General features: G+C 35.7%; 1 protein-coding gene across 1 annotated transcript; it reads left to right on the top strand.

Annotated features, from left to right (window-relative positions):
• Window positions 1-34,075: 34,075 nt before the first annotated feature.
• On the top strand, window positions 34,076-71,895 carry LOC148938720 (bis(5'-nucleosyl)-tetraphosphatase [asymmetrical]-like; the record flags this gene model as incomplete). The annotated part of the gene is made up of 3 exons (XM_089107592.1): window positions 34,076-34,161; window positions 66,335-66,488; window positions 71,783-71,895. Coding segments are annotated over exons 2-3 (231 nt in total), but the record flags the coding sequence as incomplete, so codon positions are not given.
• Window positions 71,896-72,089: the final 194 nt, after the last annotated feature.

Here is a 72,089-nt window from a genome sequence, read left to right as displayed (position 1 = left end):
GTTAGAAGTAGAATATTTAGTCCTATTAGGAGACGAGGAACCCATTTATATTTTTGGGATTGGTGAAGAAGAGATGAGGGGATTTCAATTTGAAGACCCTGAAATTAAGGTGGCAATTAATGAAATAATAAAATCAGAAAATACACTCTTTGGCTTAAAATCTTCCCATGATATAGAAAAAAATAATGAAAAGTTTAAAGAGGGTAGAAATAAACAGCAGAGCCAGACTGGTTTGACCAGGCCCTGTGAGGGATGTGAGTCAAATACGGGTAGTTCAAACATTCCCGGAGCTATCAAACCATCTAAAGGGGATGAATTCAGTAGTAATACTGATAAGAAGTTTCTTTCTATACGAAGGAAGAATCTTGATTACTGATATAGTTACCTAGTCTCCTTGACTGTGCGTGGCGTACTGGAAGATCTAAAAGTAAAGGGCAGTACGCATGCGTGTATTACCGATAGTATGTCAATTTTAGAGGATAGTGACATTAAATCTCGTAATAAATAATCTCTGACAGCGGAATTTGGGAAGACCAGAACTACTGTAGAAGTTACTGGCACTAAGGATAATCGGGTCGAATCCCAAACCTCCAGGGATTCAGACTCGAAGAGGTACGAGCCGTTATGGATACGACAAGCTCGGGCGGTGGAGCTTGCGAAGACTAGGACTATAGAAAGGGTCACTAGCATGAATAATTGGGCTGGGTCTGGAATACTTACAGACCTTTGCACCAAGAGGGGTAAGCCACAGGAAGAATTTCCAAAATTTGACTTTTCGGGGAGAGCTCAAACTAGTAACATACCGGAAATCTTAAACTTGGGGGGAGGGAACCCTTTTGTTGTGAAATGGTTAAAAGGTCTTCAGCTGATCCTAGTCGAAGGAATATTGTATGCAATAGACGACTAAGAAAAAAGGAAACAGATGCATCAATTTAAAATCATCCTACCAAAAAAACTAATTAGAGGAATCATTAATCTTATGCGTACGAGTCTTTTCCTAGGAGCACACATGGGGACTGTAAAAACTTAGAATAAGTTAAAACAAAGTTGTGTTTTTGAAAATATGTACTGCCAAGTTGAGGAGGCGGTAAAGAATTGTGATATATGTTTAAGGAGGAATAAAGTTAGCAATATATATCCTAAATTGAGAGAAAGTATTTTCCCTGACCACCCATTTCATATCTGGTCAATGGATACCACGGTAAAACTACAACTTTGCACTAATGGTGACTAATATATAATTATTGCAGTAAAGCCTTTCACTAACTGCACAGTAATAGCGCCAGCCAAAGACCTCAGGTCAATATCAAAGAAAGAATTTATAATAAAGGAAATTAAATCCCATTTTGGAACTATGGACTTCTTACAGTCTGATAATACAAAATGCTTTACAAGTAAAACCTTTAATGAAATGGCCAAAGAATTAGGATTCAAAATTATACATTCATCGCCAAGAAACCCCCAATCTAATGGATTAGCAGAAAATAGAGTAAAATGCGCAAAAATAATACTAATTCACTACCATGATTAAATACATAGAGGAAATTGGAGTGAATTCTTACCATTCATACAATTAGCATTAAACACTAGTATAGGGGCTAGCAGAAAACATACAACCTTTTTTCTACTACATGGTTTCGAAGCGAAATCAGTATTTGACAACATTGTTTCTAATCCAAGGGAGGGGTTCTGTTCAGAAGATGAATGGGTATCTAATCTCGTTCAAGAGGTATTTGTCAGCCGACAAATATGTATGAATGAATTAAAAAGGGCCCAAAAAGGTCAAGCGGCACAATACAACACAAAAATTTTGGAAATCGAAATCTTCCCTAATAATTTAGTGTATGTTCATTAAAAAGTTATTAATATAGGGTACATTATCTAGTGTTATCGTAATTATATAAAAACGTCTTTTTGCTACGGGTTTTAAAAATTTGTAAACGCAGTTTTTTAAATATAAGACAAATAAGAAAGAAACATTACCACAGAAGCTTTTTGGCCATGAGCCCCGAGATAGTACAACAAATGTGAAGTGTAAATAACAAGCCCTTAGATCCTATAAAAGACGAAATTGAAATGAAAGAAACGAAAAATACGCGGACAAAGGAAAACATTCCCCATAATGTTTGGCAATGTACTTTAAAGGGAAGTTTATTAAACCAAATAAATGAAAACAATTTGGAAAGTGTAAACCAGTCTTACATTACGACTTCAAGTGAGGAGAATGGTCCTGGTAACGCAGGAACAGACACAGAATTGAGATTACCAGAGCCTCAATTACAACCCATGGACGAAATAACCAGTGAGGAAATAAATTACAATTCGGAAGGAAATACTTCGGTGCAAACATTTGATAATTACAAACAAGGAAGATTTGTCCATGAAAGAAAGGCTAAATCAAAACCACTAAATTATAAAGATCCTAGTTTAAAGGATTTTCTCGGCTGAAAAATAGGAAACCTTAATAAATAACATACTTACCTTATTAAAAATTTAAACTTTCAAAAGGCCGCTCCAAGCCAGTATCCTCTAGAGGAATATAAAACACTTCAAAATCATCGATCTGAACAGAGTTTAATTTAGTTTATTTTCTTGCATGATCAGTATGAAAGTGTTCGGGGGTAACTAATGAAATTCCACCGAGGACCAAAACCATACACCGATGATTAATAGGGCGATGCCCACAGGATGAAATGTTCCAAATTCTTAAATTGTCGGTTAAATCCAAGGAAACACTATGGTGTGTGTGTAAAATTATCTTCCCGTCAATTGTTAAAAAGACAATACACTTTAGACTAGACATAACATAAGAAAATTACTGTAAAATAAGAGGGGGGAAGCCTGGATATAAGCAAAGATCTTCTTTATCAAGATCTGCAACACTAAGAACAGAATATCTAAGTATATTTGAATTAAAGTCGTTATGAAAATGCAAGCGTCTATCACAAAATAAAAGCCTAATACCAACAGGGATACAATCTGGTAAGGGCTTTATAACCATAACAAAACACCGAGAGTAAGGAGGTCAAAGTTCACAAGTATGGGAGTACCATAAAATAAGACAATCAACTTTCTCACTGCAAAAAGTGTCATCAGTATGTAAGATTATCGAACCTTCCAAAGTTTTAAATAAAATACACTTGTAGCCTGCCATATTAAAAGGTAACTAAAGGACATAAAACCATTTCAGCAAAATGGTTGGAGCCCTGTTTGTTTGGCTGACCCTGTTTACAAGAGGGATATTGCTTAAGGAAACAGAAATAAACAGCCAAAAAGTTTTCAAGGAGATTGGTCAGATCTTCCCAGTTAAAGAAATACATTAGGTAATATGGTATGTTAATACGGAAAGCCTAAGATCTGATTTAGACGGCCAGAATTTTATAATTTCAAATATCGAAAATATTAAAATTATGGAACAAATAGTCAATAAAGACTTAGAAAGGGAAAAAAAGAATTTCACAGAACTCAGAGAAATACATGACCTAAAGGAATATGTAATAGATAAGTGCAAACTATTACATTTAGAATTAAGTGAAGGAAATGGAATTCTCAAAAAATTAGAATCATTAATGACGGATAATACAAATCGAAGCGAATAAAGTCTATTACCACTTTTGGGAAAAACAATAGGATGGGTCACAGGACTAGCCACGGAAGAAAATGTAGAAAACATTCTTCATCAGGTTGATCACTTAACTGAAAATAAATGGAAGGTTACTGCACATTTTGGACAGATCTATGTCGTTAGTAAGTGACCTCGAAAGAGAATTAAGAATGAAAAGGAACAAAAGCTTAGAAATTTTGGCATGGACTTCCAAGAGAATTATCGAGCATATATCAAGAAATATTAATGAGATAAATTTCCTAAAATTACAGATAAACAAATAAATGACAAAAGGTTCAATCCAAATAAAAAAGCTTGTAAAGAAAATAGAAATAGTAATCCTTTCTATTCTTCAAGCAGAAAATAAAAGTCGGCAGACATACGGAGGACAATTTTCGAAATTAAAAATTCACTACCAATATGCTATATAAAATCAGGAAATTGATGGCGTTACGGTGTATTGGAGCTTCATAAATCAACAAGCTCCAATGTGGCGACACAACAATTGAACTTGTTGGCTGTTTGTGATTTTTCTATATCGAATAAGCAAGTTGGGTTCAGAATGTTCGAAATGTTCAGCATTCCGTTCCCAGTGTCAAAAACTTCGTATTTCTTTCAAATAGAAAATGAGTTCAAATTTTTTGGGTTAAGTAAAGATCAAACGAGATATTTTTTAGAAGATGACAATATAGAAAAAAGATGTAATTTAAAGAGTATACCATTATTGTACAACCACGAATTTATTATTAGAAGTACACAAATGAACTCCTGCAGTTTAGCAAACTATATGGAAAATAATGCATTAATTAATAAAGAGCGTCAAACCAAAATTATAAAATAAAGTAAAATCTTAATCCGAAGAATTGGAAGGAAAAAGTATATAATCACATCTCCTTTCAAAGAAGAAATAAGAATACATTTCGAATGTAAAACAGAAAAAAACAGTAAATTCACATATAAAAAGGCAGCTCAATAGTGAAATTGTCAGAAGAATGTTCTCTAACTGCAGAGATGTTAAAGATAAACAGTAGGCATAGGGGACAGATTACAAAGGAAATGGCACCTTTAAACATATCGATAATTAGCCTAGAAGGAAACTTCTCTATAGCTGGTATAAAAAGCGAATGGAGCAAAGAATTTGAAGATTTAATCTCTATATATTTTCAGAACAACTCCAAGACGCAGATTGGCATAGAAAAATGCACATTTCCTTAAAGGACGAAAAAGGAAGCAAAACGGTTAGCTATTGGACATTTTTTCTCAATATCTTTAATCTATTTCTATCTTTATTAGTACTAATATCTATTGGAACAATATTTAAAACATTAAGAAAACCTAGATACGACTGCGGGAAGAAACACTGTAAATAATTCCCTATAAACTCAGAACAGGAAGAGATTGAACTGAATTCATTCTTTGAATAGTTATTGTTTCATTAAAAAAAATAGCTTTAATAAGCATCTAAAGTCGGGGAGGTGCAGAGAATGTGGGAAAGCCATCATAAGCTGACTAAATTGTAAAAATAGCAAAGTATGACTTTTGAGTAATTATAAAGGAAACGAAGTATTAATTTTCTTTGAGTAAGGAAACAACATTACATTTGAATAAGAATACCTTTGATCCATCAAGGGCCATAAAATGCAAATACAGGACCTCCGTTTCAAACTCAAGAGGTCAATGGCAAGAAGCATTACGTGACTTGTATCACATGACAAAAACAGGATTTTTATTAAGAAAGCGGAAACTAATCTTTTGAACAAAGAACTATTATTAGGATTACATCAAACTGGTCTCTGGCCAATGACAGGAAAGAAGAACAAAATAAGAGAGAACTTAAAATAGGGATTCAGGAACGAAAACGGGGTAGTCTTTTTTTGGGTCGAACAAAGAGCGAGTGTTTTACTTTGTAATTACGATAAGCTACCACTGCCTGTCTGAATTTCCCCTTGGGGATAAAAGTTTGAAGATAAAAGTTAAAATAAGAAGAAAACCTCTAAAGCTTTCTGTCACTTGAAAATAACCTTAATACGTATATAAGAGAAATTAATAACAACTAGTGCTGAAATCTAAGTTGATGATTTTGGGCTTATAGTTTCGGTAGTATTTCCACCTAGACAAGGCTTGAGCCATAAAGGCTTGGACAAAACCGCATTTTAAGGTTAGAATAAGCCAAATTAAATTTCTTCCCGGAAATTCAAGCTTTGAATAAGTGAGGGTCCAAAGTGAAATGAAAAACTTACCCAACAAAAAAAAGCTAGGAGAGACGTTTGCGCTTTCCCTTGGCCCCTGCTAGTCCTGTTAGGCCTAGCTTGACTTTATAAGGACCTTATATAAAAAAAATTGGAATTATCGGACAATAACATTAATTAACCCCCTTTTGTGCAATCCTCAGACGTTTAAACGAAGAAGAACACCGTTCCCTTTTTAATCATTCTTTCATTTCGTTAACCCCGTACTGCATGTTTATACAAAGGTGATCTTAATGTTTATACAGGTAGGTTAGGGGAAAAAGGGAACAATATTATCAGCGTAAGAATTTCCAAACCTTTATGTCCAGATATTTTCAATTAAGCTTTCCCTGCTAAAGTTAAAGCTTAATAAAGGTCCAAGCAATACACAGCCCTTTCAAGAAAATAATAAGATAATCTCTTGGTTTGGGTTAATAAAATTTGAATTAAAAGCAAGTACGGTTATTCTTAGCTTAGCTCAAAAATAGCTTGAACTAAAGGATTTTAATAACCCAGTACTCAAGCCTTGACTAGCTGTTCAAGTGTAGCCTTTTTAAGTTATAACAATCGTTAGCCTAAGATTAACTTGATCTTTTCTTTTCGGTAAACGTTGGTGGATTGAACAAGTAGATCATTAGACCTTAGACCTAGAAGAGGTTTGGAAGTATTCAACATAAATAATAAATAACACTGAATTCTGAGTACCGATTTCTTCCCCATGCCTCAGTTTGTAACACGCTACCAAACTTATTAGCCCTGTTAGTAGGGGCAACTTTACAGCCTGTTGTTTGAAATACGGTCAGTCAGCCGGGTACCCAGAACAATCCTTAAGAAATTTCTCTGGAAAACATCTAGCAAATCTTCATCTGCTTTTCGGAGCGTCCATGCTTCAGAGCCGTATTTGACCACTTTCATCACTGTAGCTTCTAATATTCTAATCTTGGGGCTTGTCTATTCTATTTTTAACATCTTCACTGCTCCCACCATCTTTACTAATAATACTACCAAGGTAAGTGAAGCTGCCCACCTGATTAATCTTTTCATTACCCAAAGTCACCTTTTCATCTTCACTTATTCCTAGCCTTTGTGACTTAGTCTTCCTAACAATAATTTTCAAACCAATTCTACACCCTGAACTCGTAAAACCTCTAAAACTTCATTCATTTTGCTCACACTTTCATATAGGATGCTTAAATCATCAGCAAAATCCAAGTCCAGGAGACTTTTTCCTCCCCATTTGATTCCATGGTCTCCCATTGCCTTTCCTGTGCTCCTTAAAATAAAGTCCATCAAAATAATCCATATAAAGGGGGATAGACCACAGCCCTGCTTAACTCCTGATTTAATACAAAACCAGCTGCTAACCTCATTTCCTACCTTAACCGCAGCAGTGTTACTTTCGTGCATAGCAATAACCACTTTAATGTATTCGTCTGGAATACCATACAAGGATAAAACCTTTACTAAAGCTCTTCTATCAACAGAATCGAACGCTTGCTCGTAATCTATGAAACTGAGGACCAAAGGTGTTTGAAAACTGAGGCACTTCTCAATTATTAGCCTAAGAGTGAAAACTTGGTCGACACATCCTCTACCTTTTCTAAAACCGCACTGCTCTTCTCTTAAAACTTTGTCTACCGCATCTCTCAGTCTAAAAAGTATCATATTACTAAGTAATTTACTACCTACAGAGACCAAACTAATGCCTCGATAATTACCACACTCACTTTTATCACCTTTCTTATCAAGTGGCTTAATTAAGGTTTTCCTAAAATCGTTAGGTACTTCCCCTATTTCAAAAATCATATTCATAATCTTCAATAGCTTATTTCTAACCTCAGAGCCACCATATTTAAGAAACTCAGTTACCACCCGATCAGCACCTGGAGACTAATTATTCTTTAATCCTTTTAGTACTGCTGCTAATTCCTCCTCACAAAACAAATCTTCCTTCACATCCAAGGGATCACAAAATTTTTCATTTTCATCTATATGTGGTCTTGCAGTTCTATCTTATTGAAGCAAGTTTTCAAAATTTTCGTTTCCTCGAGCCTTTTTATTTTCAATGTAGGTAGCTGCGACCCCACTACCATTATTAATTGAGACAAATTCAGAACTGGTATTCCTTCTTAAGTTGTTAAAGTGCAAATACGCTACAATATTTTACTATTATGCCGTCTAGCTGCGTCTTCCAGATCCTCGGCAATTTTATCCATGGCCTCCACTTCACACCTCTTTAGTTCATATTTTAATGCTTTCTCCACTTTCTTTACATTTCTTTTGTTTTCATACGATCTATCACTCGGATAATTCTTGTACAAGTCCTTTCACCTTTCTATTAAACATAAAGCTTTTTCATTAATATTCTTAGCTGCAGTTCTAGCTTTCTTCCCTAATGCACCTTCAGCAACTTCACAAATTATTTTTGTAAAATTATTCCAACCATCTTCCACATTATCAAATTTTAAACTCTCAAGTTTAGTATTCAACTAACACCCCTTCCACGCCCACCATTTCCCAAAACACATCCAATCAAAATTTGGAGATAGCCATTTTTATTCAGCGTAATTGACTTTCTAGATAGAAATTATGTTTTTAGGAGGACACTCCCCAACAGCCTTCAGGACAAGGGTTGTCAGTTATGCCCTAGGGGCATATAAGGTTTTATAGATGGTGTTGTCGTAGAAACTTCAAAAAAGGCTCATTCGATTGGAAAATCAAAACACTAGTGTTATCTTTAATAGTCGAAAGTGATTGGACGGCAACTAACCCCCTCTCACGCCCACATTTTTCCCAAACACATCCAATCAAAATTTTGAGACAGTCATTTTATTCAATGAAGTTTTAAGTTCTGGAGATTATGTGTTTGAGGATGACAACTCCCCCCCCCCCCACAGCCCTCAGTGCAAGGGTTGTAAGTTATGCCCTGGGGCATAAAAGGTTTTGTACAGACAGCGTTGTTGTAGAAACTTCAGAAAGGGCTCATTCGATTGGAAATTTAAATGACTAGCTCCCTTTTTGATACTCGAAAGTGATTCAAAGGCAACTGACGCACCTTCCGTGCCCACAATTTCCCCAAACACATCCAATCAATATTTTGATATAACCATTTTGCTCAACGTAGATGAAAGTTCTGGAAATTATATGTTTCAGCAGGACAATCCTCCCAGAGTCTTCAGGGGCAAGGGTTACAAGTTATACCCTAGGGGCATATGGTTCTTATGGAAGGAATGCTCGTATAAACTTCAGAGAGGGCTCTTTTGATTGAAAATTGAACGTTCTAGTTCACTTTTTAAGCGTCATAAGATATTGGAGGGTAACCAGCTTCCCCCGAACCCTTTTTTCCAAATGCATCTAATAAAAATTTTAAGATAGCTAAAAATAGTTCAAAGATCATAAGAAAATTCCAGTGTCGACACAACCCCCCAGGGCCCAGGGACAGGTTTTGTAAGTTATGCCCTGGTGGCATATATGGGTCTTATGGTAGGGATACTAGTATTAACTTCAAAGAGGGCTCGTTTGATTGGCAATTGAAAGTTTTATTTCACTTTTTAAGAGTTAAAAGAGATTGGAGGGCACCTAGTCCCCCCTCCATGTTCTTTTTTCGTCAAACCTATCCGATAAGAACTTTGAGATACCTTTTTTTAAATAGCTCAAAACCATCAAACGAAAACTCTGGGGTCGACACTGCCCTCGAGGGCAGATGTTGTAACTTATGCCCTGGGGGAATATATGATTCTTATTGAAGGGATGCTTTTAAAAACTTCAGAGACGGCTCATTTGATTGGAAACTGAAAGTTCTAGTTCAGTTTTTTAGAGTCAAAAGAGATGGGAGGCAACTAGCCCCCCAACGGTCCTTTTGCCTCAAATGCATCCTATAAAGATTTTGAGATAGCCATTAAGTTAAAAATTTCTCAAATGTCAGATAATAGAAACTCAGGTGTCGTCACAAACCGCTAGGACCCGGGGGCAGGCGTTGTAAGTTGTGCCAAGCGGCATAGATGGTTCGTATAAAAGGGATGCTCGTATAAACTTCAGAAAGGGCTCATTTGATTGGAAATTGGAAGTTTGAGCTCGCTTTTCAATAGCCAAAGAGATCTAAGGGTAGCTAGCCCTCTACACCTTCTTTTTCCAAACCCATTATACCGTGAGCAAAATGCGATATATTTAAAGTACAAAGATTCTTTCCTTCAAAAGATGATTCTGACAGAAATTAAACGTCCACTAATTGAGTTCAAATACCGCTTTCAAGAGTCTAAATTGTTAATCAGCAAAAAGATAAACTACATTCTAGTTTCAGTCAAAAAAGGAATATAGTTAGATTCAATTTAGCTAAGATAATTAGTAACAAAAAAAATAATACGGAGAATATTTCTGAGAACTTTTGAATGATAAGAGTCGCGTGAACCTTTGAATCATCAAAAATATTTGTGACGTATTATTGGAGGAGGGTTCGCATCCTTGGGGCCACGTGAGCCAATTGTGAGCCAGTCCTTACAGCGCAGGACGAAAGAACTGCGTTTGGTAGTGGGGTAAAGTGCTTTTTGTAGATATTCGTATTTGAGAATCAGGACCATTCAGATAGAATTCTTAAATTCTTTCATGTTGTATCTCGGTCACCGTTGTTGTCATTTGGAGTGACCCTCTGCTGTTCACCTAAATATGTAAGTTTCAATAAATCTATTGCTTTTTTAACTGTGTTTATTTCATTTTATATGTCTGGATCTAGCCTAATAATAGGTAAATAGTTCGCAAAATATCCAAGGCAGTACTTCCTGGGAATCGGATCTCGAGATAATTCAAGAAAAAAAAGACCACGTGTATAAGTCTACATACTCTATCTTCCCCAATTAATTGAGGGTGATACTGGCCTAGTTTACACGATCCTTAGTGCTATAAGTAATAATATCGGAGAACCCATAAAGTGTAAGTTCTCAACTTTAAGGTACGATATTACATTTGACGCGATCATCTTCATTACCGCTATTAGGACGGCCATAAAACTTTCATTGCTACAAATGGCGCCGATCGGAAATTGGAGGAAAACTTGCGAACTAATTACGCTATAAAACTTTATAATTTGAATTTAATTATTGGAGAGATACAAACATATAAGTAAAGTGATTAGGCCTATTGCCGCTAAGCTACTACAGGGAAACCCTTTAGAATATCTCATAGGAGATAATAGCCTCCCCAAAAATAGGTTAAGTGAAAAAATAAATTTATTTTGAGTTGATTCAATGCTTGTATACATATATACTATATTTTTATTTTCTTTAAGTTTTAACTGGTGGAAGTTGGGAAAACTGGGTCGAGTTGAATAAGTAAAAATTGTATATTGAAACAGAAATGGCTTTGTCAAAAGAGGAAGGTAAATAGACTTCGCTTTTAGCGACACTCGAATTAGAAAAACTTTGAGCAGCTTTGATTTAACTTTGGCTATTAGAAGTAAATTTGTATCCCCTCAAAGAGTTGGGCACAATAAAAAATAGAGAAAAGGCTCAATGAAGAATTGTAAAATGAAAAAAAATAGCATTTAGTTTTTAACAAGTAAAAGAAAATGCATAGTTAGTAAACTTTTTAGTGTCAGTAAAAAATGCAATGTAGTACTGCCGTTTATTGCTGAGTAATAAAGTATTTTTACCGTGAATTGAAAGAAGAAAATTAAAGATAATACGTAAAGAAGAACAAAATCTAGCTGGACCGATGAAACTTTGGTAGAAACGGAAGAATTTTAGGCATAATAGTAGCAAATGGGGTCCTAATTCAGCCTTACTACAGGTACAGGCTATAAACTTGTTGTTCAAGGATAACACTGCTACAATTTAGCAAAGGAAGCACATAAATTGTGGTCCGAACAATTATAGGTTAGAAGCTGCCATTTCCAAGTGTTTTAGGAGCAGAAATGCTTCGAAAATATGGTATTTTACGACGTAATAAGCAATAGAATTACCTTTGTTAAAGCTAACAAATACTAGGTTAGTTATGTAGTTTCACAAGCAAAGGGAAGGAAAAGATATATAAATATATAATTAAATTACTTGATGAAAGTTATGAAAAAAAACTAGAAAAGTAACCTTATAAGTAAGAAAACAAAAGTGGAAGCTTAGCAAAAGTCACCGAAGGAAGCAAAAAAAAGAGTTGTTATCCAGCTGTGACTGGAACTCTGCATAAGGCGAGAAATTTGGTGAAAGAAACCGTTAATCACAGAAAATGGAGGCATGGGGATAGGTCTTAAAAGGGTCTCCTTTACCTACACAGATGACCTTCATCTGAATAATGGTGTTAGAAAAAATTCAAATTCTGAATTAGCTCCGAAAAATGAGTCACAAGATCGTTCAAATTTGAATTTTATACCATGGGTGCTTTAGAGCCATGTAGATGTAAAACAAGCCAGTGTTCATGCTTGTTTACAAAGACTATAAGCCCACATTAGGACAAACAGAGAAGGCAATGCATCCTTTTGGGATAGCTGATATTGATAATTCTGGTCCGCTCATACGGCTACTCAATGACGAATCATCCTCAAGTCTAGCCTGATTTTACATCAGGAGAGTTTATTTGAATATTAGACAGATTTTATATCAGACAAATACGATCTGATATTAGAAATCAGCTAGAGTGAAGCCAATAGTCCCTCATATCCAAATTAGCCGAAAAAAAGATTGTGCTTAGAAAACCAACAGAAAGCTTGTCACAGAAACAATTACACAGGCCGTTAATAGGTGACACGTAACTTTTAAATAGGTGCAGTGAAACTAATTAAATTACACATATTTAGAATCAGCATTAAAAGGCAATTCTTTTGATATGTATATTGAAAAAAATATAATTTGGGGGAATAAGTTATAAAAAAAAGGATAACAGTATAATTATATGCTGCTAGCTTACTTATTTATATGCTGCTTATTCGAAAAATACAATGCAAAATTAGATTGTATAGCGATTATTAACTAAGCTTTAAAGGTATATCTCAACCGGTCATAAAGGCATATAACAACCAAAATAAAGCTTGGAAGTCCCAACTTTACTTCCATAACCTATCTAATCCTAATATATCTATTCTGTTTTACGCCTACAAACCAGTTTTCTTTGGCCAATGCCACAAAACAGTTATATATAAAAAATATATATGTATATATATATATATATATATATATATATATATATATATATATATATATATATATATATATATATATATATATATATATATATATATATATATATATATATATATATATATATATATATATATATATATATATATATATATATATATATATGTAAAAATTGTCAATTACAATATGTGGGGGAAACAATTAACAATATATATATGATATTTTCGTGACTTAAAACTACAATTACTAAGTAAAAAACTAATAATTATATAGTTCAACCTTGTAATAATGGTAATCGCTCGGTATCTAGTTTAAATATTACAATTTTAGAAAATCTGGAACTAGAAAACTTTACTAAAGAGGAAAAAAAATAATAAATTACGCAGACAAGAAGAGTATTGGATCCATGCTCTGGGTACTGCGTATCCTTTTGGGCTAAATGATCGAGTTTCAAAATACGGAGACAGGTCGAATGTAGTTTCTAATTGTATCAATGTGTTAACGGACAACCAATCTTTTAATTGACACATTAAACGTAAAAACAGATCAAGAGGACAGAGGAAAAATAATAAAAAGAATTATTTAGATGTAAACGCATTTTTAATCGATTTAGGTCACTTATTTGAGAATAATGGAATGACTAGTTTAATACAATCTTTAAATAAGTTATCAAAGAATAATTTAATAAAAGTTTTCTGGATTGCAAAAAATAGTACAACATGTAACTCAAAAAATAAATTAATTTATGATACAGTTTGTATTTTAGCTAAATCAAAATTTAGCTTAAATTATACTAAATCTGAAAAAATTGTTAACAAGGATAATAGATTATATTTGTCTATTAATTTTCTTTCTAAAAAAATAGAATGTATTAATTTGACTGGAATTTTAAGCCAGCGGAAAGTAAAGAATGCCCTTCCAGTTTATTTGGTATATAATGGTAGTCCAATTTTAACATATAAATTATCAAAAACAATTGGTCAAATGATTTTTAACTATAATTCAATACTTAAAAAACTGGACGGGGGGAGTAATTGGAAACCGGTTTGTAATTGTGAGCAATTTCTACCGTATGTGGATCAAACTTATAAGCATATTGTAACGGGGGATTTGTCCATTATAAAGCATCGTGATCTTCAAAAGATAACGAAAATGGGGGCTAAATTCCGTCTTTCTTACCACATGAGGCCAGCAGATATTCTTAGGGGATTAAAGAATGATTTAAACGTATTTATTGATAATTGGTGCAAGAAGGAGAAAATTACTAATGATAGATTTCAGAATTGGATAAATTTGATTTTGACTAGTGTAAGAAATAGCATGTATAGAATTAATCCTACAGATTCTTTGAAAAAATCAATATTTTTTAATGCCAATATGAAACAAGCAATTGCTAATATACAGAATGAATTTATAATTGTACCAGTTGATAAAGCTAGCAATAATTTTGCCATAATTTGTCAGAAACTCTATTGTGATATTTTATCAAAAGAGCTACAAACAACAAATGCATACGAAAAGGCCCATATGGAGGAGAATAGTTTAATTGAAAATATAGAAGAAAGAATTTTGAAAAATTTCAATATTAAAATAAATGATGATGACAAACAGTTTCCTTTCTTATATTGGTCGATAAAATTTCACAAAAATCCACCAAAACCACGTTTTATTGCTGGGGCAGCAAGGTGTCCAACCAGAATTGCGGCTACTGATCTATCTTTAATTTTAGGAGAAATTAGAAATAAATTTAAAGCATATTGCTCTGGAATTAAAAAATTTTCTAACTTTAACCCATATTGGAGTGTTAATAACTCGTTACAAGTGATAGATTCTTTGGTGAATGTTTCAGCTAAAAGAGTCGATTCATTTGATTTTACTACATTTTATACAAATTTTTCACTAAATTTAGTATTAGAAAAATTTAAAACGGTGATAAATAAATCTTTTCTTTTTTATAATATAGGATTTTTTAAAATTTATACTTTTAATAAAAAAGACCGATGGACGAATTTCTTTAGAAGTACTATTAATTCAAGATGTTATAGCTTGGATATGATATGAGATTTATTGGAATTTGTTCTATTTAATACATTTATAAGATTTAGTGGGAATTTATATAAACAAACTGTAGGTATTCCCATGTGTGGGAATGCAAGTCCATTCATAGCAGACCTGTTTTTAAGCCAATTAGAATATGAATATATGATAAATAAAAATAGCACAAGCAACGTAAAATATAACCTTTCAAATAATAAAAGATATCTGGACGATCTCTTGGTAATAAATTGTGCAGAGTTTATTGATATTTCAAAAAATATTTATCCACAAGAGTTAATTCTTGAGCCTAGCTATGGGCTGAGATACTCTGACCATTTCTTAGATTTAAATATTAATATTTCAAATAATAATAAATTAGTTTTTAAATTATATAATAAAACGGATGATTTTAATTTTAAAGTAATTAATTTTCCATATCTTGAAAGTAATATACATTCAAATATTACTTATTCGGCTTATTATTCCCAATTATTTAGGTATGCAAAAATATGCAGTAATTACGCAGATTTTAAAATTAGATGTAAAAAGCTGAGCGAAAAACTTATCTTAAGAGGTTTTTCTGCCAAAAAAATTAGTTGGCAATTCAAAAAATTTAGTTTCATGTATCATGAACTCTTAAGTAAATATACAAAAAATTATAAAGAAATACTGAATGATATTTCAATATAATTTCTCGCAGGTTGAGTTTCTAGGGGTTTCAAACAAACTTGAGGATCTTTAAATTGGTAATTGGTTCCAGATACCAATAAAAGGTACATCTGGAAGTGTCTTCGTTTGTTCCGTTATGGTCTCTCAGTGACCTCTGGGATTTGATTGTGGAAGCATTGAAACACTTTTTGTATGTAATTTTTATTAGCTTCACTAGTTGGCAGGTATTTAACAGGTTTGACCTGACATAAGGTTACCATATAGATCCTATGATAGAGGCGCCACCGTTATGGGTAAAGAATGTAAAACCTCGAAACCAGCTAAGGCCGGTGATATTCTTCTGATGAGCACTAACTGGAAGGTTTTACTTGGAAATATTTTGCTAGATTTAAGGTGCTTTTGCTGGTAATTTTACATCGACTTACATTTATTGATGACAACTTTGCATGGATTTGGACTTTTCTATTTGGTTGATGGTTTGGGTATACTGTTTGGTCCTAGGTAGTTGGATGGATGTGTAAGGTGAGAGCCTCGTTCAAGTGCACATTTGTCTCAATTGCTGGATTAGGACTACAGTTTTTTTTTTGTGTTTTGTTTTTTTGGTTTTTTTTTTTTTTGTTTTTTTTTTTCCAAGTTATCACCTCTAAAACACAATATGAAGACAGGTCGGATCTAGTGCTGGTGGAGAAAGCATAAAAATTCCTCTCCGACGGACCTTAACCCTGGTCCAGGTTTTACCTGAAATTGATGATTATTTGGCGAATTTATCACTTACTTTAAAAGCGTTGCATAAGCAAATGTTCTATTTAGGGTAGGTTTTAGTGTAGGTTTTTTGTTTTTTGATGGGGTGTGTTTTTTTTTGTTTGGTTGTGTTGTTTAGTTAGAGTAACCTTATTACTTGTGGACTGTTGGCTTGGCTTTTGGAGATGTTTTGGATTTTTCTATTGTTTGTCGTTTTGGCTGTATTTGATTTCGTATTTTATATTGAATAATATTGGTAAGGATTATATTCAAAGGGGTCTGCCGAATATTAGTAAGTGTAATGGTCGTTGTTTTCTTTGTCAAGATCACTTAATACCACGAAATTATTTTAAAAGCACATTATATAATAAAAATTTTAAATTTTTATTAAATGGACAGGTAAATTGTAAAAAAAAAAATATTATCTATTTAATATAATGTAAAAATTGTCAATTACAATATGTGGGGGAAACAATTAACAATATATATGAGATTTTCGGGACATAAAACTACAATTACTAAGGAAAAAACTAATAATTATCTAGTTCAACATTGTAATAATGGTACTTGCTCGGTATCTAATCTAACTATTACAATTTTAGAAAATCTGGACCTAGAAAACTTTACTAAAGAGGAAAAAAATAATAAATTACGCAGACAAGAAGAGTATTGGATCCATGCTCTGGGTACTGCGTATCCTTTTGGGCTAAATGATCGAGTTGCGAAATACGGAGACATGTCAAATGTAGTTGCTAATTGTATCAATGGGCTAACTGACCACCCTTCTTTTAATTGCCCCACTAAACGTAAAAACCGATCAAGAGGATATAGGAAAAATAATAAAAAGAATTATTTAGATTTAAGTGCATTTTTAATCGATTTAGGTCACATATTTGAGAATAATGGAATGACTAGTTTAATACAATCTTTAAATAATTTATCAAGGAATAATTTAATAAAAGTTTTCTTGATTGCAAAAAATAGTACAACATTTAACTCAAAAAATAAATTAATTTATGATGCAGTTTGTATTTTAGCTAAATCAAAATTTAGCTTAAAATATACTAAATCTGAAAAAATTGTATATAATGATAATATATTATATTTGTCTATTGATTTTTTTTATAAACAAATAGAAGGTATTAATTTTACTAGCATTTTAAAACAGAGGAAAGTAAAGAATGCCCTTCCGTTTTATTTGGTATATAATGGTAGTCAAATTTTAACATATAAATTATCAAAAACAATTGGTCAAATGATTTTTAACTATAATTAAATACTTAAAAAACTGGACAGGGGGTGTAATTGGAAACCGGTTTGTAATTGTGAGCAATTTCTACCGTATGTGGATCAAACTTATAAGCATATCGTAACGGGGGATTTGTCCATTATAAAGCATCGTGATCTTCAAAAGATAACGAAAATGGGGGCTAAATTCCTTCTTTCTTACCACATAAGGCCAGCAGATATTCTTAGGGGATTAAAGAATGATTTAAACGTATTTATTGATAATTGGTGCAAGAAGGAGAAAATTACTAATGATAGATTTCAGAATTGGATAAATTTGATTTTGACTAGTGTAAGAAATAGCATGTATAGAGTTAATCCTACAGATTCTGTGAAAAAATCAATATTTTATAATTACAATATGAAACAAGCAATTGCTAATTTACAGAATGAATTTATAATTGTACCAGTTGATAAAGATATCAATACTTTTGCCATAATTTGTCAGAAACTCTATTGTTATATTTTATCAAAAGAGTTACAAACAACAAATACATACGAAAAGGCCCATATGGAGGAGAATAGTTTAATTGAAAATATAGAAGAAAGAATTTTGAAAAAATTCAATATTAAAATAAATGATGATGACAAACAGTTTCCGTTCTTATATTGGACGATAAAATTTCACAAAAATCCACCAAAACCACGTTTTATTGCTGGTGCATCAAGGTGTCCAACCGGAAGTGCGTCTACTGGTATATATGTAATTTTATGAGAAATTAGAAATAAATTTAAAGCATATTGCTCTGGAATTAAAAAATTTTCTAACTTTAACCCATCTTGGAGTGTTAATAACTCATTACACGGGATAGATTCTTTGGTGAATGTTTCAGCTAAAAGAGTCGATTGATTTGATTTTAATAAATTGTATAAAAAATTTTAACTAAAATTATTATTAGAAAAATTGAAAACGGTGATAAATAAATATTTTATTTTTTCTAATATCGGATTTTTGAAAATTGATACTTTTAATAAAAAAGACCGAAGGACGAATTTCCTTAGAAGCACTATTAATTCAAGATGTTATAGCTTGGATATGATATGCGATTTATTGGAATTTGTTCTATTTAATACATTTATAAGATTTAGTGGGAATTTATATAAACAAACTGTAGGTATTCCTATGGGTGTGAATGCAAGTCCATTCATAGCAGACCTGTTTTTAAGCAAATTAGAATATGAATATATGATAAATAAAAATAGACCAAGCAACTTAAAATATAACCTTTCAAATAATAAAAGATATCTGGACGATCTCTTGGTAATAAATTGTGCAGAGTTTATTGATATTTCAAAAAATATTTATCCACAAGAGTTAATTCTTGAGCCTAGCTATGGGATGGGATACTCCGACCATTTCTTAGATTTAAATATTAATATTTCAAATAATAATAAATTAGTTTTTAAATTATATAATAAAACGGATGATTTTAATTTTAAAGTAATTAATTTTCCATATCTTGAAAGCAATATACATTCAAATATTACTTATTCGGCTTATTATTCCCAATTATTTAGGTATGCAAAAATATGCAGTAATTACGCAGATTTTAAAATTAGATGTAAAAAGCTGAGCGAAAAACTTATCTTAAGAGGTTTTTCTGCCAAAAAAATTAGTTGGCAATTCAAAAAATTTAGTTTCATGTATCATGAACTCTTAAGTAAATATACAAAAAATTATAATGAAATACTGAATGATATTTTAATATAATTTCTCGCAGTTTGAGTTTCTAGGGGTTTCAAACAAACTTGAGGATCTTTAAATTGTTAATTGGTTCCAGATACCAATAAAAGGTACATCTGGAAGTGTCTTCGTTTGTTCCGTTATGGTCTCTCAGTGACCTCTGGGATTTGATTGTGGAAGCATTGAAACACTTTTTGTATGTAATTTTTATTAGCTTGACTAGTATGCAGGTATTTCACAGGTTTGACCTGACATAGGGTTACCATATAGATCTTATGGTAGAGGCGCCACCGTGCTGGGTAAAGAATGTAAAGCCTCGAAACTCGTTAAGGCCAGTGGTATTCTTCTGATGAGCCCTAAATGGAAGGTTTTACTTGGAAATATTTTGCTAGATTTAAGGTGCTTTTGCTGGTAATTTTACATCGACTTACATTTATTGATGACAACTTTGCATGGATTTGGACTTTTCTATTTGGTTGATGGTTTGGGTATACTGTTTGGTCCTAGGTAGTTGGATGGATGTGTAAGGTGAGAGCCTCGTTCAAGTGCACATTTGTCTCAATTGCTGGATTAGAACTACAGTTTTTTTTTTTTTTTTTTTTTTTTTTTTTTTTTTTTTTTTTTTTTTTTTTTTTTTGCCAAGTAATTACCTCTTAAACATAATATATATATATATATATATATATATATATATATATATATATATATATATATATATATATATATATATATATATATATATATATATATATATATAATACAAGTGATGTCAAAACGTCGGCGATCAGGGAGAAAGGCCCAAGGTGGGAAGCTCGTGGTCGACCGATGGTGACAAATAGTGTTTTTAGGTCCTGTGTGGCACATTCTGCCTACTAGGTAGCTACCTTACGAAAAAACAACTATTGCCTTAATATATTAGTAGGCGTTGAAAGCAGGACGGGGAATCATTGAGCTACATTGAAAAATATTTAAACATGGACCTTATTAAGGCTACTTGATTTTGATCTTCTAACTCAGAATATTAGAATTGACATGTATTGCGTAAAATCAAAATTTGTTTTTTTATGCCATTTTTTATGCTATTTCCTGCCTTTGACACTATTTAAGAAGTATGCTTACTTAATATTTTCTTTTGAGAATAATTAAAAATACATGAATGTATTTTTTTTGGTCGAATATCATCTGTAATGCTGGGGTCGACTCCCCTCGCACATGTTAGGTCCTCTAGTGGATAAATATCCGAGCTATTTGCGCTTATTAATTTTATGGGTTATTTTTAATGATGGCAAATATCAGACTTACCTTATTGCTTTTTTTATAAACAGATACCCTTCAACACAATTAAGAAAGGTTCTCAAAAGTCTGTCTATTGTTCTTAAAAACTGCTTATTTGAAAATGTCAATTTTCTTTTTATGTTGTTCTATTTATTTAAGAGCGAGAGAGGATGAGCATATGTAGGTTTTATTTTTGTAGCTAGACATAATACATACCTTAGTACTTCAGTTTAATTAAATCTACGTTCAATGTTTTGTTACAACAAGCATCTTTGATTGCTATACTGACGTATTTTCTGTAAAAGAAAAAAAAAACTCGGTACAGTTCAAGTTAATGACAATCTGTTTTGCATTGCTCTGTTGGTATAATAGAACAGAGATAACATTTGTAAGCAAATCCCCCCCCCCCCACTTAAATAGTTTTTTTTGCGCACCTTAGACTAAATTAGTCTAGGTTACTAAGGATTTGATTAAGTTTTAGATGTATTATTTTTGTTAGTGTTATTTCTATGCCCTTTCAAAGGATAATAGAAAGGTTGGAACAGAAAATAACCAAAGGTAGGAACCCCGTGGTCTACTGAGGACGACAACTGGCGTTGGACCACGCTTGTGGGAAGCCTGGGGAGAAACTCAAGGCCCATGCAGCTTTTAATTTGTTGGGTTTTGAAAAAAAAACTACCAGTACAGAAACGACTAATTATGAGCTGATCATGTTTATACTTATGAACACTATCATGATTCTCTGTTCCAAGAGAAATTTTTGGAACTTTGTCTTGTTACAATAATACAGAAAGAATAGACCCAAGTTACAAAACAGAATTACTATTACAAAATGTGGGTACGATAACCATAAAAAAAGGGTGTCGACTCGTAACTAAAGAGTCAACCGTCCGAACGCCGTTAATTACCACGAGCACAAAGATAATAAGTCCCAAAATAACTAACTTCAAGGCGATCAACCTGTCGTACACTATTCCCAATATAGAAAACGAGGAAATAAAAACCTCGATATGGTCAAAAATAGAAAAGAATAAAGGGACAATAAGGCTTACAAAAATAAGAGAAGCATTAGATTCGCAGATTCCCCTATTTACAAATGAAGACCAGATATTAACGTATGTGGATAATAGATACGGATTGTTCTCAACCAATTTTTGGTGAAACATACTATTGGCCGTATGTTTCGTATTCGCGATTTCCCTGACCATAAGAACCCTATTGACTTGTAATTACGGCAAAATCCTGAGACTAGGAAGGCAAAAACCAAGAGAAGAACACGGGGAAACAGCTGAAATGCAGAGGTTAAACCCGGAGCCCCATGAGAACGTCTAAGCCAAGAAATAGGGAAGACATTAGAAAACGAGTGGGTATAGAGGCCTCCACTCGTCCTTGTTATGTCTTGTTCCCTAGTATCGTTTACGTAAAACCGTGTGGTTATGACGCTGCAACATGCGTTTCTTAAACAGCACGGACGTGCGTGAACAATGCAGGCATGAAATATGTTGTAAAATTAGACCTCAAAATTAACCATGTAGCATAAACTCTGTTTAAATGATTATTTTAAATCTAATGTAAAATTAACTAAGTGTTGAAAGAAGTTAAAATAAAGTGTATGTAGTAGTGTATATTAGAAAGTATAATAAGAGACCACACTTAAAGTTGAAGAATTAATATTTTATAAAGTCGTTAGGCTATAACAACTTAGAAGAAACTTCTATGTATTGAATTTCCCAATGGGAATTATGTCGTTTTATTATAACCAAAACAATAAAAATTTAGTTTTCTGTACTAATATTAGTATATTTATTTAACTCTGTCTCATAGTGTAAAATTCATGTACCCAGATAATACGCGACTTATTTGTACTATGAGTATTTACTTCAAAGAACGTGTTATTCTGCCTCGTTATTTTTATTACTGGAAGTGGATGGACACATTGGATATTGAGCATTACAATGAATTGCCCAGTGCAGATACAACCTAGTAGCATCTATTTTCATCATACCTTAACCAACGAAGAGTACTCACCATACACTCCAGGTAATTTTCATCCCAGCTTCGTCTACGAAAACAACAGTCACCTTTGATCATTGTTTCCTTGACCACAAACCTTATTACGTATCAGGTAACATTATATTTGAATCTCAGTATCCAGTGCTTTATCGAACTATATAATCACATAAATGCTGAGAACCCCATCGATCAGTACAAGATATAAATACATAGATATCGCCTTTAACAATCATTATGGACCCCAGAACCATTTCACTGTATAAGGACGATATTTGATGATCCCGAAAATTTTTCATACAGCGCAGATTCACGCGTCGAATCCCTTTCGACCATCTCTCAGAATCCATCCTATCCCCTCTGGGTGGAAAGTTAATATCTCTATAATGCCATAAATGTACGAGATAACTTCTGAAAAAAGGACCCAGAAACCAAAATTAACCCCATTGATCAAGGCAGTGAAAATGTGCCCCTCCCAGAAGTTGAAAACAATATGTTGAAGAGGTCAATATATTTTGATGTGAACCCGTCCCAATTCAAACTTAAATTCTCCCGTGATTAACCTAGGAATCACCGCAAAGGTTAATAGACGCAAGCCATGAGCTAACAAGTTTATAAGAGACACAAAAAAACAATTTTATACGAGAATACATTCTCTATGTGCCTCAAAATATCCCAAAAGATAAAGCACCCTATGAACTATCGAAAAGCAGGTGAGAATGAACTCTGATGGCATATTCCCACACCTGTAGTTGGAAGCATCATTTCCCAGTTGACAATTAGAAAAAGCTCATCGTGTGAACACAATCGTGCTTGAACTGTCCCATGAAGAAACCATAACGTAAGTGCTTTAAAGAATTTTGCCAAGACGAAAAGAGTGAAGGACAATAATTTACAACAGGAGGATTGAGTACACTAAGGACGCGAAGGTAATGAAATAGATTCGAATTTACATATGTTACTTCTTAATAACTTTGATAACTCAAAAATCCCAATAGTGAAAGTGTTTTAATGTTACCAGTGAATATGGTAAGCCCAATATTGTTTGTTATAAATCATTCATGTATGCACCGCTAGATGTTCAAGCAGAAATAGGTGTACTATTTTCATGTTATTCATTTAATGTAGCGTAGATAGAAAGTAGTGTGCCATATAGACAGCAAAAAAAAAGAAAAAGAAATTTAATAGAGAAAATTTTTAGCACTCCTGATTAAGCCATAACATAAATATAAAATGACTTTTTAGAAGAAATGTTCATAAAATGCAAACATTTCAAAAACCCAAAGGCAAGCAAGTCATAATGACGGGACGTCATTAATTAATGGGTCGGGTAATATGTACCGTGAGCAAAATGCGATATATTTAAAATACAAAGATTCTTTCCTTTTAAAGATGATTAGGACAGAAATTAAACGCCCCCTAATTGAGTTCAAATACCGCTTCCAAGAGTCTAAATTCTTAATCAGCAAAATGAGAAATTGATTCTAGCTTCAGTCAAACAACGACGCTAGTCGGTTTAAATTAGTAACAAAAATTAGTAACAAAAAAATGCTACGCACAATATTTCTGAGGAAGTTTAAACTATAAGAACCGTGTGAACGTTTGAATCATCAAAAATATTTGAGACGTATTTTTGAATGAGGGTTCGCCTCCTTGGGGCCACGTGAGCTGATCGTCAGCCGGTCCTTACAGTACAGGGCGAAAGAACCGTGTTTGGCAGTGGGGTAAAGTGATTTTCATAAGAATTGGTATTTCAGAGTCAGGACCATTGAGATAGAATTCTTAAATTCTTTCATGTTGTATCTTGGTCACCGTTGTTTTCATTTGGAGTGACCCTCTGCTGTTCACCTAAATATGTAAGTTTCATTAAATCTATTGCTTTTTTACATGTGTATATTTCATTTTATATGTCTGGATCTAGCCCAATAACAGGTAATTAGTTCGCAAATCTCCAAGGTAACGTTTCCAGGGAATCTGATCTCCAGATAGCTCAAGAAAAAAAAGGCAACAATAATACGTATACATACTCTATTTTCTCCCATTAGTCGAGGGTGATACTAGCCTAGTGAACAAAATCCTTACTACTACAAGTGGTACAATTAGGGAACCCACATAATATATGTTCTCAACTTTAAGGTACGATATTACATTTGAAACGATCATCTTCATTACCGCTATTAGGACGGCCATAAAACTTTTATTGCTACACCACCTGATAAAGATTTTGTGATAAAGATTTTGTTTAAAATAGTTCAAAGGTCGTAAAAGAAAAAAATCCAGTGTCAGTACAACCCCCCCAGGTACCAGGGGAAGGCATTCTTAGTTATGCCCTAAGGGCAGGTATTGCTCTTATGGAAAGGATGCTCGTATAAAGTTCATGGGAGGGCTCATTTGATTGGAAATTGGAAGTTCTAGTTCACTTTTAAAGAATCAAGAGAGTTAAGGGCACCTAGCCCCCCGCCCCACCCCACGCTCTTTTTTCCCAAAGCCCCGCCCCTCCCAATGTTGAGATAGCCAGTTTTTTGGAAATTATTCGAAAGTTAAATAACAAAAACTCCCCCCACGGCCCGGGGGATAGGCGTTGTAAGTGTTGCTCTGAGGGCGTAGATGGTTTTTATGAAAGGGATGTTTCGTATAAACTTCAGAGGGGGCTCATTTTATTAGAAACTGAAAGTTCTAATTCAATTTTTAAGAGTCAAAAGATATTCGAGGGCGGCTAGCCCCCCTCCCCACAGATACCCTTTTTTCCCTAAGCCCATGTCAGATAAGAAAAACTCCTTTGTTGACAAAACCCGCCAGGGCCCTGAAGCAGGCGTTATGAGTAATACTCTAGGGGCGTATTTAGTTCTTATGGAAGGGATGTTCGTATAAACTTTGGAGAGGACTCATTTGATTTGAATTGAAAGTTCTTGTTTACTTTTTAAGATTCAAAAGAGATCGGAGGGCAACTAGCCCCCCCCCCTCCTCCACACCCTAAATACCGTGCAAATCTTAAGATAGATATTTTGTTTAAAAAAAGTTCAAAGTTCATATATGGCTGATATATGGCTCCTTTAGCTGATACTTCTGCTCCAAATATGTATTATCAAAATTCGTCAAGTTCCACAAAAATGTTAAAACCCTTTGAACCAGAAAATGTCCCTAAATGTAATCAAGAAAGTGCTAGTGAACTTCCTTCGTCAGAATTTTCTCAAGGGAGTAAAGAGGTTCAGCAAACTAATCTTACTGACCATGCTTTAACTGAAGATGATTTTTTCTTGAAAGCCAGTGTTAATGAAACATATTTAAAAATTTACAATATAGTCGAATTTGCAAGCGGAAATTCTCACCCAATGCAGTCACAGGCAGCGCAATTGCGGCGCCTAAGTAAAGAACGATGTTGGCACAATATATTATTTATTTTTCTTCCATACCAGGGTGTATCGAAAGAGTTGTCGTAGAAACTTGGAATAGAGCTAATTCAATTGGAAATTGGAACGGCTATTGCCCTTTTTAATAGTCAAAAGTGATTGGAAGACAACTAACACCCCTTCCATACCCGCCATTTCCCCAAACAAATCCAATCAAAATTTTGAACTAGCCATTTTGTATAGCGTAGTTGACTTCCAAATAGAAATCATGTTTTTGAGAAGGAAAGTCCCCCAGAGCCCTCAAGACAAGGTTGTAAGTTGTGCACAGGGGGCATATAAGTTTTTATAGATTAATTAAAAAAAAAACTTTTTCCACAAAATAAGTTTTTCAAAGAAAAGTAAAGAACCCCATTAAACAAAAATGAGCAAAAACAAAATCAAATAATCTACCAAGCGTGAAACTACCACAAATCAGCATCGATAATAAATGAAACCCAAAACGAACAGAAACTACAATAAATAACCGAGTCAAACTCAAAACGAGCAGAAATTAACATAAGTTGGGCTCAAAACCCCTATGCCTTCCCAAGGCGAGATCATAATTTGGACTTTACTGAAAAAAAATATAAATGTTTTCACTTTTATATCTTAAATAAATCAAATGATATTAAGATTTTGATTACTAAATATCAGTATATGTATATTAAACTGACAATGCACATTCTTTTGTATTTTTTTCAGTGAAGTGCAAATATTTCCAGAAATTTCAACAACGTTAAACAAAATGGCTATCTCAAAATTTTGATTGGATGTGTTTTGGAAAATGGTGGGCGAGAGAGGGGCGGTAGTCTTTCTCCAATCCCTTTTAACTATTGAAAAAGGCAGTAGCCCTTTCGATTTTAAATCAAATGAGCCCTTTTGAAGTATTACGACAAAGCTTTCAATAACAACCTTATATGCCCTCCAGGGGATAACTTACAACCCTCACCTTGAGGGCTGGGGGGAGTTGTCATCCTCACAGACCTAATTTCGAGAACTTTCTACTACGTTGAACAAAATGTCTATTTAAAAATGTTGATTGGATGTGTTTGGGGGAATGGTGGGCGTGCGAGAGGGGTTAGTTACCGTACAATCACTTTCAACTATTAAAAAGGGCACTATCCCTCTAAATTTCCAACTGAATGAGCCCCTTTTGAAGTTTTTACGACAACTCTATCATTAAAAACCTTATATACCCCCAGGGCATAACTTACAACCTTCGCCCTGGGGACTCTGGGGGTTTTTTTATCCTTAAATACATAACTTCCAGAACTTTCAACTACGTTGAACAAAATGGTTATCTCTAAACTTTGATTGAATGTGTTTGGGGAAATGGAGGGCGTAAGAGGGGGGTTAATTACTCTCCCCTCCATTTCAACTATTAAAAAGGGCAGTTTCAATTTCCAATCAAATTAGCTCCTTTAGAAATTTCTACAACAACTTTCTACATAAACCTTATATGCCCCATGGGCATAAATTACAGTCCTTGCATAGAAAGCTCTGATGGGGCTATCGTCCTAAAAGACCTAATTTCCAGAATTTTCGAATACGTTGAACAAAATGGATATATCGAAATTTTAATTGGATGTGTTTGGGGAAATGGTGGTCGAGAGGGGGGTTAGTTGCCCTTCAATCAATTTCAAATATTAAAAGAGCAATAGACCTTTCAATTTTCAATTGAATGATACCTTTTGGATGTTTTTACAACATCGTCTTCAATAAAAACCTTACATGCTCCGAGGGCATAACTTAAAACTCTTTCCCTGAGCGTTGTGGGGGGGGGATTGGTTGTCATCCTTAAAGGCCTAATTTCCAAAACTTCCAACTGTGTTGAATAAAATGGCTATCTAAAAATTTTGATTGGATGTGTTTGGGGAAAAGGTGGGCGTGAGAGGGGGGTGAGTTGCCCTCAAATCCCTTTCGACTATTAGTAAGGGCACTAGCCCGTTGAATTTTCAATCGAATGAGCCCTTTTCAAGTTTCTACGTCAAAAATATCTCAATAAAACTTGGGGAAATGGTGGGATAAGAAGGGGTGTTAGGTCCTTTTCAATCATTTTCGACTATTAAAAAGGACACTAGCCATTACAATTTCCAATCGAATGAGCCCTTTTTAAAGTTTCTACGACGACGCGTTCAAAAAAAACCTAAATGTCCCAAGGGGCATAAATTACCGCCCGTGCCCTGCGGACTGTGGGGGAGTGTCCTCCTCGAAAATATAATTTCTATCTGGAAATCCACACCACTGAACAAGATGGCTATATAAAAATTTTGATTGGATGTGTTTGAGGAAAGGGTGGGCGAGAGAGGGGGGCTAGCTGCCCTCTATATCACTTTTGACTATTAAAAAAGGCACTACACCTTGGAATTTCAAATCGAGTGAGCCCTTTTTCAAGTTTTTACGATAAAGATTTCAAAAAAAAATTTATTCCCCCAGGCCATAACTTATAACCCTTGCTGTGAAGACTGTGAGGGGAGTGTCCAGCTCAAAGGTATAATTTTCCTGAACTTTAACTGCGTGGAACAAAATGGCTACTTCAAAATTGTGATTGGATGTGTTAGGGGAAATGATGGGCGAAGGGGCGTTAGTTGCCTTCCAATTACTTTCGACTATTAAAAAGGGCACAACCCGTTTCAATTTCAAATTGAATGAACCCTTTTTGAAGTTTCTACGACAACACTTTCTGTAAAAACGGTATATGCCCCCAGGGCAAAACTTACAATCCTTGTCCTGAGGGTAGTGAGGAGGTTGACATCCTCAAAGACCTAATTTACAGAACTTTAAACTACGTTGAACAAAATGGCTATCTCAAAATTTTGATTGGATGTGTTTGGGGAAAAGGTGGGCGTGAGAGGGAGGCTAGTTACCGTCAAATTACTTTCAACTATTAAAAAGGGGACTAACCCTTTGAACTTCCAATTGAATGAACCTTTTTTGAAGTTTCTATGACAATGCCTTCTATAAAAATCTTATAGTTGCCCTCCAATCAATTTCAACTATTAAAAAGGGCACTACCCCTTTGAATTTCCAATCGAATGAGCCTTTCTTGAAGTTTCTAAGACAATGCCTTCTAAAAAAACCTTAAATGCCCCCAGGGCATAACTTAAAACCCTTGACCCGTGGGTTGCAGGGGAGGGTCCTCCTCAAAAATATATTTTTTATCTGGAAATCAACTACGCTGAACAAAATGGCTATCTCCAAATTTTGATTGGATGTATTTGGGGGAATGATGGGCGTAGGGGGGTAGTTGCCCTCCAATCACTTTCGACTATTAAACCAGGCACTAGCCGTTTGAATTTTCAATCGAATGAGCCACTTTTGAAGTTTCTACGACAACGCCTTCTATAAAAACCTTATATGCCCCCAGGGCATAACTTAAAACCCTTGACCCGACGGTTGTGGGGGAGTGTCCTCCTTTCGACTATAAAAAGGGCACTAGCCCTTTAGTTTCCAATCGAATGAGCCTTTTTTGAAGTTTCTACAACAACGCCTTCTTATATGCCCCCAGGGCATAACGTAAAACCCTTTCCCCGAGGGTTGTGGGGGAGTGTTCTCCTCAAAAAGATATTTTCTATTTGGAAATCAACTACGCTGAACAAAATGGCTATCTCAAAATTTTGATTGGATGTGTTTGGGGGAATGATGGGCGTGGGGGGCTAGTTGCCCCCCAATCACTTTCGACTATTTAAAAGGGCACTAGCAGCTCCAATTTGCAATCGAATGAGCCCTTTTCGAACTTTCTATGACAACTCCTTCGATACGAAGTGCCCGGGTATGGAGAAAAAAAAACACATTGTACCCACATTATTCTTTACTTAGGCAGCGCTAGCGCGCTGCCTATGAAACCATTGTTATAGAGACTACAAATAATGTTAATTCCCAATAAGGCATCTCAGCAATATCCCAAGAACGACTGAGGATATTATGTTCAACCTTTCGGGGCTACTCCTGCTCTTAAAATTAAACCAAATCAAATTAGGTTAAGTGTATCCAAGCTATCAAAGAAAGTAAACAGATTTTTTTTTTTTTTTTTTTTGGCGAAAGGTATCAAGTTTCCTGTTTCAGGTCAAATAGAGGAGGCATGAAAATAAATCAAAAATTACTATTTGTGTCCAGATTTTTAAAAGGGTTTATGTTGTTAAAAATTGCCGAAAAGTCTTCTCCAGCATACAAATAGCAGGCCAAAGTATAAAGTCTTAAAAAAACGAAAAGATTTAAAGTATTATTTTCTTTTTCCCTGAAAAGACCATGTCAATACGAAACGAACAGAAATTAACTAAAAGGAACTTTTTCCATTAAACAAGTTTTTCAAAGAAAAGTAAATAAGTCTATTACACCAAAAATGAACAAAAATCAAATCAAACAATCTACCAAGCTTGAAACTACCACAAATCAAATCGATAAATAAATACAACCCAAAACGAATTGAAATTACAATAAATAACCGATTTAAACTTAAAACAAGCAGAAATGAACATGAGTAGAGGTCAAAACCTCTATGCCTTCCCAAGGCCAGAACATGATTTGCACCTTACTAAAAAAAAAAAAATGAATGTTCATTATCAGTTTAGTAAACATATACTTATATTTAGTAATCAAAATGTTAATATTATTTGATTTATTAAAGTTATAAAAGTAAAAACACTCCGATGACAAAACAACACCCCAGGGCCCAGGGCCAGGCGTTTTAAGTTATGCCCTGGGGGCATATTTAGTTGTTATGGAAAGGATGCTCGTAGAAATTTCCTAAAGGGCTCATTTGATTGGAAATTGAAAGTTGTAATTCATTTTTTTAAAAGTCAGAAGTGATTGGAGGGCAGCTAGCCTCCCCCAAACTCCATTTATTTTTTCCCAGAGGCACTTCATATAGAAAAAGTCGTCGTATAAACTTCAAAGGGGCTCTTTCGATTGGATATCGAGAGTTCTATCGAGATTTCGAAAACAGCGGCAGAATTTTTCAAGAAAGATGAAATCCAAGTGGCGAAAGAATTAATATCGAGAGATTCTGCTATTAGTACTCGTATGCGCATGAAATTTATTATGACTGACAATATCTCTGACATTCTGAAATTGCTCAAATATTGCGACGGAAAGAAAATTGCCCTCCCAAAATACGTCATTTATGAGCCAAATGAAGTACCCATTGTTCCTGGGGAAGTAAGCGCTGTTATTACTAGGAAAGTAAACGAAATGTGTTCCAAGCTAGAGTGTTTTATCGAGCGTGATCGTCGTAACTAACAAAGCTTTTTCAACTAACAAAGCTTTTTCACAAAATAAGTTTTTCAAAGAAAAGTAAAGAACTCCATTAAACAAAAAGAGCAAAAATAAGGTAGAATAATCTACCAAGCGTGAAACTACCACAAATCAGTATGGATAAATAAATAAAACCCAAAACGAACATAAATTACTATAAATAACCGATTCAAACTCAAAACGAACAGAAAGTAACATAAATTGGGCTCAAAACCCCTGTGCCTTCCCAAGGCCAGAACATTATTTGCACTTTACTGAAAAAAATATAATTGTTTTACTTTTATAACTTTAATAAATCAAATAATGTTAACATTTTGATTACCAAATATCAGTATATGTGTATTAAACTGACAATGCCCATTCATTTGTATTTTTTCAGTAAAGTGCAAATTATGTTCTGGCCTTGGGAAGTCATAGGGGTTTTGAGCCCAACTTATGTTAATTTTTGCTTGTTTTGAGTTTGCCTCGGTTATGTATTGTAATTTCTGTTCGTTTTGGGTTTCATTTACTTATCGATGCTTATTTGTGGTAGTTTCACACTTGGCAGATTATTTGATTTTATTTTTGCTCATTTTTTGGTTAATGGAGCTCTTTACTTTTCTTTGAAAAACTTATTTTGTGGAAAAAGTTTTTTAATTAATTTCTGTTAGTTTTGTATTGACATAGTCTTTTCAGGGAAAAAGACATGGCTTGTTGCCACGCTCATGATTTCCAAAAACAAACATCCAATCAAATTTTTGAGATATCCATCTGCTTCAGCATTGTTGAAAGTCCAAAAATTAGGCTTTTGGGGATATAAATCCCCCAGTGCCCTCAGGGCAAGGGCAGTAAATTAGGGGATTCGTTTATTGTTTACATATAGCATATGCTGTTGGCTTTCCATAAAGATTATATTATTACTTTCCAAAAGGACAAAGGGCATTTCAGAAAACTTTGAAGGGAGTATTGAACTAAATCAAAATACTTTATGTGTCGGGTTTTATATTCAGGAATGACTGAGTACATTAACTTGAATTTTCAGGAAATGACATGGGAGATGACCAATTAACCAAAAAGGTAATATTTGCATGTTACTACAATTACAAACACTACTACTGCTACCATTATTACTGCTACTACACTACTTTTGACATATTGAGAGAAAGTTTGAACTAAATCAAATGACACTATGTGCAACACATTGTCAAAAGATTGTATCACAAGAACAGATTTGGGTTCTAAGTTGGAACTTTCAAAGGATGCTTAAAAGGGAAGATCAATTTACACAAAGGCAATATGTGCATGCTACTACTAACATTATTACCACTAACACTTCTACATTTAATGCTACTGCTATTCCGACTGCTTCTTTTATAACAACCGCTTGTAAGGCTAAAAGCATTAAAATATTATGGGAGACGGAAGTCACCAACAACAATAATTATTGCTTTGATGCTTCATTTTATTATCAATTGAATCCAAGACGGGTGTTAGTTTACTTACGTTTTATTTCGCAAAAAGCATAAACATCTACTTTTTTTCTGTCGAGAGGTCACATTTTATCCCTTGGAATTTGGACTTAAACAATCTATGTTCTTAAAGACAAATTTTAGACCATTACTGGTCTAATGCATGCTTCTTTTGTTCTGCCTATATGTGTCCTTATTTGGGCTATGAGATACTTTAGCTTCAATAACAGCCATCATTAAAATATCACTAATGAAAATAGTCTGTTCAGAAAGAATACAGATTACTGATATCACACTGTAGAATGATTCACTTCATCCATCAATGGTACTTAATTCAATATAAGAAGAGGCAATGCTATTTACACTATTTACATACTTTGAGAGTGGTTTAGCTCATATCTCTTGGAGCTAGTGCTGCGGAAGTGGGCACATTTTTGGAACAATTTTGTTACCTCTTATGACTAAATCTCTTTCACCATTGGTGAAAACAGTCTGTTCAGAAAAAGTACAGCTTACTGATCTCACACTGTAAAATAACTTACTTGATTTGTCAATAGTATTTTTTTCAACATTAAAGATCGCAAGGTTATTAGCACTATCTACATAATTTGAGAGTCGTTTTGCTAAAATCCAACGTAGCTGGTACTGCTAATAGGACAGAGGTTGGCACGTTTTTAAAACGATTTTGTTACCAGATTTGATCAGATTTTGTAACAGCATTTATAAACTGAATTTGTACAGTTCCTTTTTGCTCGTGGAATTTTCGCCGAATCAGTTTCTTGATTCTCAGTTCATCAACCAAATAACAATAAGGGGAATCGTCTTGCAGATTCTTTTCAACTTTTTGAGACAACACTAGAAGTTTTCCAAGCGTAGTAACAGGAGTCTTAATATCCTTTAACTTGGCATCAATGTCTTTCTTGAGCTCTTCTTTAAATTTGCTAAATAATTGTTTTTACTGCATCCTTGATTTTAATATCTATTTCAAGTAAAGCAGTTATTGCAAGTTCAAGTAGTGCAAGCGTTTTATTCACTATGGTGTGTATATCGGCTACATTTACACCACACTGGGCATTACCCTTACAGACAGGACTTTTCCATTTGTAACCTAATCTCCTCGTCAATTTAGTCAGAAGAATATGCTCAGATTTTCTAATCTCAGGAAAATCTGTGCATAGCCATTTTTTTTACCCGTATCACAGTTCATTGCGTTCGATTCTTCGTCTAGATTCTCGTCACAAGCTGCGCAAGTGTCTTTGCCTTTTTGGGCTCACCGGTTGTCCTTATGGCGGCATTGTTTAACTTTCATATTAAAGCAACCCTGGTAATGAAAATTAAAAATTAATAGGAACGTGGGAATTACTGAATGTTCAGAAGAAGGAGGATAACTGTTGGATAAATATCGTCTTTCTTAAGTTATATTTTACTGTGTTTTATCCTGCTTAATTATTTGCAATTTCAATTATTGTGCCTTAACTGTTTGCATTTTCAATTATTGTGCCTTTTCAACTATATGCATTTTCAATTATTATGCCTTATTAAAGCAGTGAGAATTTGGCTTGTAAGGTCAATATGAATATCCTAACCAAAACCCCCAGTAAACGTTGCCACCCCTTGTAAAATGGTCAATATATATCAAATCATATTATTGACCTACACATAAAGTGAATATACCACTCAATGCCTTTTTTTATGCTGATTACGAATATAATAATCATTCCTATCGGAAATCATTCCTATCAAATTTAGCTCTTTGAGCTCTTGAAAATGACAAAAAATAGGGTGTAAAAAGGCTAATATAGGGTGTAAAAAGGCTTTAGTCCTAACTCAATAATATGATTTGGTATATATTGACCAAATTGAACACATCTAGTAAATATTTGCCAAAATCTAGTAAATTTTTTGCCCTGTCATCTGAAAGCATTTTGTTGGGGAATCATACCAAAGGTGGTTGACTGTTGTCTCACTCATCCTATGTTATTTATCCTCTGGTCCCAAAACACAACAAACTGCTCAAGTCTTTTGGCATGAAATTCAACACTTTTGAAATCTGGTTTTTGAATCAAGATCTGGGCTTATTGGATCTGAATTTTTCATTTTATAACTACGGTAGTTATGCAATTAGTGAGAAGTAAGAATTTTATGTTTATGAAAACAACTTTTCCCTCAGAACTAGTAAGTTTTTCTCAACAGTAACAAATTTTTCTAATAGCACCAACTTTTTCATCAAAGATAACACATTTTTCTTAAAAGTAACAACATTTCTTAATGATAACAACTTTTTTGTTCAAAGTAGAAGATTTTCTGTCAAAGATAACAAATTTTTCTTAGAAGTAACAATTTTTTGTTTATGATACAATTTCTATTATAAGTGGCAAGTTTTTTCTTAACACTAACAAATTTTCTAATCAAAGTAACAGCTTTTTCCTTAATACTAAAAATCTTTTACTTAACACACTTAAATTTCTCTTAGAAGTAACAGGTATTTTCTAAACAGTAACAAATTTTTCCTAATAACGCCAACCTTTCCATCAATGGTAACAAATTTCTCTTAAAAATAACAATGTTCCGTCAGTGAAAACAAGTTATCTGTTAGAAGTAACAAGTTTTCTGTCAAAGATACCAAATTTTTCTTAGAAGTAACATTTTTTTTTGTTATGATAACAAGTTTTCTGCCAGAAGTAGAAAGTTTCCTTTACACCCACACATTTTTTTGTCAAAGTATCAACTTTTCCTAAATACTAACAAACTTTTACATAACACTATCAAATTTCTCTTAGAAATAACATTTTTTTGCTGGTGATAACACATTTTCTGCTTGAATTGTTTTTAAACAATATTGGGAAAACCGGCTCTCTCCATGGAAAATTCCAGTACTCGTGTATTATATGTCACTCACTCTGTGTAAAACTCAAGTACAAACCGGTTTCATCATTGCTTAAAAAATTGGGCTACATATTTACCCATTAGGGGGATGGGTAAAGTATAGCAGGCCTGCATGCAAAATGTGTTAGGTACAATTCTTCTGTATAGTAAGAAGTAAGAATTGTTTTCTGTCTTCAAACTGGCCAAATACTTTACTCCTCCCCCCCTTATGTGCAAATATATAGCCCAAATTATATATTTCTCATCTATTTTGTCACTTGTCTTGTTTTGTGCTAAGCTGAAAGAAACTAACAAAGAAACCAGTTTGTTTTCAAGTTTTACAAAGCATAAACTTGAGTGAGTGGCGTAAAATACACAAATAGTAAAATTACTTCCCCCTACAGAAAATGAAAAAAAAATCAAATAAAATTTTCAAATTTGGAAAGCCTTATTTTCTGGGGGGAGGGTATTTCCTGTGGGGATAAACGTTGGCCACCATTATTGTCATCCCTGGAAGTATGTCCATGGGACCTTTAAACTATTTTGGAAAAGTCAATATTCAGAAATTTTGATCTCCAATGCCAATGGAGGGGCCAGTTGGGGCAAGAACAGTCACAGAAGGGAGTTTCATCATTTTTTACCCTTAAAAGTACTAGAACATTCCAGGCTGGAAGCAACTGTTTAGACCTAATGAATAACTGGGAACACATTTCTTACATATTTGAAGGCAAATAAGCCAAATGACCAAAAGAAATCATATGAGGATGTTGCACAAGCAGATAAAATGCACACTAGCTAATTTTTTACTTTTGTTTTCATTTTGATGACAAAAAGATTTTACTAGCTTTCTCACACCAATGCACTTGTTGCAGTGAAAGCTGCAACATGTGTAATTTTTTGGCAACATCTAGTGAAATGGAAGCCAATCTAGTAAATTTTTTCACCCAAAACTAGTATATCCCAAATGGTCCCAGTGGCAATGCTGCCCCCAGTTCCAGGGTTCACCAATATCAGATGATTATCAGTCAACACTGTATATGATCAGTCAACCAAACACTAGTGTTGGTGGACAATATGGAAATAATGTTTGATGTTTCAGCCCCTATGTCATTCAGCCAGTATCAGGCTTGTAATTTTTCTCAACAGGTGCAGTGGCAGCCCCTGCAACAAGCTGTTCATGTCCCAGTAAGTAACTTTAACTGACAACTTAGTGCAGTCAGCATCAGTGGCTACAATCTACCTGTCAATAACAGGAGCCAGGTTCTTGATAATAATAATGGCTTTCCATCATTACCAGCAGACTCTGATGAAGATATGTTAAGTGTTAATCCTATGTTGGCAGAAGGAATAATAGACAGTAGTGAGGATAGAAAAATTAGATTCCTAAGTCTAGGATTGAACCCTTCTTTGGGAACAGAACAAGTAGGCCTAAGTTCTGGTGATCTGAGCACACAGAGTAAAAATAAAAAACAAGAAACTGAGTGAGCAGTTACAAACCATTGTGATATTCCTATAAATGAATTGTTTCTGACAAGGGTAGAATTTGAAGTTACAGATAAGAATCAAAAATTGGCAGATGAATTTTCTATACTTAAATCATTACAGGATTGTGTTTCCCCCATCAGGTTTGAATTTAAATCAAATAGAGAAGTAAATATGCTGTCAGTTTATGTCAATGCCAATGAAGAAGCAGAAAAAGTTCAAAAAATTCAATCAACTCAGCAGCAACAATTTAAGAAATTTACAATTAAATTTCTTGTGAATTATTTTTCTTGATTTAACAGTAGTTTACCAAACCAATCATGCTCAAAACCCTCCTTGGGGCAATACTGTGGTGTTTTCTTTGTGAATGGTGAAGTTTTCCCCACAGTAGAGTGCAGACAGTCTGGTATCATAGTGGTATCCTTTTCTTGTTTAGCTTAAAGCTTATTCCAATAGGCAATGCAAAGAACTCCCCCTAAAAAAAGTCACCCTGGATCCCACCCCAAATACTAATGAAATTGATCCATTTATGCCTCATCCTGGCTGGTCAAGGCTCACATGATAGTTCAAATTCTGAGAATAGGACAATGATTAGTGTTGGGGCTAATGTCACTATAGATGATAATGCGTTTCAAGAGATCCTTTCTAGGAGCTCCAAAAAAGAAATAATCTCCCCACTGAAAAGTATTTCCCCTCCCCCTGCCCAAGATTCTCCTTCCCAAAACTTAGGAATTTACCTCAAAATTTCTCCTATTACCCCGTTTGAGATAACAAAGATTACTACAATAAGGATTGCAATCTTCAAACTGTTAAAATCAACGTTCTCTCTTAACATTCATCATGATGGATCTTTGCTAATAGCTGTGCAAGATAAGAAATCAGCAGATATAATAATTAATCTAAAATCTCTACTGAATATCCCAATTAATTCATCTAAATGGAACCCAAAACAATCCACAACAAAGATAGTAGTGTACAATGTTCCCCCAGAAATACCTATTCAGGAGTTAAAAGAAGGGCTCTCAGATAGGGCTGGCAACACAATCCCTGTTGAAGATGTCATCCAACTAGGTAAACCCAACTCTAATGGCGTAAAAACAAGTAGATCTTTCTTATTTAGCCTACACTGAAGGAAAAAATTAATATCCCAGTTTCAGGCAAATCAAACCACACACGGAGTACAAGCCAAAGCCTATCCATTGCCAGAAGTGTCTCAAACTGGGACACGCAACAAACAAATGCAGCAAAATTCTCCTAGCCAGTAGTAATTGTAAAGGCTCCCATCCTAAAGAATTGAAAACTTGCAAACAACACTCAGCCTACATGTATCAATTGTAAAGGCCCCACATGAATCTACCAATAAATCACTGTGCCCTGCATATAAGAAGACAGCACTAACACTCCAAATAGCAACAGAGAATGCCATTCCATACCCTTTTGCTGCTATGGAAGCAAATGCTGCCCAACAACACCAAATAAAACCCATAATGAAATCAACCAAAACTACCAGGTCAAACACTCCCAATGCAACAAGTACCCCTTACAAAACACCATCCTCTAAGCCCCCTAGCTCACATCCCTATCAGACAGAATCACCAAGCCAACAAGCCTCCTTGTCCTGTGATATAAGGTCAGCCTGCCCCCCCCTCCCAAGAAGAAAAACTACCAGGAATTAATCCCGTAACTGACAAACAGGATGCACAACCAAACATGCAAAATCCAAATATAAGCTTATTCATTCTAAAGTGTAATGCAGTTCAGGCCATGAATACACAACAACTACAGAAAACAAAAATCATAGCTGAATTGGCAAAAATCTACATCCCTAATCATATGCTTATTCAAGCAAAAAAAGATCTTGCTTTACTATTAACAAAGCTCAACATTGATACACAGTCATTTGAAAAATAAATCAACAAAACAACACATATCAATTCTCCAGTGGAACGTCAGATCACTTTCAGAAAATAAGTTGAATTAACTAATATCTTTTATGGATAATAAATTCATTGATATTGCTTACCTCCAGGAAACTCAATTAGCCCAAAATCAACAAATTAAGTCTCTGGGATTTACTATCCTGAGAAAGGATAGATCAGCAGAGAGAAAAGGGGGTGGAGTAGCTTTAATAATTAATAATACTATAAAGTTCTGTGGCATCAACTTTCCATATTTTGTAAATGATGTTGATGTAATTGGTATCAGTGTTTGGCTGAATAATACCAAAACTTACATAATAAGCTTTTATAACCCTAATGGCCAAACCACAGTTGCCATGGATTTCTTCAGTTATATAAGTAATCCTAGCATGTTGAAAAATCTCATTATTTGTGGAGACTTTAATGCCCACAGCCTTTTGTGGGGGAAATAAACCAGCAAATAAAGCTGGTAAGTTCATTGAGTTTATGATTTCAAATAATAATGAATACCTGTTGCTACCCCTCCAAACCTGAATAAATATTTCAACCCCAAAAATGGCAGTTTCTCTACAATTGATCAACAAATTGTGTCATTAAATATTTTGAATAAAATTTATATAGATAAAATTGATAGTCTATGTACAGACCATTTTGCCATAGTTTGTTCTCTAAATGAACCTGCTGAAACTCTTTCATATGCCTCCAACTAATTAACACTAAAGCAAATTGGCCTATTTTCCAAAATAAGCTAAATCATGAAATTACAAGTTTCACCTAAAATTCATGCATCTCAAATACAACAGCTGCGCATATGCTGAAGTTTTGGCATCCTTACTAATAAATACAGCTAATCATGCTATCCCCAGGACAACACCCAGGAAAACCTTCCCCAAAGCATGGTGGACGAATGAGTGCCAAAATAAATGGAGAACAAAAAGGCACCTAGGAGAACATTCCTAAAAAAAACCATCTCCTACTACATATTTAAGAAAATTACAGTCAGAATCTAATCTAAAAAGGACAATAATAAATGCTAAATATAACTACTGGAATAATTTTGCAAAAAATCTCTCCAGAGAAACACATGAGCCAATTATCCATAAAGTCATAAGGCACATCTATGGGGGAAAAAACTTGCCCCAACCCACTCCTGTATGAGCTTATGCATAATAATACCCATTATGACAATGATAATGAAAAAGCAAAGTTATATGCCACTGTTTTTGTTAATAAGCTAACATCAAATAATTGCAGCAAAACTTCCCCAATTCTTATGAATCCAATGTTACCAACCTTGCCCAGGATCTGAGTATATAACCAGCCCATTTTCAATCCAGGAAATCAATAATGCAATACATCATATTAGGACCAAGACTATCAGCAGCTATGACAATATACACCCTACATGGATAAAGAATCTCACCCCTTCATATAAACAAGAACTTCTAAATTATTATAATCATGCTTGGGCCTCATCTAAGTTCCCCAATATCTGGAAGTGTTCATCCCTCCTACCAATTCTAAAGAAAAATAAACTGAAAAATAAACCGGAGTCTTATAGGCTTCTTATCATTACTCATGTGATGGGAATAATAATGGAGAAAAAGATCTATTGCCGACTCTTTTGGTTTGTTGAAAAAAATTATATGATACCTCAAACCCAAACTGGTCTCAGGAAACACCACTCCTCAGCAGATGTTTTTAAATTGTTAACAAAGGCAATCAACGAATCATTATCAAAAATAATGTCCTATTGGCAGCTTTCCTGGATTTTCAAGGGGCATATTACAATGTGAACCACAAAATCTTTCTAAATAAACTTGCAAGCCTTGAACAACCCCCCAAGCTAGCATCTTTTATAAAATATATCATAGAAATTTAAAGTTTCATTGTTTTTGTTTGTTCAGTCTCTTCGTCCAAAAATACCATAGCCAAAGGCCGCCATCAAGATGCAGTCATGAGCTTATTCCCTTTTGTACTCTATCTCTGGGACAAGAACCTCCCCCAAACAAATCTACAATATGCTGACTATCTGTTACTATGGAATTCCGGCAACACCTTTTAAATTGCACAGTCAAAGCTGCCAAAGTCAATTTTCGAATTTTAAAAATTTTCTTAATATTCAGATTTACACATTGCAACCACCAAGTCAAAAACAATGCAATTTGACCAAAAGCGAAATCATGTTATTTCAAGACTAACTCTAAATGGAACAACTATTCCAGAAGATAATCATATTAATTACCTAGGTCTCATACTTGACCAAAAACTTAGCTTCCACCTCCACATTTCAAACATAATAAAAAAAATGCTATAGAAAAACAAGAATGCTAAAGACTTCTTTCCACACCCTGGGTTTGTAAGGGGAAAACCTTACTCCAGTTTTATAAGTCACATATAAGACCCCATAATGACTATGGGCTCATCGTTTATGGCGCATGTGCAAAGACCCAGATGCAAAAAATTGAAACAACACAAAATGATACAATACGTCTCATATTTGGTCTTAGGAAACCCACAAGCACGAAGTTTCTGCTTATGGAGAGTGGATTAACAACAATAAGGGAGAGACGTAGCTTTCTCTTGATAAGACATCTCAAAAAAATTGAATCAAATAGCTCACACACCCTACATAATTGGTTAAGAAATCAAGCCATGTATAGAGGCATTGCAGATGAGTATGCCAATATTCAGAATAAGATCCCTCTAAACGAAAAGTTAACTGCAACTGCTTTCCTCGATTCCCCTCCATGAAATTGGTCAATTTCCATAATAAATACGGATTTCTCAAAGTAGACTAAACAATTAACCCCCATTGCTTTCATCCAGAAAAAAAATTGCTGAAATAAATACAATTACATATGAAACCACTTTCAAGTTTTTGTTGATGGGTCCAAACTGAATGAGAAGGTAGCAAGTAGTGCTTTCCTTCCTCACCTGAATATTGCAATGGGTGAGAGATTGTATAATAATGTATCTATAATGTCTGCAGAGTTAAATGCCATAATCATGGCATTAGAACACGTTATGAAAAACCAACCTTTGATTGCTAATTCAAATAGTATTATAGTTTATTCTGACTCTTTGTCAAGCCTCGAGTTGCTGTCTTCAGCTCCTCGGTATAAGTTGGATATTGATACTTATCATGGTCTAAGTATTATTGATAATCTTGCTTCAAATGGTATAAGAACTTATCTTCAGTATGTTCCTAGCCACTCTGGCATAAGTGTTAATCATCAGGTAGATGAAATAGCAAAAAAATTCTATAAATATTGACCATCCAAGTGGGAGACCAATCCCCATTAGAGATATTAACCAATGGAGACTATCAGATATTATGTTTAATAAGAATAATCCTAATCTTTCCCCCTTTCCCAACAAGGATTTTTCTAAAATTTATCATAGAAAACGTTCTGGAACAAATGGACTATATTTTCTTGCATTCTCTTATCAGTTTCCTAATTCAAGTGATTCAGTTCCCTTGTCTCCTCTTTGCAGGTATTGTAATATGAAAAATGAAACAATTGACCACTGCCTATTTGAATGTAATACGCTGACGTCTGCACAGCATACCTTGCATTGTAAACTGTTAAAGTGCTTCAAACACCACAAAATCTCACTATCAGCCAAGAACTTAGCTGACTACACCTGCACACAGAGCACAGAAATCAATATCTATCATCTTATATTTGAGCTCCTTGAGTCAAAAGATTTGCTGAATGATATCTGAGGATATATATCAAATTGCAGGCAACCAAGCCCGTAGCTCTGCCTAACCCACAGAGTGAATCAAAACGAAAAGGGTTAATTAGTATTTACTGAAAAACCCGCCTGTTGTAATAGAAGAAGAAGTAGGTGGTAATGTCTGCAGAGTTAAATAGAAGAAGAAGAAGTTAAATGCCATAATCATGGCATTAGAACACCTTATGGAAAACCAACCTTTGATTGCTAATTCAAATAATATTATAGTTTATTCTGACTCTTATCAAGCCTTGAGTTGCTGTCTTCAGTTCCTCAGTATAAGTTGGATATTGACACACTTATCATTGTCTTAGTATTATAGATAATCTTGCTTCAAGTGGCATAAGAACTCATCTTCAGTATATTCCTAGCCACTCTGGTATAAGTGGTTATCATCAGGTTGATGAAATAGCAAAAAATGCTATAAATATTGACCAGCCAAGTGGGAGACCAATCCCCAATAGAAATATTTACCAATGGAGACTATCAGATATTATGTTTAATAAGAATAGTCCTATTCAATTCCCCTGTCCCAATAAGTATCTTTCTAAAATTTATCATAGAATTCTTTCTGGAACAAATGGACTAAATTTTTTCGCATTCTCCTATCAGTCTCGTAATTCAAGTGGTTCAGTTCCCTTGTCCCCTCTTTGCAGGTATTGTAATAAGAAAAATGAAACAATTGACCCTTGCCTATTTGAATTCAACACGTTGACCTTTGTACAGCATACCTTGCATTGTAAACTGTTAAAGTGCTTCAAATACCACAAAATCTCACGATCAACCAAGAGCCTAGCCAACTATACCTGCACACAGAGCACAGAAATCGATATCTATCATCTTATATTTTTATTTCCTTGAGTCAAAAGATCAACTGAAAGATATCTGAGGATATCTAATAAATAACAGGCAACCAAGCCAGTAGCTCTGTAACCCACAGAGTGAAGTAAAAAGGAAAAGGGGCTAAATAGTATCAACTGAAAAGCCCGCCTGCTGTGAAATAGAAGAAGAAGGAGGTGTTAAAGTATAAGCTCAGAAGAAGGAATATACTAAAAGAGGGATTATCAAGGGAGTGTCCTTGTATTTGAGTGATGAACAATTAAAAGAGTGCATAGAGTCATCTGTTCAGACTACTGAGGTTATATGGCAGAAGAAATACAGCAGAGAGTCAAGGAAACTTGAAGATAGCTATGCTGTTATGGTGGTGTTTTCTAGCAATTCTTTGCCACCTATTGTGTGGTGTTGTGGTGGGAAAAAGGAAGTTTTTGTATATAATTGTAGAATTCTTCATTATTTAAAATGCCAACATTGTGGTCATCTGCAGTAATACTGTACAGCATATGAGCCAGTATGCTTAAGATGTTCTGGAAAGCATGAGTTCATGAATTGCCCACTCAAAAACAGTGATTCTACAGAAAAAGTACAAACTTATAGATGTGCGAATTGCAAAGGTTGTCACTCTTCAACATCTAGGGAATGTCTTATCAGGCAACAAAATAGAAATGTATTACTGATGGCAGAAAAATACAACATGGGATACAAGAGAGTCCAGTTTGTGTACAGAACATATGCACAAACAGGCTGCAAAGAATCCCTCAGCCACAGCTCATTGAGTCTGAAAAGTAACCATAATACATCAGAAGTAGATATTCTTATGCCTATTGTTTTAGCCTTGGCCGTCACACCTGTAATTTTTCAAATACAGGATAGCAGTATAAACAGCAGAGTAGATCATTTATGCAAAGTTATCCAGGCTTTGACCAGTGTAAAATTAGATAGTCTCAAAATTAGAGGTGCTATTTTAAATTTTCACTACAAGGAACCAGAACAACTAACAATCTGAAGATAATAACATGGAACTTACAATCATTTCTTAGAAATAAAAAAGAAATCTTCCTAAATCGTATGGGTGATGAAAATATTGACATCTTCTGTATGCAAGAAACTTGGCTTCAGAATAAAATATTTCAAAAACTATATCCCTACCAAATTATGAGGGAGGACAGAAGCAGTGGTAATGTTGGTGGTGTAATGATAGGAATACAGAAAAATATACATTTTGTTCCACTTATAATGCATTCTATGAACTCTATGAATAACGAAGGAATAGAGGTAATTGGGTGCAATGTATCCATAAAAGGTAAAAAACATCTATATATAATTAATATTTATAATCCTTCAGGAAACAATGACATTGGTACCAAGTTACTTGCTTTAGTCAGTGAAATCCCAGACCGGAATGCTCATAGTATTACTGCTCAATTATAAACCAAGCTGGAACCAGTGGGGAATATCTACTCCTAAATAGCACATTTTGTTTATTGACTCCCAAAGGTTTAAGAATAAGGCATAATTCCCAGAGGTTAACATATACCACCATTGATCTTCAGATTTGTAGGCCCAATATTGCAACTAAAGCAAATATACCTGTTTTAGATTCAGCATCTTTTATAAGTGACCATAATTGTATCTTGATTGAAGTAGCCCAGCATCTAAAGAAAAAGAAGAGTCATGGAAGAAGTTTCTTGATGGCCTTGACTTTTTTAAACCATCATCCAATGTTTTCAGATTTATAAAGTCAATGATCGGTACTCCATCAGCTTGCTCCAATCGTCCTTTATATTTGAATGGTCACTAGTTATAGATGAAGACAAAGTTAAGGCAGGATTGGAACTTCTCAAATGCACTGTTGGTCACCATGACCTAGACTCTGAGGGAGATGTACATACTATCAAACGGTTCATGGTAACAAACTGTAAGTAAGGAGCAACCTGGCTCAATAGTAACCGAAACTCTAAAAATCGGAATTTTTATACCAGTAGATGCATCAAAAGAATCGGATCTTTATGCTGATTTCAAGTTTTAAGTTTCATCAAATATAGTGTGACCCATCAAAAGTTACAAACCTGCAAAAATTTGCCTTATTTAAAAAAAGGGGGAAAAACACCTTAAAAGTGACAGAATCTTAATGTAAATCAAACCATCAGATTCAGTATAACAGAAAACCCCACTGTAGATGTTTCAAGCTCCTATCTGCAAAAATGTGAAATTTTTTGTTTTATGCCAGAAGAAAGATAATGGATGCGTATTTAATTTTTGGTAGGGGGGGGGGTGAAGGAGAGGGTTCCATGGGAGGATCTTTTCATGGAGGATGTTTCCTTGGGGGAAGGGACATTTCTATGAAGGAGTTGCCAGATTTCCCAGCATCATTTAAAAAACGATCTGAAATTAAATAAAAAAAAACAAGCTTTTCAACTGAAAGTAAGGAGCAGTAGCGTATCCAGGGGGGGCGGAGCGGCCCGCCCCCCCCCCCCCGAAATTTTTTTTCTTCTTTTGTTTTAAGTGCCAATATAGTAAGTTCCGAAATGTTCACGCTTTTAAGTTATTTGCAACACCCAATCTTTTTTTCATTTCTTGTTAAATGACTATCCATTTCTCCAGCAAGCTTATATCATTATTTTATCATCAAACATGCAGTCACCTCCTGTAATCAAACAAGATGTCAAGAAATTTTTCTCCCTATTTAACCCCCGCACCTATCAGCACCAGCTTCTCTTCAACGAATGAATTGTAATAAGAAATTGGACTAGTAGGTGATGGTTTGTTCTAAGTTTTAAACGTTGTTATAATTCCAGTGTAAGCTAAGTACTGAAACGAACCGATCACATGAGGAAAGAAAGAGAATTACCTTAAATCGCTGGTCCAGCGAGATAACGTGGTTTTGAGCCTCCTGTAGAAATCTCGCTGTCGGCGTTCTCGCTTGATGCAAGCGAGAACTGTTGGCGTTCTCGCTTGATGCAACGTGGGGCATGCAGCTTCTTGGTGTGTCCTCTTGTGGTAGTTGAGAAGGACGGGGAAAAGACATGACTTAATAGGTCATTTTCTAGCACCTTACGAGTTGCTATTACGTCACCTCTTTTCCTACGGTATACCAAGGTAGGAAGTTTGAGTAAGGTGAAACATTCCTTGTAAGATTTGTCTTGGAATGCAGAGATAAGCTTAGTTGCTCTTATTTGGACACTCTCAAGTACTTTCACATCCATTTTATAGTACAGAGAAGCTAGGGTCATGCCAAATTCCAGGTGAGGACAGACCATGGCTTTGTACAGTTTCATAATTGCTTCTGACTTCCTGGTGGTAAATTTTCTCATTATGAGGCCAAGGGCTTGGTTTGCTTTTGCAACTTGAGCTCGTGTGTGGCAGTGAAACTTCAGCTCATTGTCAACAATAACCCCCAGGTCCTTCTCCTCACTGGCTGCCTCAAGCTGGGAGTCTTCTATGTGATATGCAAGTTTTGGATTATTGCGTCCAAGATGTAGAACTTTACATTTTAAGGCATTGAACTGTAGACACCAATCCTATGACCATCTAGATAGTCTGTCCAGATCTTCTTGCATAGTTGATAGATTTAGGTCGTTCTGGGCCAGTACTAGGAGCTTGCAGTCATCAGCATATAGCGTCAAAGGATTCTTCAGGTTCGTTGTACAGTTATTGATATACATGCTGACAAGCTTAATTAGTTCTAGTTAGTTCTTGTATCCAGATACTAATATGAAACTCGTGCCTTACTTGAAGAGCGGTTTCTAGGGTTTTTTGTTTGTAGAAATCTCACCGGCTCTGCAGTAGTGAAACAAATCATCAGCCAATGCATTGTGTTCGGCTTAAAAATGGAGCCATTTGTGGGGGTTGGTTTTGATGGGGCCAGCAACATGTCAGGCTGCTATTCTGGTGCACAGGCAGAAATTAGGAAACAATATCCGCATTTGATCTACACCCACTGTGCATCGCACAGCTTAAATTTGGCTTTATGTAAAACTAGTAGGGTAGCACTTGTTAGGTCAACCTTTGCTACTATACAGCAGATTATATCATTTTTATCATCCTCACCAAAAAGATCAAATATGTTTGTAGAAGTGGTCACTGTCGTTTGTCCCTATAGTCCTGTGAGGAAGCTTGTGAAGTTGTGCGAAACGAGATGGGTGGAGTGTCACGATTTAATTTTAGTGTTTATGTCTTTGTATTGTGTGATTATTTCCGTGTTTGCGGAAATAGATGGTAGCATACGGTGCGAAACAGAAGTTATTTCAAAACCGAAGGCATTGGTTTCAGAAGCAACCGAAATTAGTTTTATGTTCACTATGGCTATGCTAGAGTTTGTAAGTGCCATAATGCTCTCTGTCTCTAAGGCGCTGTAAGTCGAAGATTTAGACTTAATTGAGTGCTGTCGGCATGTTAAGCTATGTTCTGATACTTTACTGCTGTCAAAACAAAATAATTTTTAAACAATTTTTCAGAAAGCCTATGAGCTTGAACAAGAGTTAAATGCGGCTCCGGCTGTTCCAAGGTCTATCTGCCGAAAGTCCATCAACGATAATGAGTCCATCAAGGTTTTTTTATCGCGAGTCATTGTTCAAACCTTACTTTGCTTCACTTATTGAAGAATTTGATCAAAGATTTTTGCGCCGCCAGGAGGCATCTTTCAAAATCGGAAGGCTTTTGCCAGCTAAGAGCGTGTCATTAAAAATTAATGAATTTGTGAACGCTGTTGCTGTTTACAAAGGATTTCACGGGGGTAGACGTCTGGTGGAATGTGAGTTAGTCCTTTGGAAACAGAAGTGGCTCGGAATGTCTGAGAAACCATCAACTGTTGCTTCGACTCTTGCGTCATGCGATGCAAAATTTACCCCATGCATTCGAAGGCTTTTGAAGATTTTTCAGACATTACCAGTGACTACCGCTTCTGCTGAGAGGAGCTTTAGCTGTCTTAAGCGATTAAAAACCTATCTGCAGAGCTCAACGGGCGAGGAGCGTCTGAACGGACTAGCTCACATGACCCTGAACCACGATATCCAGGACGATGCTGACCAAGTTTTTGATCGATTTGCAGCCAAAAAAGACCGGGGGCTGTTACTGTGAGAGGTTAGGTCGTCTTTCGTTGCTCGTTTCTCTAAGTGCAGTTGATTCTGTTTTTTTAAATTTAATTGTGCTTTATCCCCTGTAGACGATGTTAACATCAGTGCTTTTCTTGCTTTAATGGCTGCTATATTATGTAGACTGAGGCCCCCAACTCTTAAAAACCAAATTCTGGGTAATTGTCTGTGATATAATATTATTTTTACTTATTAGGTTCTCTAAAAAAAGGGTCCCATAGGCAAATATAAGGAATAATGCACTTCTTATTTTATATTTTCCAAATTCTGCTGCTTCGTGGCAGTTCCAAAACATCTACTCGCCCAAAATAGAAACTCTCACTGCTTCTAACTTTTTTTTTAATTCTGACTTTGTTGGCAAAATTTTGTCATCCATTCTCAAACAAAGAAAAGTCTACAACTATAACTACTCATGACAAGTGTGTACTTTTCATTTCTTTACCTAGATACCCCCCCCCCATACCCCCCACCTGAAATCTTGCACTATGATAGATAATTTTCTTGCTCACATAACTGCTATAAAAAAGTAAACTGACGGCCCCCCCAAAACAAAATCCTGGATATGCCACTGGTAAGGAGCAACGTTAAAACTTAAAATGAACAGAAATTGTTACATATATGAGGGGGTTTTCCCCTAGTCAATACCTCGCTCTCTATACTAAAATTTTTTAGTACTTTCAAAAGACCTATCTATTCTAATTAAACAGCCTTTGTGATTCAGGGATTTGTAATTTGAACAAAGTTTGAACTTAGCATAAAGAGCAAGATATTGACTCGGGGGCGAACCCCCTCATATACGTAATAATTTCTGTTTATTTGAAGTTTTAATGTTGCTCCTTGCTTACAGTTGAAAAAACTTTTTTTTTTATTTGAAAAATAAACCACATCAACAACCAGAGTAATGAAGAGCCTTATAAATGATCCATTTACAATTGTTGAACTGAATAGTGTGATAAGTAGCTTGCCAGCTACCACACCAGGCAATGATGGAATTTACCCCCCTCTTCATTAAAAATCTATCTGAGACTTGGGTAACAACTCTTTTAGACATCATAAATGATCAATGGTTCTATAATGAATTTCCTGGAATATGGAAAGAAGGTATTGCATATATGCTACCTAAGTATGGCAAAGACCTAACCAGTTTAAATAGCTATAGATTATTACCCTGTTGCCAGTTATTGGTAAAGTTTATGAGAGACTTATAAAAAATAGAATAAATTACTTCGCAACAGAGAAAAAGAATTTGAATGATTTTCAATGTGGATTTGTCAAAGATTGTAGCACAACTAAAAACTTGGTAATGTTTCAAAAAACTGCACTGCATTGCTTCCAGAACAAATTGATTATGGTAGCCGTATTCTTAGATCTGAAGGGTGCCTTTGATAGAATTGTCCATAGGGAAATTCTTAATAACCTTATAGAAGCCAAGTTTAAGGGAAGGATACTTGCAATAATTTATAGTTTCTTAACCAAACGTAATGTCAAGGTCAAAGTTGGAAAACACACTACAGTTGACCAAACAGCACCCAAGAGATCAGTTCCTCAAGGCTCTGCATTGGGTCCCAACTTTTTTAATTAAAGTGTCATCCCCATAGATGATGGATCTGCTTTCCCATCTGTCTTTGCTGATGATATAGCTTTATGGGCCACAGGAAGAACAATAAAAGAAGTAAAAGATGATTTACAAAGTTCATTCAAGCTCTGGAAACCTGGGCCTGCAATGCTGACATTGAATTTTCCTTGGAAAAAACGGTACTTTCCCATTATACGGGCATTTAAAAGGAAACCAGTCACGAAAAACACGTTTTTGACGGGTTAATTCAAGAAACGGCTATAGAGTAATGCAATCCATAACGTTGTTTTCATCACGTATACGATATTTAAACTGTTTTTTTGGGGGGTTTAGGAGAGGGGAGGTACCTAGGTTAGGTTAGGTCAGGTTACATATTAAATATATGCAATGCTTTACCCCCACCCCCCTAATGTGGTTTATCTTGGATAAATCATGTTAATGATGTAAGCAGATCATGCAAAAAAGACTGAATGTGATAAAAATGCTTACAGGACCCAAACATGGAGTAATAGCTCCTTTCCTTGTGGAGTTTTACTGCAAATATGTTCATCCAAGAATTGAATATGGCTTGCAGATATATGGTTTGTCAGAGATTCGTTCTCTGAAAAAACTTGACACAATCCAAAATTCAGCACTTTGGATTGCCTTTGGAGCCAGGAAAACAATGCCTACAAAATTTCTGCACAGTGAAGCTGGAGTACCATTAAGTTTGACCCGTATGAAAATTCAAGCACTAAGTTATCTTCAAAAGGTTTGGATCAGTGATAATAATCCTATTAAAACCAGAATAATCAAGACCAGTAGAATACTTACAAAGAATCCAGATAGAAGAATGGATAAGCAGTATTGCATTGAATTGGCTCTTTCATTATTACACAAAGAAGATATTACACTGAACCTAACAATGGTATTGAAGGTTCCCCCAGTGATACAAATTCCCCCTTGGACATTGAAATAACTATCAGGAAGCACTGAATTCCCTGCAGTCATAATACCACATGTACTTCCTATCTTCAATTTTTCAGGCAGAGTGCATTGCAATTCAAATTACCGTCAATATGATCAGAAGATACTGCCAAAATTATGAACCATATGTAATATTTTGTGACTCTTCAGAGCGTTCCAATAACAATTCTAAATTTTCATCTAAAAAAGAATAAAAGTTCTGAAATTCATAAATGTTATTCTACATTGCTTGATTCATTGAATTGTGGCTGTCAATATCTTTACAATGGTTGCCTGATCATGCTGGGATCCCTGGTAATGAGTCTGTAGACAAGCTAGCTAAAGAAGCCATATTGGATGGCAAAGGTTTAACGCTCGACACACCAAATGAAATAAGCCAAATTGCTAATAAAATACAAAAGATAACAAGGAATGACTGATTATTGCTATGTAATACGGCAACAAGAAGAATAAACAGACAGCTTAACCTCAGCCAAATCAAATCTCGGAATTTACTATCATCTTAATTGACAAAGAGGAAGAGCTGCTTTTCCTATAAGATCAGGACATTGTGGTACAGTAAGTTACATGGGACGTTAATATGGTGAAAATCCAAATTGTGAAAATTGTGGAACAAATGAAACATTGGAACATATTTTATTTGATTGTCCATCATATGTAAACTATAGCAAAAAGATTATGGATTTTTTTTTGCATTGAATGGTTTACCAATGCAGATAAATCATGCTGCATGGAATAGAGAACATTCATTAACAATAATTAATCTCATATTAGATTTTTTGTCCATGACTGATAAACTTGGAAGTGTGTAGTGCCTTATCTATAAAATTGTATACATGTCGTCTTTTAATTTGCAGCATCCGGAAGTTTGCTGCACATTGAAGAAAGAGAAAGAGAACAAAATCTGGTCACAAGGTCCTTGAAGACGTGAGGTGACCTCAAATCAACTCAACATCACCAAATGTTCTGAAAACTAATACGTGCAATCAATTCCAAAAACTGTAGTAGCATCAACTATTCAAAATTTGACTGGTTTGTGCTTAGTTCTTTAGTAGTTCATATGCTTTTACTGTGAAAATGATTGTCAACACTAATAGGACATTAATATCAAGCATTTTGGGAATTTTTATATCCTTGGTTTTATTTCACTTTTTTACAGTATAAAATCTGATATGTTTGTTTTGACATCCCATAGTGTTCGGAACAATATTTTGGTGCATGTCTAGGAGCAGTCCAGTACATGAGGAAACATGTTAAGGAAACAATTCTTACTTCATAATATGCAGAATAATCCTAGTTAACATATTTTGCAGGGGGAAAACCATTAGCTCAACCTTTTTCCTTGTATTTCCAGTTTTTCTATCACATTTTAAATATTTGTCTGTATTTGCTAAGTTTTTAATATTGTTTATAAACAAACACCCAAATGCCATCTAACTAATCTTACTTAACCCAAATTATCAGTATTTGTCTATTAATTTGGTTTTGGTAGGTGGCATTGATGGCTAACTATGAAAATGCTGTCAAATTCATGTTTATTTTTCAGAATTTTGGTTAAAAATTGTTTACTACAATGAAATAATTGAAGATAAAGGTTCCCCCCTTTAAAATATGTGAACTAAGATTTTTCTGCATATTATGGAGTGAGAATTGTTTTCTTAACATGTTTCCTTATGTACTGGAATGCTTATAGGCTTATACCCATACTTCATCTAAAGTTTGGTGTTAAAATAAAATTACTTCTTTCCAAAATGAAACAGAGTAAAGGTGTAGGCTAGTGGCTAAATATTCCTTATAGATTGTTTTGGGTACCTGTTTGACTGACCATATCTCTAGCAGTAATCTGTGCAAAAAAAGAGGTTTAAAAATATTAAAAAATATTGCTTCATACAGCAATAACAAGAGAATGGTTGAGATAGCTAGTACGTGTTATCCAGATTAAGGATGACAAATTGTTGAATAGGTTGAGAGGATGTTATAAAAAAAAGATTTAAGGGTAATTAGAACTTCTTGGGAGGGTGTTAGAGGGATGCATTGAATAGATTGGGATGGAGAAGGAATGTATGTGGCTTTGCTGGCCTCAGGCAGCTTAATGCTGCTGTGAATTGTTGATAGTAGTAGTTTTAGTATTGTGGTTCTACAAAAAGAGGTAGGTTAGAACTAAAAGAGGTGCACTTTTTGATTACTAATTTTATATTCATTTTTATACAGACTAGAGTTTGGAATATGTGTTGCTTGCCCAATCACAAAGACTGACTAAGCAGCCATGGAATCAGTCTAGAGGAGCACAAAAAAATATATTAAGGACCTCTATGATGTTCCTTATCCATCCTGTATCTGTAAGCTTAGAATACCATCTCTAACATATCAACACAAACATGGCAATATGATAACATCAACCTCAACTTCCAGACCCACTACAACAGCATTATTGGGAAAGCAAATCGTGTTGCAGGATTTTTAAGGCGCAACTTCACTTTTGGAAATGATAAGACCCTTTGCCTTCTCTACAAAGCTTTAGTACGGCCAATCCTTGAATACGGTCATTGCATTACACGTCCCTTTTACAACAAAGTTATCGAAGCTCTCGAAAAAGTTCAAAGACGAATAACAAAGTTCTGTCTGACTCTGAGAAACTTACATTACAAAGATAGGCTCTGCAAGCTCAAGCTTTTATCACTAGCTTATTGACTGCACCGAGGAGACCTCATTGAGGTATACAAGCTTTGCTACGACGCCTAGGAAAACAACCATGTTACCGATATTCTCAGCTTCAGCCACACGAACCTCCATGGTCACAACCTCAAACTTCAAGAGGAGAGGTTCCAAAAGGATATTGGCCAATGGGTGTTCAAGAACCGAGTAACACAACCCTAGAACAAGCTTCCCTTCGAAGTCACCAATGCCAACTCGTTCAGGCAGGAACTGGACAAATACTACAGTGAAAGTGCCTATAACGTTGGTCAATTTAAAAGATTTTTGTAGAGGCCCTGTGGCCTATTTGTTTTGCATTATATTATTATAACAGCATAGAAGCTTCTAAATTCTAAGAATACCATTTCTGGTCTTTTCCAACTGGACAATTCAAAGAAAACTCATGGTCAACCTCATAAGCTTTTCCAGAAATGAGTAAATACCCGATTAAGGAACAAATTCTTTTCAAATAATGTTGTCAGCTTGTGGAACTCGCGCAGTGAAAAAACAGTGACCTCTACGAGCATGGATAGGTTCAAGTCATCAGTAGACAGGGAGTGGCTCAACAAACCATAGTGCCCTGGTTGGGATGCCACACAGATGACTAACTGTCATTTCTGAAACCAGTCAACACAGAATTTGTCCTAGCTAGCAAGTGTAATTTAAGGTTGGTAATTAATGGTTTTGTTTGTGTTTTTGAAAATTCATCCCCATCCCTATTAAAGGTCTCATGTTGCTCTAGGCTATGTTAAAAACTAACACAATATTTCATGAAAACTGATCCAAAAACAAATAAAAATGAGGAAATATGGTTAATAGATATTTGCTGGATGTTGTAAAGCAAGAATTTTATCATTTTTCGGTCAGTTTAATAAAGCTTTGAGCTGTATAAGACTATTAAAGGATAGCTGGGAATGAATTGTTAAACATGTGAACAAAATATCTGTTTTGTTCACCATAGGTACAATCTGTTTCTATGGTGACAGTCCTAAGGAAGATCAAACAAAGCAAAGCTCAAGTTGAGGAGTTGATCCACCAAAAAGCTAATGGGGAGGTGGATATGACAATTCTTTAGGTTGCCATTGTACAAAAAAAAACTTGCTAGTTGGAGCAACCTTCTGACCTCTCCAATGTTCCACTGATGACTCTGCCTCCTTCTACCCCTGTAAATTGTTTAAGTGATATAGTCATGCACCATTTAATCTTGTCTCTGAAATGCCTAGTAGTGTTAATAATAATGTTTCTTTGTCTGATGCTGACCTATCTTTTGCTTCTATTTCTAGTGTTTCTTCTGCAATAACTTGCTAACCTACTGTTTCTTCCTTGTTATTTCACAGTGTGGTATCGAACAATATTCCTAATTCTTTGGTTCCTGCTTATATTAGTCCTGCATCCTGATACTAGTCATGAATTAAAGTTATCAAGTATTTTGCACTAGGTTGCATCAAGACACAGTCAATTGTAGGCAGAAAAAAGCCAAGACAGATAGTCCAAGCATTTGAGAGGCAAATGTTTAAATGTCTGGGGTACGGGTAAATAGCAGGAGTATGCATAAATCTCTTATTGGACACACACTTGTTTGTTTGTTTGCCTAGAGTCTCAGCCATGCTAACCAAGAATTTAAAATTGACATAAGACCGTTAGATTGCCTGTAATGAGAGGCAAGCAAGACCTGCTTGCCTATGGTCTTAAGAAGGTTGACCAAAAATTTATAATTGACATAGGACTATAATAATAAATTTGCTTTAAATAACAGGCAAACAATCATTTAAAGCCATCTTTATCTTTCCAATAGTACCTATTAATTGCCCATGCTCAGCTCCACATTCTGAAAAAATTTTGAATTTTTCAGAAATTTTTCAAATTTTTGGGTCACTTGCCCGAGACTCTGGGCGGGTGGACACCCCCAAATATTGTCCCAAATTCCTCTCTCAATTTAGCGCTTGTTCACAGATGTCATAAGTGTCTCCAGTCACTTTCCCAATAGTATCTATTCTTTGCATCAGCTAAGTTCATTAATCTGAGCCAATTTCCACTTTTTCAAGTTTAGGGTCACTTGCCTGAGACTCTGGGCAGGTGAGGTGGGCAACTCCAAGAATTGTCCTAACTTCCACTCTCGCCTTAGAACTTATTCACGGATACCTAAAACTGTCAATGATTAGACTGTTTCCGTAGCGGTAACCATGCATGCGCTATACACATACCAACAATATTCCTACCTCTCAAGGAATGAAGTTTTATACTTCCAATGTTGATAGCCCCCCTAATAAACTTTCTGAACTTTCCTTTTATATGTTAATGGCAGATGTGGATGTTGCAGCAATTACAGAAGTTGTGAAATTACACCTTGTCAGCCTTATCACCTGATGAAATCCAAATCAATAGTTACCAACTCTTTTCTTACCTGCATTCCCCACTTTGTCACAGAGGAGTGTGTTTATATGTAAGAGATGTACTAAAGGTTAGGCTCATTCATTTTAATTCTCTTATTACTAATGGAATTGAGTCTGTTTGGATAAAAATAAACAATTGTAATGTTTGGTATATAAATCTTTATTTAAAACCCAGGCACCTATAATAAAGAACACTATAAGCAAAGCAAGCAAGCATAACACATCAAGGCAAATAAGCATAATCACGCAATAGCAAGCTGGTGTATAACCACAAGCATAAAGCAAGGTATCACATAATGCTACATCCCCCTTCAGCTATTTCCAAGAGAAGATTTCCTTCTACCTCTAGGCATGGAGGCGCTAGGCTTATTCTGCTAACTGCTAATAACTTGGCTCACACAATTATCACTCACTACAGGACACAACAGAACACAACAGCCGGAGGCACAAGGATCACTCCCATCAGTTACCAATGGGTTTTGGCAAACCTACACTAGACACAATTGCTTCATTGTCACTTCGTTATTCATTATAGGTTTAGTCTCTGGTGGCTTCACCACTCTGCTGGATCTTATCGCCTGAGCACCTGTTGCTTGTGCTTGGATTGTGCTAGACGGTTCACTTGCTGACAGGTGGGGCTCATCTATGGCCATACCAGGCTCGGTGGCGGTAGTCGGGAATCTCTGCAATGATCTGTGCAGACTCATGCTTGGGGTAGTGTCAGGACACTCTGCAACCTGTCGCAGGTTTAGTGACCTTGACACAGCCCCAGAGGGGTACTTCATGGCAGGTCTATCATCAGGTGTGAGTGGAGAGGCTGCTTTGATTAAGTGTCTTTGGTTGCAGCGAAAGGTTGTACCATGTTTAGTTGATAGGTAGTACGATCTAGGCTCATCTGCCTCTTTAATTATTTCCCCGCTTTTCCACGGCGCTTCTGGCTGTTTTCTGAAGAAGTCATGGTCACCTCTGAGTTCGGGATGTTCTCTAGCATGCCGGTTATGGTAGGATTTCTGTCTGTGTTGAGCCATCTTTCTGCTCGCCAAGAATTCAGAAGTCATTACCACTCTCTTTTCCAAGTGCTTTTCTGTGCATGGCAGTTTTGAGCGGAGCTGGCGGCTCATGAGCATTTGTGAGGGGGCAGCTAAACCGTCTATTGGGGTGTTACGGTATTCCAGAATCCGAGATATGGGTCTGATCCATTTTCACTTGCCTTGGTCATGATGCTCTTGCAAGTCTGGATAGTCTTTTCCACTAATCCATTTGACTGGGGGTATATTGGACTTGAAGTTTTTAACTCGAATTCCCAGTCTCTGTCAAACCTCTTGAATTCTTGGGACACGAATTGTCTACCATTATCAGACATCATGAACTGGGGTATGCCATGACGGGCAAAATGCGACTTCAGTTTAAAAATGACTTCTGCAGATGTTAATTCACGCAACAGATCTGTTTCAAAAAAGCGACTATGGTAGTCCACCACTAGGAGGCTCTTAGGAGTGGAGACACTAGGAGTGCCTCTTTTTTTAGACTCCTTCTGTTTTTTTTGGCATGTGTAGCAGCTGACAATCAGATTTTCTATGTCTGTGTTCATTTGAGGCCAGTAGATGAGCATTCTGGATCTCTGTTTAGTTTTCTCCATCCCTAGATGGGACGCGTGTAGCTGTTTTAACGTGTCGGATCTCATACATGCTGGTACAACTATCTTGTCTCCCTTGAATATGATTTCGTCATTGATGCACAGTTCGTGTCGGACTCCCCAAAATGGAAGTACGTGACTAGGACATAGCTTGCGGCAAACTGGCCAGCCAGTTTCTATAATTTGTCTGAGTGCAACTAGCTGAGGGTCTTCTTTAGACTGGTTGCGGATTTCTTGCAGTTTTGAGTCGCTCACCGGAAGTAACTTGACAACTTGGTGTACATACGTTTCGAGTTCTCTCTGGCTTGCTTTGTCAATGTCTGACAGGTGGAGCCTTGATAAAGCATCAGTGACTGGTAATTCTGCGCCGGGTTGGTAAGTGAAACTCAATTTGTATGGCTGAATCTGGAGCATCAGAATCTTTTGTAGTCTTGCTGGGGCCTTGTGCAAAGGCTGTCGTAAGATGGTTTCAAGAGGGTGATGATCAGAGAACACATTGACTTGCCTTCCATAAATGTAATGATGGAAATATCGGCAGCCAAATACAATGGCGTAAAGCTCTTTCTCTAGCTGTGAGTATCTATGCTTGGTAGGTGTAAGAGCCCCTGAAGCGTATGCTATTGCCTGTCCATTCGTTGAGATGTATGCTCCTAGGCCGTGTGATCGACTGTCAGATCAATTGAGGCACTTCGGTGATCAAAGAAATGAAAGTGCGACACAATGGAGCCCTTTATTTCCTTTAAGGCAACATCGTGCTTTATTTCCCAAACAAAGTCTTTTTCTCTGCAGATGTCACGAAGGTCCTTGCATTTTTTTGATAGATTAGGGATGTATCTGGCTAAGTAATTCAGTAATCCTAGGAGTGTGGTCAGCTCTTCTTTGTTCGCTGGCTTCGGCATTGCGTTAATTGCACGTAGCTTCTCTGGATCAGGGTGCATCCCTTTTTTGCCAATCATCTGGCTAAAGTATATTATCTCTTGTACACCAAATTTACATTTACTGAGGTTGAACCTCAACCCTTTTGCTCGTGCCCTCTTTAAGACAGCAACAAGACGCTGATTATACTCTTCCAGGGTTGAACCGAAAACTAGCAGATCGTCTATGATAACTATAAAGCCAGTGAGACCTTCAAACACTTCCTCAATGCGCCTCTGGAATTCGTCCTGCGCTGATATAGTGCCAAACGGCATACGCTTGAAACGGTATCTTCCAAAGATAGTGTTGAATGTAGTTAGGTCTGAGGATTCCTCATCTAGCAACAATGACCAGTATCCTGAACGTGCGTCTAGCTTTGTGGAGTACTTTGCTCCATTCAAGTTGGATGTAGAGTCTTCTAGCGGTGGAATAGGGTAGTGGGGTCTTCTGATGGATTTATTGAGATCCACAGGGTCAATACAGAGGCGGAGAGTGCCATCTTTCTTTTGAACGGCCACCATGGAGTTGATTCATTCAGTAGGGAGAGTCACCTTCTCAATGGTACCGTCTTTCCCCATTTTATGAAGCTCTGCTTTAAGCTCGTTGCGAAGAACTGATGGAATTTTCCTTACAGCATGAACCATAGGGATGGCTCTGTCCTTCAAATAAAAATGGCACTTGCCATCCAGCTTTCATACCCCTTTGAAGACATCATTAAACTCTTTAATAATCTCCAAAACAGAGTTGCAGATTGGTACTTCAGTGCGTGCAGCAGAGTTGACCTTCATGATCAATTTAATAAGGTTCAGATCCAAGCTTGATCTTAAGCCAATTATGGGAACAGAGTCTGCTTCTACAATGTAGAATTGCTAGTTGGAAGGCCTTGATTGTTCATAGGTACGGCTCACAGTACATGTCCCTCGAAAGGGAATCCTTCCACCGCAGTAACTAGTAAGCTTCTGCTTAGCCTTGGTTATTTCTGGCTTTGGCAAGAGCATGTCAAAATACTTGATAGGAAGGATATTTGCTTGCACTCCTGTGTCAATTTTGAAGTTAACTGGCAACTGGGCGTTTATTTTGAGGGAAACTATGGCTTATTGCTTGTTATTTGTTCCGAGACTTCATGAAACTACATTTACGACCTTGTTGCTTCTGCAGACGCGTGCAAAATGGTTAGGCTTGCGGCACTTTGTACATGTTTTTGCTTTTGCAGGACATGCGTGATTAGGGCTGTAGCTGCCTCCACAGAAGTAGTATTTTCTAGATTTTGGGCTGGTGGTCTTGGACTCGTCCTTTCTTCTGCTTGGGCGGCGATTGATTTTGTGAATGGAATCGACTTCTTTTTTTATGCTACCTTCCTCAAACGTTCTTAGCTGTGGCGGGTTGTTTCAAACATGTGACATTTCTCTATAGTTGTTTCAAGGGTTAGGGCATCCCCTTCTACCTGCAGGCGCTCTCTGATACGTGGGTTCAGCATTTCACAGACTATTCTATCTCGTACCATTTCGTCTGCGTCCCTGTAGCTACAGGCCTGAACTAAGGTTTTCACCTCTGTTATGTAGCTTTCTAATGCTACAACAATCAAACAATCTCAGTTGTAGTGGGTGTTGTTTATAGAAGCCCCAGTGCTCCATGTGTTTTCAACTCTGAATCGAATTTGGTTGCTGTGTTATCACATGTGATGTCCAATTTGCAAGTTATGATCTTTTCTTTCTAGGAGATTTTAACCTTCCTAAAATCCGATAAATTGATGGATCTGGTTTTTGCTCTAGAAATCCTTCTTTTTGACTCCCCTCTCTGATAATTCTCTGTCAAACAATTTCACAACCAACTCGTTTCAGGGAAGACCAAGTTTCCAACGCTCTTGATCTGATTATTCTCAGTAATCCTGACCTTCTTATAAAAAATGTAAAATAATCGCACCCATTGGTAATAGAGACCATGTTGTAATTATTTCAGATTTATGTTTGCCTAGTAAACAACCCTTTTCCAAGCAACAAAATATGTCAATTATAAACGAGTCTCCAAAGGACTTGCCAATGTCAATTGGGAACAGCTTATCACCAATGATATTAGTGAGGGTTGGTCTAACTCTTATCATATAAAAGTCTATCTTTTTAACTACAGAAACAAGTAAGCTAATTAATAGAAAACATCAAGCATGGAATCATTGCAGGAAAAAGAAAACCTCAGAAAATTATCAACTCTTCATAACCAAACAACCAACCACATCAAGCAGTTGAAGAGATGGTCTGAGGAAGTGTTTTCTGATGATGTTGGCAAAAGTCCTAAATCTTTCTGGCGTTATGCCTCTCAAAAATGTTGCAGCAGACACACTGCCCTGATATCCTGCCAAATAGACCAGTTGCTGATCCTGAGCTGAAAGTTGATACTCAACCAACAATTTGCATCTGTTTTTTCCTCAAATTCCACTATTGTTTTTCCCCTGCCTCTTATGTATGATGTATCACATAATTTGGAACCTATTCTGATTAATGATTCAATAATTTTAAAGGAACTTATGTCCCTCAAAATGAATAGGTCTGCTGGTCCAGACTGCATTCATCCGTGTATCCTCCATGAATGTTGAACAGTCTTGTGTCAACCTCTTTTCTTACTGTTCAAGTTATCATCAAACCTTTCCAGACTACCTCTAGATTGGAAAATAACCCCTATCATTCCAATATCTGAGAAAGTTAGAAAGAACCTTGCTGAAAATTACTGACCTATCAGCATGACATTGGTAGTTGCTAAGGTTCTTGAAAGAATAATCAATTCTGGAGTTATTAGACATATTGAAGCAAATAATATCTTGTACAACTCACAACATGGCTTTCGTTCTGGAAGATGAATTAATGCCTATCTCCTTGAATCATATGACGATATCACTAAGTTACTTGATACAGGTGTGCTTACTGACTTGATTCTGCTTGCCTTTGTAAAGCTTTTGACAAAGTTTGTCACAAGCAACTTGCAATCAAATTACGTGCTGTCAACCTTCAAGAGAAGTCCCTGCTCTGGATCCTTGATTTTCTTTATATGCTATCTCAATGTGTTCAGTTATTTGATGACTCTGGTAGCTGTATTCTTTCTTTGTCAAAGCATGTTTTGAGTGCAGTTCCTCAGGGGAGTCTTTTGGACCCTATACTTTTTAATATTTTCATCAATGATGCTCCTTCCACTATCAGCAGTAAACTAAGACTCTATGCTGACGACCTGAAGCACATTGGACCAGCCTTGTCCTGTGAAGATCATGCCGCCCCGCAGAATAATTTTGGATTGCCGTATCAATGGGCTGAGGCTTGGCTTCTTAAATTTATTGTTGTCAAGTGCCATGTCATTCACTCTGGCAAAATGAACTCTTGTTGATCTTATTTTCTCTCAGGTCACCCACTTTCCTCTGTAAATACTAAGCAAGATCTTGGAATCGCTATAGATAATGAATTGATATTCAGCACTCATGCTAAGAAGTCTGCTACTGGTGCTAATTCAACCATGGAGCTGATTAAGCACACTTTTTTCACTCATTTCCCTAAAGTCATCAGTCTTCTGTATAAGGGACTTGTGCGTCCTAAGCTTGAAGTTGGAATGCCTCTAGCCTCCCCTTATTTTAAAAAGACATAAAAGCGTTGGAAGATATGTAGAGACGTGACACCAAAGTGATATCCGGCATGCAAAAACTTTCCTGGAAGACTAGCAAAGCCGAAACTCCCAACTCGTATATACAGGAGAAATAGAGGTGATGTCATTTTAACCAATAAGTTACTGAGGGCAAATATACTCCCAGCAGTATTTCTCACTGATGGTCCTAACTCAAGAACTAGAGGTCATCAGCTGAAACTTATTGAGCAGTCTACCCTATCCAGAGTCCGAGTTCAATTCTTTCCCTAAAGAATCGTCAACAGTTGGAATAGACTCTGAAGAAACTGTTACTGCTGAATCTTTGGACATCTTCAAACAAAGACAGGATGACGAGGGGTCCTCTAGGGAGTGTAAACTCAACTGGGAAGCAATGGATCAGCACAGTGCACCTGATCACTAAAGAATCCTGAATACAACTCAAATCGTCAACTCTTTAGCTCTACAAGGAGAAATCCTTATATTACTCCAAGCTGCAATTTAATGTAAAAACTGTGAAAATGAAACTAAAATTAGGAATCTAAAATTGTCTGTCTTTTTGTTCTAGCATGTCTCCTTATGGAAAGCTCCTATTCTAGACTTTCACCAGAAACACTATAGAATTCTGAAAGCAACCTTAAAAATTTCGTAATATTACTTATATCATTCCTAATAGCACTTCACTTTAAACCCCCCTTTCCTCTGTTATAGCCAAAATTATATATTTCTCCACATGTCATAGATAAAATAAAGAAGCAAAAAAATACATATAGAATATTTAGTTTGCACTACATATTTATAAATTAGGAGAGGGGTAAAATGGTGCACTTTTATGAATGATATATTTAAGTATTTAGAATTTTTAATGCAGTCTTCAGGATTTTATAGCCTAGTGTTTCCTCTTGAGGGTAATTAATTCTGCACCCACACCTAAAATTTTACTATAAAATTCCATTCAACAAATTTTCAAATTTGCTACCTGTTTCAATTCGCCCCTGCTTCACCACTTTAAGATACCTGGAAATAGCCAATCCCTCAGTTAATCTCTAAGTTTTCTGGTTTTGTTTTTCAAATTGACATTATGAGTTAAATCCTGATAAGACATGAATATATAAAAAAGATAAAAACAAAACGGTTACCTTATTAACAGTTAAGAACAAATATTTTGATCATTATGCCTTCCCTAAATCCTGATTTATGGTAAATTATTGCATCATGGACACAATTGCATTCATTCCAGACTTCATTACAGCCACTTTGGAGGTTATAATTTTAAAGTCTCTAATTGGGAGCAAATAGTTGTACCTTGCATGCAACTATATTTTAGACTGAAGTGCAGGATAGATCACACTGCCTTTCTAAGAGCCAAGACTCTTGTCTTTGGCTGAATCTATGTAAGGTGAGGAAGCTGAGAGTTTTAAAATTCATTTATGGTTTTAGTTTGAAAACTATTTTTATTGGTGAGATTGGAGTAAGTGTGTTTTCTTTTTTTTTAATATTATATTTTGCTGATGATGAAAGAGATTTGGGGGTTGTTGTGGATGAAGACCTCAAATTCAGCTGCCACATCCGTGCTACAGTAGCAGGGGTTAACCAGACTGTTGGTATCATCAAGTGAACAGTCACTAGTAGATCCCCAGCAATAGTGACAAAACTCTATAAAAGCCTGATGAGGCCTAGATTGGAGTGTGAAATGTGCTTCACCACACTAATTAATTAAACAGACCAGATGGCTCTCAAATCTGTTCAAAGATGGGTGACAAAATCCGTAAAGGGTCTCAAAGATAAAGAGTATGGATTTCAACTGCAGAGCCTGCAGAGCCTGAAGCTACCAACTCTGACATACCATCAATACAGAGGCAATATGATAATGACCTATAATTTGCTAAAGTCTAACAACAAACCAGACTCCAGACTCTAACAACAAAGATATGTTTGAATCTGTAGTCAAGTACGAGAGGTCATTCAGTAAAGATGTTCTGCAAGTGTGCCAAGACAAGAAAAAGTAATTTCTTCTACAATCGAATTGTAGGTCTGTGGAAAGGTCTAAGCGAGAGGACAGTGGGATCTTCAACAATTGATAGCTTCAAATCAAATCTCGACAAGCACTGGGCAACAAAACCATGGCTCACTTATTGGGATGCAGCATATGTCCCGCAGCCCCATCATCACTAACTGGCGTGCACTGGACTCGTCCATATCGCTAGCAAGTGCGATTTAAGATAATTTAAGGTAATGGCTGTTGTATATATGGTCAAAATATCTGCTTAGGTTGTGTTCACTGTCTTCAAAAATTTCCTTATTATCTTCTGTTGTTTTACATGTTTTCACAATAAAGTACTGATCTTTCATATTAGTATTATGTTTTATAAAAACTGAAAAAAACTAGTTTTTATGTGTAGACAGGACTTTTTTCAGCCAGGCTTAGGGTTTTTTTCCCGGGGTGAACAAATCGAACCAATGGTCCTAGAAGATTGGCAAAGGGCTCGTTTGAATGGAAATTAAAAGTTCAAGTGCCCTATTTAAATGACCAAAAAGATTGGAGGGCAACTAGCTTTACCCCCCCCCCCCTCCCATGGCCATTTTTACCCCAGTGACATTTGATCAGACTTAGAGATAGCCATTGATTTAGCATAGTTGAAATGTCCAATACTATGGCTCTGGGGACCTCCACAGTCCCTAGGAAAGGGATGTAAATTTTATAATTTGCCCATTGGCAAATTGGAAATATACAGGCATTGGTAATATACAGAAAATTCTTGGGGAAAATATTCTGCATGGGGGGGGGGGGATTTCCCACAGAGTGAATTTTCCTCGGGGATGAATTTTCTAGCAAAATTTACACAGGGGAAAGGGCTGTAAGTTCTGCAATTTCTCCATTGTTTACATATGGTATTTGTTATTGGGAAATATTCAGAATTTTTAAGGGGATCTTTAACTGCGGGATTTTCTAAGGAAAATTCGTCACTGAGGGGGGAGGGATTCCCAATGTTATTTGAAAATGATAAGACATTAAATTAAAAAAAAATAGTAAGGAGAATCCTCCAGGGGAATTATCAGCAAGGGGGGAATTGTCCTTATAGGGGAGAGTTTTCTGCAGGATGATTTTTTGCGTGGGAGGAATTTTCCACAGAGGGGGAATGCAGGTTTCCCAGCATGATTTGAAAAATAATAAGAATTTAAATAATAAAACAAGTTTCTTTTAACTGAAAGCAAGGAGCAACATTGAAACTTAAAATGAACAGAAAGTATTTTTTACATGAAGGCTGTCCCCTCCTCCTTCTCTTGCTTTTTATGCTAAAGTGTGACTCTTTGTCAAAATTCTTTAAGAACTACTACTGAAACACTAGGGCCATTAAATTGGAATAAGAAGTTTTGTTACAAGCTAAAAAAAATTAGCATAAAGAGCAAGGGTTGAGGAAAAGGTAGCTCCCTTCATATTTGGAATAATACTGTTGCTTTTAAGTTTTAATTTTGCATGTTACTTTCAGTTGAGAAAACTTTTTTTATTCAATTCATCAAATGAAACTCAGAATCTTTTAATCCAGGTTTCTTATGGGGAACGTTATTGGTCACCTCTTAAAGGTATAAGTCTGTACATGCCTGTTCTGAGTTCTCTTTTCTTCTTTTTTAGTGAAGTAAGTTTTGGTAAGTTTTCAAATTACATACACTTTTGTGAAGTATAAATGAACAATGTTTCACTGTAGGTTGCTGTGATGCTTTAGTTTAGGATGCTATCAAATGAGGTTCAGTTTCTGTTAATGCAGTCTTTGTATAGGGAAAATTATTGATCACCACCAAAAGTTATAAAATTTGTATGTTTCTGTTCTGAGTTTTTTTTTCTTTTTTTTAGTGCAACCCACGTAGTGAGCACTTTTGTGAAGTATAAATGAACAATGTTCCACTGCGTGCTGCTGGGATGCTCTTGTTTAGGGTGATATCAAATGAGATTCAGTATCTGTTGATGCAGGCTTCATATGGGGAACATCATTGGTCACCTCCAAAAGGTAGAAAAATCTTTCTAGATAAACACTTCAGTGTACCAATAATGTCCATGGTCATAGTTACACTGTGGCTTAGATTTATTCAACATTTACTAGTAAATATAAGTCAGGGGGGAGGGGGTTGAAATAAAATTTGCTAAAAATCAGCTTAAGTATTTTTTTTAAAGGTTTAGTTTTTGATCTAATGAGCAAAGTTGTAATTTGCAAGTACCAATGTGTGTATTTTTAAAAAAGTTATTTGTAAATCCTCCTATTGAAATTATCCTATCCTACAGTAGGCCAACCTATATTGAAATTTCCTCTTCTTCCTTTTTATGTTTTTGGTTGATTTTATTGCATGAAAACAATCTGTAATTTAGCTCATTGAAGCAATAAAGGACTTTCCACAAGTTATAATTGTAGTTAATACTAAAAATGCTTTTTAAGAAGGAGCTGGGAATAATTAAATTGTTCCCAGTATCCCGTTCTTGGGATACTGCTGAGATGCCTTATTGGGAATTAGCATTAACGCAGTGCATTTTGATCTAATCTTATGGTAACACTTAGTTTTTAAACATAATGGGCAAATGAGAAGGTGGGCGTGGGAGGGGGATTAGTTGCCCTCGAATCACTTTCGACTATTAAAAAGGGGACTAGCCACTAATAATTTCCATCTAATCACTTTCGATTTAAAAGGGCACCAGCCCTTTCTATTTTCAATCGAATGAGCTCTTTTCGAAGTTCCCACGACAACTCTTTCGATACAAAGTGCCCTGGTGTAAACAACGACAAAAAAAATAATAATAATACATTATACCCACATCGATCCTTACTATAAAAATGTCAAGCCTTCCAATCACTTTCGACTATTAAAAAGGGCACTAGGCCTTTCGATTTCTAATCGAATGAGCCCTTTTTGAAACGACAACATTTTCGATAAACACCTTATGTGCCCCTAGGGCATAAATTACAACCCTTACCCTAAGGGCTGTTAGGGTGGTTGTCATCCTCTAAGACCTAATTTCCAGAACTTTCAACTACGTCAAAAAAATGGCTATCTCAAAATTTTGATTGGATGTGTTTGGGGAAATGGTGGGCGTGAGAGGGGCGTTAGTCGCTCTCCAATCACTTTCAACTACTAAAAATGGCACTAGCCCTTTCAATTTCCAATCAAATGAGCCCTTTTGAAGTTTCTACGACAACACTTTCAATAAAAACCTTATATACCCCTTGGGCAAAACTTACAACCCTTGCCCGAGGGCTCGGGGGGTGTCTTTCTCAAAGACCTAATTTTCAGAACTTTCTACTACGTTGAACAAAATGGCTATCAAACAAAATGAAAATTTTGATTGGATGTGTTTGGAGGAATCGTGGGCGTGAGGGGGGGGGGGGGTTAGTTTCCTATAAGTCACTTTCGACCATTAAAAAGGGCAATAGCCATCTCAGATTCCAATTGAATGACCACCTCTTGAAGTTTCTAAGGAAACGCTATCTATGAAAACCTTATTTGCTCTCAGGGCATAACTTAAAATCTTTGCCCTGGGAGCTCTGGGGGTTTTGTCATCCTTAAATACATATTTTCAGAACTTTCAACTACGTTGAACAAAATTGCTATCTCTATACTTTCATTGAATGTTTTTGGGGAAATGGTGAGCGTGAGAGGGTGTTTAATTACTCTCCACTCACTTTCGACTGTTAAAGAAGGCGATTTCAATTTCCAATCAAATGAGCTCTTTTTGAAATGTCTACAACAACTTTCTATATAAACATTATATGCCCCCAGGGCATAACTTACAACCCTTGCAATGAGGACTCTGAGGGGGGTTATCATCCTAAAAGACCTAATTTTCAGAACTTTCAACTACTTTGAACAAAATGGATATATCAAAATTTTGAGTGGATGTGTTTGGGAAAATGGTGGGCGTGAGAGGGGCGTTAGTCGCTCTGCAATCACTTTCAACTATTAAAAAAGGTACTAGCCCTTTCAATTTCCAATTGAATGAGCCCTTGTGAAGTTTCTACGACAATGCTTTCAATAAAAAACTTATATGCCCCCAGGGCATAACTTACAACCCTTGCCCTGAGGACTGTGGGGGGGGGGAGGGGCTGTCATCTTTAAAGACCTAATTTCCAAAACTTTCAATTACGTTGAATAAAATGGATATCTAAACATTTTGATTGGATGTGTTTTGGGAAATTGTGGGCCTAAGAGGGGGGTTAGTTGCCCTCCAATCACTTTCGACTATTACAAAGAGCACTAGCCCTTTGAATTTCCAATCAAATGAGCCCTTTTTCAAGTTTCTACGACAAAGATTACAATAAAAACCTTATATGCCCCTAGGGCATAACTTATAACCCTTGCCCTAAAGACTGTGGGGGGGGAGTGTCCCAAAGGTATAATTGACTAAACTTTAAACTGCTTGGAACACATTGACCATCTAGAAATTTTGGTTAGATATATTTGGGGAGATGGTAGACATGGAAGGGTGTTAGTTCCCTTCTAATCGCTTTGGACTGTTAAAAAAGGCACTAGCCCTTTGAATTTCCCATCAAATGAGCCCTTTTGAAGTTTCGACGACAACGCGTTCAATAAAAACCTTATATGCCCCCAGGGCATAACTTACAACCCTTGCCCTGATTGCTGTGGCTGGTTGTCATCCTCAAAGACCTAATTTCCAGTACTTAAAACTACGTTGAATGGCTATCTCAAAATTTTGATTGGATGTGTTTCGGGAAATGGTGGGCGTGGAAGGGGTGTTAGTTGCCTTCCAATCACTTTCGACTATTAAAAAGGGCACTAACCACTCCAATTTCCAATTGAATGAGCCCATTGAATGAGCCACTCCAAATTCCAATTGAATGAGTTTCTATGACAACTTCTTCGATACGAAGTGCCCTGCTCTAAAGGAAAAAAAATAAATAATACATTGTACCAACATTGTTCTTATATGCCCCCAGTGCATAACTTAAAACACTTGCCCTGAGGGTTGTGGGGAGTGTCCTCCTCAAAAACATATTTTCTATCTGGAAATCAACTACGCTGAACAAAATGGCTATCTCAAAATTTTGATTGGATATTTTTGGGAGAAGGATGGGCGTGGGGGGGGGCTAGTTGCCCTCCAATCACTTTCGACTTTTAAAAAGGGGACTAGCCACTCTAATTTCCAATCGAATGAGCCCTTTGCGAAGTTTCTACGACAACTCCTTCGTTGAGAAGTTCCCTGGCATGGAAAAAACCAAAAAAAATTCCAATACATTGTGCCAACATCGTTCTTTACTCAGGCAGCGCGATCGCGATGCCTATGATAACTTTTAGGATTTAGCGCTCGATAGCTACAAAGGAAGTACAATAATGAATTGATTGGATTCTTGATATCTAAAAGTATATGGTAAGAATGGGTGTCCATAGGACTCGATACCCATTTTTTTTTAGGACAGAGGACATACAATATTCAAACAGTGTATTTTTCGGCTACTATTTTCCGGTTTCTTGGAAGGAATTTCAGGAGAGAATTGTTTATGAACCGAAAAGCACTTACGCTTTTAAGTTCATTGTACAAGCTGTCTGGCCATTTGACGTCGATAGTTTTTTTTTTTTTTTTTTTTTTTTTTTTTTTTTTTTTTTTTTTTTCCTAAGCAAATCGTAATTCACTCTAAAAGTAATTATATTCAATTAAATAGTAAAGTGGAATCAAAATTTGTAAGTAAAATACCTCCCATCTAATTCTGGGTTTTAGTACTATATCAGTATAATAGCAAACTAGATATTACAGCACAGAAAAATGGAAATACTGGTGAACGGGGTTGTTTTACAGCCTTTTGTTTTTTCGATAAGAAATAACTGTCCACGATTGTTTGTAACTAAATGTTTCAACCAAAACACATGTTGATGTCACTGTTGCCAGATACCAGTTCTGAAAATCAGGCGTCTGTTTGGAGACGCGCAAATGCAAAGATAAAAATGATTTTCAGGAATATAAATTGGTTATCTTGTTCTCTGTTTCCATAGAAAACTTTGTGCAATATGTTCGAACCCTAGAATATGGCTAAAGGGCAGGGGACGTGTAACTTTTTTCAGCACTGATTTCAGCAGCTCAGTCGGCAAACGATGGCGGTACAAAAACAGTGCCCTTTGCGCAAGATTTTCAAAACTGAACATAATGGACACCAATAGTGAACTGCAGTTTATAAATAGTTCCATGATTTACCTCAAATTATTTCTTTTGATTTTGCTGTTGAAGAGAAGGAAACAATTGAGGACTGAAACAGCTCAGGAAGAACATCCACCAAAGAAATGAGCATGGGTCAGACCATCTTGGATGTCCAGAATCGGAAACTCGGTGCCGTTTTGTAATTCGGCACCGGAAACAAGACAATTTTCACGCTCGAATTGCTGTCATTTTCGTTGCAATTTGGTGCTGGAAAAAACTACTTGTTCCCAGCCTCTAACTTATAAGAGTGGGAACCGGTGCTGATGTCCACACACACCATCTAGCGTTTGGAGACACTTGGTATTTTTCAAGCTCTCTAAGCATTCTTCTGTTAGGAACTGAGATCGGACATTATTACCCCGAATTTACCAATTCCACTAATCAAATTAATGATTCTTACTATTACACTAAAAAAATGCCTAGTGTCGCAAAACGCTTTTTTTTGCTGACACTAAAGCTAGTTCATGGTCTTATAAGTTACCCATACTCTTTTCTTAAACCTTATCTTTGTACATTTCTGCTAGTAAAGTCGGTGTAATTAGCAAAACATATTTTTGTCACGGAAATGACAAAATAATTCCATAACCGCTACTGGATCTTTAGCTGTTTTTTAAAGATTGAGACGCCAAAACATGCATACACCTTGTATTATATACCGGATCATTGGCAAAAACACAAGCCAAATAAATTTACGAGCGAATAGACCAAAAAATACCTACGAGGTAAGCTAGCCAACATTTCTTTTATTTTGTCCTGGATGTACCATCATACCCAGGACTATTCCTAGAGCTGGTGGCGCCTGGGGCAAAATTAATTACGGCACTCACGCTCCCGACTCAAACAAAAATAGAGTAAGCCCCAGAAGCCTGATTCCTGGTACACCTCCAGCCATACCCCCCAGCCACGGCACCTGGGCAGCTTGCCCTGGTCGCCCACCTCTTTGAACGACCCCAATACAATTAATGTTATTATAAATGGGACATAATGGCTCAGACCCGCCATCTTGTATAAAAATGAAACTCATAAAATAGGTTATATGTCTTGGAAAAACTTAAATTCGTTTTACCTTTGCTTTTTCACTGTGACTGAATTTTACTGCTTTATCAGGTCATTTGGATGAAGGAGAAAATGAGAGGGAAGCTGCATTAAGAGAAACTATGGAAGAAGCTGGAATAGGTCTCCAAGATTACGATATTCTCAACTTTAAGGAAAGTCTATCCGTAAGTCTATTAATATTCTTACTCTTATCAATTTAATTTGGCATATATAATTTGATTTAACCCAAATATGGGCCAAGTTAAATAAACGATATAAACGACAAAAAATCTTCATAATTAAGAATGATAATAACAAATTATTCTATGAGTGCCGGGTAGACGCGTGGCTCTTGAAGGATGTGGTGTCAGAAGATTTT

Source organism: Artemia sp. Qi Xiang Cuo, unplaced genomic scaffold (genome assembly GCF_049724085.1).
Source record: "Artemia sp. Qi Xiang Cuo unplaced genomic scaffold, ASM4972408v1 HiC_scaffold_3007, whole genome shotgun sequence".
NCBI classification, from domain to species: domain Eukaryota; kingdom Metazoa; phylum Arthropoda; class Branchiopoda; order Anostraca; family Artemiidae; genus Artemia; species Artemia sp. Qi Xiang Cuo.
The sequence above is the reverse complement of the archived record's forward strand: the minus strand, read 5'-3'. Positions and strand labels throughout refer to the sequence as shown.